The sequence below is a fragment of the Miscanthus floridulus genome, chromosome 1 (genome assembly GCF_019320115.1).
Source record: "Miscanthus floridulus cultivar M001 chromosome 1, ASM1932011v1, whole genome shotgun sequence".
NCBI lineage: Eukaryota > Viridiplantae > Streptophyta > Magnoliopsida > Poales > Poaceae > Miscanthus > Miscanthus floridulus.
This window is the reverse complement of record NC_089580.1, coordinates 174,851,316-174,923,404: the sequence shown is the minus strand read 5'-3', so window position 1 is coordinate 174,923,404 and position 72,089 is coordinate 174,851,316. Positions and strand designations below refer to the sequence as shown.

At 43.8% G+C, this 72,089-nt stretch overlaps 3 protein-coding genes across 5 annotated transcripts; 2 read left to right on the top strand and 1 right to left on the bottom strand.

Moving 5' to 3' along the window:
• Window positions 1–16,746: 16,746 nt before the first annotated feature.
• On the top strand, window positions 16,747–25,297 carry LOC136548821 (filament-like plant protein 4). Of its 3 annotated transcripts, none has more exons than XM_066540206.1 (6): window positions 16,747–17,453; window positions 20,587–20,690; window positions 21,303–21,498; window positions 21,754–24,067; window positions 24,140–24,200; window positions 24,452–25,297. In XM_066540206.1, exons 2-6 carry the CDS (start codon window positions 20,601–20,603, stop codon window positions 24,878–24,880), a joined length of 3,090 nt encoding a protein of 1,029 aa, XP_066396303.1. In that variant the 5' UTR covers window positions 16,747–17,453; window positions 20,587–20,600; the 3' UTR covers window positions 24,881–25,297. The 3 variants fall into 3 exon arrangements, with proteins under 3 accessions (XP_066396303.1, XP_066396309.1, XP_066396315.1); XM_066540212.1 differs by lacking the exon at window positions 16,747–17,453 and adding an exon at window positions 17,484–18,269; XM_066540218.1 differs by lacking the exon at window positions 16,747–17,453 and adding an exon at window positions 19,727–19,862.
• Window positions 25,298–27,700: 2,403 nt separating this feature from the next.
• On the bottom strand, window positions 27,701–36,620 carry LOC136548812 (brefeldin A-inhibited guanine nucleotide-exchange protein 2-like). Its single transcript, XM_066540201.1, is given in 16 exon segments — window positions 27,701–28,631; window positions 29,164–29,849; window positions 29,965–30,337; window positions 30,438–30,759; window positions 30,865–31,343; window positions 31,878–32,151; window positions 32,322–32,608; window positions 32,682–33,104; window positions 33,255–33,419; window positions 33,421–33,601; window positions 33,697–34,014; window positions 35,193–35,422; window positions 35,424–35,633; window positions 35,635–36,051; window positions 36,053–36,253; window positions 36,255–36,620. Coding segments are annotated over 16 exon segments (5,385 nt in total). The 5' UTR covers window positions 36,462–36,620; the 3' UTR covers window positions 27,701–28,019.
• Window positions 36,621–38,111: 1,491 nt separating this feature from the next.
• On the top strand, window positions 38,112–40,182 carry LOC136467353 (zinc finger BED domain-containing protein RICESLEEPER 4-like). The gene is made up of 3 exons (XM_066466035.1): window positions 38,112–38,633; window positions 38,755–38,951; window positions 39,408–40,182. Exons 1-3 carry the CDS (start codon window positions 38,112–38,114, stop codon window positions 40,180–40,182), a joined length of 1,494 nt encoding a protein of 497 aa, XP_066322132.1.
• The last annotated feature ends 31,907 nt before the right edge of the window (window positions 40,183–72,089 follow it).

Below are 72,089 nucleotides of genomic sequence, written 5' to 3'. Positions count from 1 at the left end.
TGGGCACCGAAGATCAACTTGTCGACATATTCACAAAGCCACTTGATGAGAAGAGGTTTTGCAAGCTAAGGAATAAATTGAACATACTTGACTTCTCCAATATGTGTTGATGCACCCCCCAATTTATATGACATGCCTCTCCTTCGAGCAATCCAAGGTAAAAGTTGATTGGCATGGCATACATCCTTGCTAAGGACATGATTAGTGCATCTAGACATATTTCATATTTGAATAGGCTCATTCATGAAAATCAAATGAATTTGATGCTTGTATGGTACCACTATTGCTTGTATGTTTGAAATGATCTAGTGGTAGCATATGACATGTTTATGGGCTTGCAAACCTAGTGTTTGATTTAGAAAATGAGCTATACGTGTTTAACTCAACATGGTACAAGATAACCCTTAATTGGAGGTGTGAAGAAGCTTATCCTTGGATCAAACTGAGTTAAATATCTTTTACAAGTAATCTAGATTGAACCAAATTGGTAAAATGATCCTCATTTCATATGGTTTCACCCCAACCTATCTATAATTTGAGGTCACCTTTTGTGCTAATCATTGACATTGATAATCCTACCCTATCTATACTTTAAGCCTTTGTGGTCATTGATGACAAAGGGGGAGAAATAGTGTACAAAGATAGTGAAACAAAGGGGGAGAGATAATATATGACAAAGGAAGTGGATCAATTAAAATTTTGAGCATACAAATAGGGGGAGCAAGCTCATGAACTTGTATGGTAAATTTGTATGTGCATTACATATGTTTGCTTGCATGGCATAAATTTTTAATATCCATGCTTGTGTGGTGCATGCTAGTTGTAGGTTTGAATGATGAAATAAAAAACTAGCATGCATAGGCTAAAATAACTAGACCTATGTTCATTCTATGGAAACTAGACCCTTATTTGTAATATTGATCTCATGGGGTATTCTAGTTTTTGTGTATGTCTAGTTACTAATGGTGCTAAGGATGGTACAATGGTGCACTCCGATTAGTATCACGCTTCAAAGGTCCATCTCTTATACCTTAGCATCATTTGATAGAAATTGACTCCTATATTTCCTATCTAATCATATGTGCAAAGCTTCAATCTAAACTCTTAGCACATATATAGGGGGAGCAATTGCTATCATATGGAGTTCATGAAACTTGCCTATATCCTTTACACATGGTAAATATGCTTGGGCAAGCAACATGGATTCAAATGTACTTTAATTCATATCTTTGTATAAGGGTTGTCATCAATTACCAAAAAGGGGAGATTGAAAGCTCTAGTTTGGTTTTGGTTAATTAATGAAACCCTAAGTGCTAACCTAGTTTATCAAGATGATTATGAGATAAGTAGCACTACTCCAAGTGATGAAGCAATGGCGAAGATCATGACAATGGTGATGGTCAAATGCTTAAACTTGGAAAAGAAGAAAGAGAAAAACAAAAGGCTCAAGGCAAAGGTATAAAATGTAGGAGCCATTTTGTTTTAGTGATCAAGACACTTAGTGAGTGTGATCACATTTAGGATAGATAGCCGTACTATTAAGAGGAGTGAAACTCGTATCGAAATGCGGTTATCAAAGTGCCACTAGAAGCTCTAATTCATTGCAAACGCATTTAGGATCTAGTAGAGTGCTAACACCCTTGAAAATGTTTGTGAAAATATGCTAACACATGTGCACAAGGTGATACACTTGGTGGTTGGCACATTTGAGCAAGGGTGAAGGAGATTGAGTCAAAAAGGAGTTAGTCGCGCTGGTTACATAGTGACCAGACGCGTTCGGTATGTGATCGGACACGTCCGGTATTTTGGCTACAGACTCAGCGACCGGACGCGTCCGGTCGCGGTGTGATTTAGAAAAGGCAGTAGACGACAGAGCAGCTGATCAGACGCTGGCAGCATTCGGTCCAGTACCACCGGACGCGTCCGGTCGGGCGTGGTTGCTTACTGTACACCACCAGACGCTGCGGCTCAGCGTCTGGTCATTTGTGACTCTGCGTCTGGTGTGAGCGTTCGGTTGTTAGCAGAAGGGGCAGCAATGGCTAAGTTTGATTTGAACTAGACATGTGGCAGTCTGGGGCTACCGAACATGTCCGGTATGCCGACCGGATGCGTCCGGTGCTGCGTCCGGTGCAGTGTGATCGGAGCGTCCGGTCGACGCGCAGTCAGCATGTTTTTTCAGCCAACGGCTCTATTTGATGGGGGCTTCTATTTAAAGCCCCTTGGCTGGCTCAAGCAACAACTTTTGCACATTTTCATTGACATAGCAACCTTGTGAGCTTAGCCAAAGCCCTCCCACTCATCTCCATCATTGATCCATCATCATTGTGAGATTGGGAGAGAATCCAAGTGCATTGCTTGAGTGATTGCATCTAGAGGCACTTGGTATTCGTATTGCGCTACGAATTTCGCTTGTTACTCTTAGTGGTTGCCACCACCTAGATGGTTGGAGCAGCGGTGGAGGATTGGCACGAGTTGGTGATTGTTCGTGGCCATCTTCGGTGATTATGAGGGGAGTTGTACCTTCCCCGGTGGAGTGCCGAAAGGTAACTCTAGTAAATTGCTTGTGTCATTGAGTTATCTTACTTGTGGGTCAGTTCTTGCGGTGTCCTATCGTGTGGACAAGGTTTGTGAAACACCTCTTAGCCGTCGAACCACCAAGTGTTGGTCGACACAACGGGGACTAGCGTGTTGGCAAACACATGAAACTCGAGAGAAAAATCGGTTGTCTCTTGTCATTTGTATTCTCCTAGTGATTGGCTTAATCTTCATCTTGTGATTGGTTCATCTCTCGACATGTCGGTATAATCACCCTACTCACTTATTTACATTCTTGCAAACTAGTTGATACAAGCTCTTTGGTGTAATTAGAATTGAGAGCTTGCTTTATTATTTACATTCATCTAGTAGAGCTCTTTAGAGTAGCAAGTTTGTGTGCCTAAGTAATCATTGCAACTAGAATTATTGATAGGTGACCTACAACCCTTGTAGAGCTAGAGCAAGTTTGCATTATACTATTTGTCATACTAATAAAATTGCTCTAGTTGATTTGTAGATTTTTAAATAGGCTATTCACCCCCCCTCTAGCCATATTAGGACCTTTCAATCCATGAGGTCGAGGAAACAGGTGGGAGCATAGCTCGCCATCCCCATGAGTTTGGACGTGAGAGGTGGCGGCGCTGGCCTCCTTTGGAGCCCCTAGGCGTACGCATCCGTGGGAGATGTGAGGCCGTAGGAGAACCAGTCGTATGGCGGTCACGGTGGGGACAACAGGGTCCCTCCAGATAACAGCATGTTCATTACTCTCAGCGGGGTTTAAGCAGAGAGTTTGCTTAGAATAAAGCGCAGATGCCTCATCGTTGAAGTCGTCGTGCATCCCAGAGCCGACGGAGGGTGCCCCTTCGACGGGTGCCGGAACAAGTGCCTCCTTGCGGAGGTGTAGTATGCTGAGCCAATCAACGATAAAGTCTAGGCTTCCAAAGAGGAAGGCCTGGGATAGCTTGGAGACGGGTGGAACCAACATCCCAATAGGTGGGAGTGCAGGAAACTCCAGTGAGCCGAAGCGAGTCATATCGCCTGAGCTCGCCATGGTGAAGGTGGTGGAAAAGTAGGCCATCCGATGACCAAAAAGTGTTGAACGTACAACGTCTTCTCCACGGACAGCGCCAACTATCGATGCAGAAAGTGACCAATACGTAAATATTTGTAGTTTTGACGTACGTTGTGATCGGAGGTGGCCTAGCACTCAATGACATAGGGTTTATACTGGTTCAGGCAACATGCCCTATGTCCAGTTTGAGTCGGTTGATGACTTTATTCCTGAGTCCAGGTGCTCGAAGTTTGCAGTGGGGTTACAAACGAGAAGGAGAAAGATGAGGGGTACAAGAGGTCCGGTTGGACTCCGGTCGGAAGGGCCGAGAGTGACGGAAGCCCCGCTATGAGCTAAGTGTTCGAGCGTGTGCTCGTGGTTTGAACCTGGTGGTTCTGTTGTTGTGTAGTAGTGAACTTGATCGATCTAATGAATCTACCTATTGGAAGAGAGCGCATCCCCTTTTATAGATGAAGGGGATGGCCTTATAAGTGAGAGGGAGAGAGTACGTTCGCTGCTAAGTCTTGCTTCCCACGCCGGTGGGTACAAGATAATGGTAGGCGCCCACAACACTGTTGAATGTCAGATGCAGGTGCGAGGTTGCGTCGTCTTCTTTAGGTATGGAAGATATCGGTATCTGCTATACTGTTGATGCCAGAGGCAAGTGAGGGGTTTTACTGTGTTTGCCTGCTACGATAAATGTCGGCGCCCACAACACTATCAATGCCTCAGAGGCACATGGGGGAGCGTTACCATATTTGTCTGGTATGGGAGTTGATGGCGCCTACAATACTATAGGAAAAATGTAGGCTCCTACAACACTGCTTGGGATTTATCATGCCAAGGAGGTCACAGGGTACTATCTTGTAGGTGTACAAGGTACGGTCTTTGGTATTGCGATTGACTTTGAGTGCCCTGCCTTACCTTCTCCATCTGTTTCCTGGTCCCTATCGAGCGGGCGTCCCCGGTCGGCTAGTCCTAGTCGACTCTGATTGCACTAGTCGGAGAGGAGTTGTAAGCAGGGGTTCGATGTATCTCCGGTCGAAGAAGTAGGTCGGAGTCAGAAGTGGTGTTGGGCTAGGCCTTCCGGTCGAAGAGGCCGTCCGGAGGCGGGCTAGAGACCGAAGCGAGCGCTCCGGCCGAAGAAGCGGGCGTCGTTCCTCCTCGGCCAGACCCTCCGGTCAGAGATTTGGACCGCCCTTCTGGCCTGTTGTTTAGGTACTTGGGCCGGCCCAAGAGCTGTGCATTGTTAACAGCATTTGTTTGCTGGGCCAATCTTTTGCCAGGAAGCTGGTCCATGAGGGACCTCGGGTTTATGAACCCGACAAAAAGTGAACAAGCTTGCATAGGCACGACATCAAAATCAGCATAATCATGATATGATTCGATAGAAAAAATGCACACGAGTAAATTGTGTTACCTTTGCCTTACCACTATTGTTGAACCACTGAACATGGTATGAATGTGGAAGAGCACGTGTAGATAAACCAAGGGTCTTGACAAGCTTAGAACTTACCAATTTATTGCTGCTCCCTTCATCAAATATGGTACAAACATAGAAATTATTGACAATGAGGAACATTTGAAACAAATTATGGCGTTGTAGCTTGTCTACCGGCTCAACTTGTATACACAAAACACGCTGAACAAGGATTGATTTGTAGTTTATAGTGCATGCCACATTATCAATTTTTTCTGATCAGATTTGATAGATGGAACGTCAAAATTCAAGTTCGTATGCGAAAACTAGACCAGTTTTAAGAACTGACTCCAAATTAGAGGACAAAACGGGAACAATACGCGTAAAAGTTATTACGACGGCTATGGATAGATGCAAACAGTGGAGACAAGTGTAACAAAATAGATGTCGTGGGCTAGGGTTTGATGGATACAAAGAAAACACAGCAAGACTTGAAGGTGTTCATGGATTATGATAAAAAACAAAGGGAAAGACACAAACTGGACTAAAAACGATCTAAAACTAGCAACCAGAACTTGCCCTAAGACACAAACTCAACAACGCGAAACAGAGACAAAATTGCACGGCACAATGAGGTTATAGGACAAAGAATATGTGGTGGTGTATATATATATATTTTGGCTTTTTGTGGACTATTGGTAATGCAAAAACTGTAGCAATCTAAAAGGGAAAATAAAAGTATACCTAACGGGCAACAAGGGCTCTGATACCACTTGATGTAGAAAAGGCCTGATCTTCTAATAGGTATGATAGCGTCGATTGGTGGAGACTTGACGTTCACGATCTAGGCTTCGAACCAAGACTGATTTGGACCCCCGCAATCGTTACACCACTGCTCCGTTGGTTATCAACCACGCGAACGCGATTGACCTCGCCGAGAATGCTTTCCTACAAGCGAATGGGATGAACGCAATCTGAAATTGCAAATAAATATGAGCCTTATGATAACGAGAAGGAGTTCAAGCCTTTATTCGAAAGGACTAATCGTTATAGGCGAACAAGATCAAGAACAGGGGCCCTGGTTCACAGTAAGTGACCTTGGCGGCATAGTTGTAGCAAAACGATGTCTGTTTCATAAGGAAATCAAGAACTAAACAAAACCCCAAACCCTAAGGAGAGCGACGGCTGCTAATTATAGAGTCTTGGGTGTCACCCCCTGGACGCGCCCCCTAATGGGCATAAACACGATACACGGTCCAATGGACCAAAAGACGGTGTCGCAACACCCTGATAGATTCTGGATGATGACTTGTTTTGATGATCCCTATTGATTCCGAAGGGATTTTGACGTGGGACCAGTTGAATTGGCTTCCTTATCTAATTATCTTTCCATCCATATATAGATCATTATAAACGAAGCCCAAACGCACCCGCGTGACCAGTTTTATGACAGACTGGTCCTGGAGCCCGAGATGGGCTCCAACTTCAGTTGGACTAGGCCTCTACCATAAGAAAGATGAATTGGATATCCATGCTGGACCTCCTCCTCTCCTTGGCTTGTATGTGATGATGTAGTGATGTACTCATCAGCTAGGGTGCCATGGGCCGCCTCTGGCCATGCCGCCAATGTCCGCAAGCACAGCTTGGTCCACTGCTACTCCTGTGCCGCCTGGCCACCGCTCCTCTAGCGAGATTCGGCCGAAGCCACTACTCCTCTACTCCTTTGCTACGCCACAGGAAGGAGCCAATGTGAGAAAATTGAAATAGAGAATTTCCAGAGATCCCTATGTAAACCCGTGACTCACATGAAAAGTGTTTTTGTACTATGGTTTAGTTTCAAGAAAGTTTAGGGGCCTTCGTGCAAGTGTGCCATCGTGCCTAGGCTTGTCCGCGCGTGGGCCAACCGCTTCCGGGTGCTGGGCCGCCTGCCCGCCTAGGCTGTTCGTGCCTGCGCCGCGTGTGGCCCCGCTTGCTGTGGCCGCACTCGTGCTCCGCCCTCGCTTGGGCTGCGTGGGCCACCAGCCTCCTCTGGGCCATGTGCGCGCGTTTCACGCTGGGCCGAGACCGAGCCCAGTGCAACCCTTTTTCCTTTTTCTTATTTACAGAAACTTCTTAAATCCACCAAAAAGTGTAGAAAATCACAAAAATGCCAAACCAATTTTGTTAAGTTTTTTAAATCATGATCTATCTATTAGCATATTTGGTTCATCTAGTTTTAAAAGGTTTCTAGGGTTGCTCTAATTATTTTAAAACATTTAATATTGTTAAAGTGTGAACTTGTGGATTTTTTTGTGAGGAAATGGTCATAGTGTTGACTCTAAAAATTTTACAGTAAATTTCTAATATTATTAGCTGCTCAATATAATTTTTGTAGCTCCAGAATGATTAGTTTGCTAGATAGATATTGATGCCCTATTTCGAATAAAGATTAAATCGAGAGAATAGAATAAAAAAATAACTTGGGTTTGTATAACTAAAACACTTGTTGGGAAATGACACTTTCTCGACGATGTTGATACGTAGATTAGTACGTTAGTCATTAGAGCTAGCTTGTTAGTTTGTAGTATGTACTCTGTTTTAAGAGCTGTTGTTGTCTTGTTAATTAATTGTTGTATCATTGTAGGGTTGAGATGGCGACTAGAGGGAGGGTGAATAGTCATTTCTAAATTTAATCACGTTGGCTAACCAAAATAAAGTGCAGAATTAAAACTATTGGTTTAGCCAAGACTACACCCCTCTATCTATGTTCTCTAGCACCTTGCTAAGATCCTAATTAAGCAACAAAGGTGTCGGGGTAGCTAGAGCTCACCTAACCAATTCTAGAACCAAGGTCACCCAAACCTATGCCACTAGTATTTCAAGCAATGAGGGAGCTTCTACACATGCTAGTAAGCAAAAGCACAAAGCAAACTATGCTCATTATCAATGCTCAATAACAAGGCAGCCAATGCCAAATTAGAGAGCGCAAATACTTAGCTACACAAACTAAGCAATGTGACTAACAAGGTTACACAAATCAAATTAGCCACGCAAGGGAGCTACTTCTATGCTACACAAGCAAGAAGGTAACTAGTGAGCTACACAAGCTAACTAATTACAAGAGCAACTACACAAGCATAATGTATATGAAAGTAATCACAAGTTTGTGTAAAGGGATTGCAAACCAACGGGAAGAACAAGGTTGACACGGTGATTTTCTCCCAAGGTTCACGTGCTTGCCAACACGCTATGTCCCCGTTATGTCGACCGCTCACTTGCTGGTTCGACGGCTAATTGGCATCACCCGCCAAGCCCGCACATCGGGCACCGTAAGAACCTACCCCGAAAGTGAGGGTAGCTCAATAACACGCTCAACTAGAGTTGCTCTTCGCGGCTCCCGCGGGGCGAGCATAATGCCCCTCACAAAAGCTCTTCTCTAGAGCACCGCACAAGCTTCTTCTGGGCTTCAACGGAGACCACCACCAAGCCATCTAGGAGGTGGCAACCTCCAAGAGTAACAAGCACCATTGGCTTGCAAGACGACCACCTAGTGCTACTCAATGCAACCTCACGATGCAATCGCACTAGAATTGCTCACTCACTCGATCGGATGAATCCTATCAAGCTCAAGTGAGTTAGAGGGCTCCCAAGCACTACCACATAAGCCACCAAGGCTCTAGTGTGCTCAGCAACTAGCCCAAGGCTGAGACCCCTTCTATTTATAGCCCCCACAAAAATAGAGTTGTTGTACCCCTTTACTGGGCACAGCTAGGCGTGACCAGATGCGCCGATCATATCGACCGGACATAGGACCTCAGCGTCCGGTCAACGGATGCTCGCCACGTGTTGCCTCCATTCAACCTCAGTCACTTGATCTCAACGGTCAAGTGATGACCGGACGCAGTAGTCGGATCACGACCGGACGTAGGACCCTAGCGTCCGATCACTTCTGGTAAGGTTCCACTCGTGATCGGACGTGTCCGGTTGGTCACGATCAGATGCAGCATCAGCGTCTGGTCCTTTCTCCTCTTTTCTGTGCTGCCACATCAGCAGGACCGAATGCACCTACCCAGCATTCGGTCATGAAGTGACCCAGCGTCCAGTCAAAGACCGACTCCTGTGCCTTCACTACTGCCATTGACCGAACGCAGGACCCAGCGTCCGGGACTCAGGAGCAGGGGCTTGGAGTCCAAGTTTGGATAGGGACCTAGACCCCATGATAGGAGGATAGTGGGTTGGTCTTGCTTGTGCCTGGGGTACAAGCAGGGCATGTGTTTTAGGGTACCCAGTTAGGATACATTGATTCGTGAATCGCCAGTGATCCGGTACGACTTATCTACAATCAAAGAACTGGAAGATGAAAAATGGTAAAATGATTCTGATTGCTTACCACTTGCTTGAAAGTAGCACAGGTGCTTAAATAGAATGGTTGGTTAATAAACTAATGTTGACTGCTAATAAAATTGAATATAAAGACGCACGTTTAGTAATGCTTCTGCAGATACAATAAATCCACAAGTCAGATAGCCTTGCATACCTTTGGAGTCTTTTCTTTCCTCCTATCGGGTAAGTCTTGCTTAGTACAATTGAGTACTCAGGGTTTTATTTCCCCCTATTGTAGGTGACAGGCTCAGAGATGATTCCTTTACACTGTGATCATAGTTTTTATTTATAATTCTCACTAAATATTTTTATAAATAGAAGTTTTATAATCTATTGTCATAGTTTATATATCAATGCTTCATCATGTCATAAATAGATCTTTATTTCTGCTGTAACTCTTATCACATGTTTATATTCCGCTGTTAAATTAAATTGTTCAAAACTCTGATATTGTATTAAGAGTGATGTAAGAAAGGGTTAATAATGATGTAAGCTTTATTCTCTCATTTGTGATCCTGATGGAAAAATATGGATTTTCAGGTTCTCCCTTGGGGTGTGCTCGATGGAACTGCGTAATTTAGTGTCTTCCCTTGAGTACTTAGTGTCTAATGGAAGACAAGTACTCCTAAGAAGCATTAGATTAGACGGTTCTGTCACAGAGAGCAGGTTGCGACGGGAGAGCAGGCCAGGCCGGAGCAAAGGCGCGGGGAAGAGGAAAGGAAGCAGGCCGCGCGGGTAACTGGGCCGCTTGGGCCAAAATAGAGAAGGGGAGTTTTCTATTTTTTTATTTCAAAACTATTTCAAACACATTTGAATTGAATTTTGAATTTTTGGTCAAACCCACTCACCTCAATAAATCAAATGCACTAGCATGTATGCACAACAATGCTGCTACATCCTATAATGAATTTTAATTTAATGAAAATTATTATTTTTCTTATGTTTTTATGAGCACACAAATTCAAAATTATTTCAATTTCTCTCTATTTGAAAAGGAACAATTTTTTAGGGTGTTACAAGCATATTAGTATAAATCTACAATAACAAGGGAGACATCCAAAGCTGTACTAATCATCGAAGAATTAAGTTGATGAGCCACACTATGAAGCTATGGGAGAGAGTCATCAAGCAGTGCCTACGAGGAATGACGCAGATATCACCAAACCAATTTGGTTCCATGCCCGAAAGGTCAACCATAGAAGCAATCTTCCTAATAGTACAAGTTATGTAGCGGTTTAGAGAGCAGAAAAAGGACATACACATAGTTTTCATTGACTTAGAGAAGGCTTATGACAAGATACCAAGAAATGTTATGTGGTGGGCTTTGGACAAACATAAAGTCCCAGCAAAGTATGTGACCCTCATCAAGGACATGTACAACAATGCTGTGACTAATGTGTTGAACAAATGATGGTAACATAGCCTACTTCCCAATTAAAATAGGACTTCATCAAGGGTCAGCCTTGAGCCCGTACCTCTTTGCTTTGGTAATGGATGAGGTTACCAGGAACATTCAAGGGGATATCCCTTGGTGTATGTTGTTCGCTGATGATGTAGTGTTAGTGGACGAAAGCCAGGCGAGAGTAAATAGGAAACTAGAAATATGGCGGTAGACCCTTGAGTCTAAAGGTTTTAGATTAAGCAGAACTCAAACCGAATACATGAGATGTGACTTTGGCGGAGCTGTACAGGAAGAGGGAGATGTGAGTTTGAAAGGTTAAGTAGCGCCTAAGAAGGATACCTTTCATTATCTAGGATCGATGTTACAGAGGGATGGAGATATTGATGCAGACGTTAGCCATAGAATCAAAGTAGGGTGGATCAAGTGGCAACAAGCTTCTGGCATTCTTTGTGACAAAAGGGTACCACAAAAGCTAAAATGCAAGTTTTATAGAATGACGATTAGACCGGCTATGTTGTATGGAGCAGAATGTTAGCCTACAAAGATTCGTCATGTTCAACAACCGAGTGTTACAGAAAATATGTATGTTGCGATGGATTTGTGGTCACACAAGAATGGACCAAGTTAGGAACGATGATATACGTAACCGCCTAGGGGTAGCACAAATTGAAGAAAATTTTGTCCAACATCGGTTGAGGTGGTTTGACCATATTCAAAGGAGACCATCAGAGGCACCAGTGCATTGTGGAGTCCTAAGCCAAACCAATAATGTGAGAAGAGGTAGAGGTAGACCGAAATTGACATGAGAGGAGGCAATAAAAAGAGATTTGAAAGTTTAGGATATACCTAGAGATCTATGTTTGAATAGGAGTGCTTGGAAAGCAGCTATTGAAGTGTCTAAACTGTGACTAGGAACTCTTGATAGGTTTCAACTCTAGTCTACCCTAACTTGCTTGGGCCTGACATGCTTTGTTGTTGTTGTTGTAACAACTTACTCCCCCGTTCCAAATTATAAGTCGATTTGACTTTTTTGGTACATCCATTTTAATATGTATCTAGATATTATAATATGTCTAGATACATAATAAAATAGATGAACTAAAAAAAGTCAAAATAACTTATAATTCGGGCAACAATTGGGAATAAAACAGACCATGAACATGAGTTTAAAATGTAAAAAAAGGTCTGAAAGACTTATTCTTTTTTAAAAGGAGGATAAGATAATTTTTAGATTCTTTTTTTATGTTATTATGTGTTATTTACTACCTTTGGCTTTGGGAAAAGTTTTCTACTTTTGAAGTTCTTGACAAGTCCCAAGTGGAGGAGATTAAGAGGTCATTAAAGAATTCTTCCTTTTAGTAGTACATAAGTTGTTGTCAGTAGTGATATTAGTTTAAAGTGAATTTTGTTGTCATGTGATCCGTTAAGGGCTCATTTTTCACAATTGCCAAACTGTAGAAATATACATTTTATCTGTTATGTACACATGTATATATTTGGTTTGCACGGTGGCATATAACATGTATGTTTAATCAACTTAGTTTTTATTGGTAGCGGTCGAAAGTGGCAATTGAGGAATACATGTATAGGCGCACTTTATGGTTATTTATTTGTCAATATGTTGGCAATTTAGATGAATATAGTTCAGTGTATATTTTAGTTTATTTTTAATAATGCTACGTATGGTAAACGTGGCTAATTTAGATGTATATTTAATGTGTTACATTATGTTTATTTTCTATATTGATAGAGATGATATGGTTTTAGAAAAAGAAGAAAATAGATCTATATTATGTTCGCTTGGTCGTATTTGGCTTATAAGCCCTGGCTTATCAGCCAACGAATACTATTTTTCTCTCATATTAAACTAGTCAACCGTTCTTTTAACCATGACTTATAAGTCAAACCAGTCTAAATGAACCGGTTGCTAGTGACGAGGAAGTCCGTAGTTGGGAAAATGGCATAGTTGAAAAATGTGCGCACAAATTCTTCAAAAAAAATGTATGCACAAAAAAGGGTACTACTAAATGTCAAAATAATTTACTCCGCGGTGACATCAGCAGACATTCATTCATGTCCGTTTGAAAACCTTGAGCTACTGCGGTGCAGCTGTGCACTGCTGCACACTCTGCGCGTTGTGTCCCTCCATTAAAAAAAAAAGCTGTAACTGCTGGCCCTGCGGTCAAAGCCTGTCCTTGGCTGTTCTTTTAGTAATCACTTGGTTTAATGAAGCTTGACTACGGGTGTTCTTTACAGCTGTCCGCAGCGGCGGTGCGAAACAACTCCTTCCTGGGCCTTCCCGCAATCTTCTTTTTAGGACGCACGGAAAAAGAAGAATTATTCCGAATGTAGGACAACAGCCCGTGCAACAGCAAAATGCCGTGCCTGAGGATGTTAACTGAACGTGATACCTGTTACCACTACACAACGCAGAGAAACAGAGCGGATCATTAAAAACAAACATGGTGGCTTATGATCAAATCAAGGACTAGAGCACACATGGCATGGCAGACACAGACAGGAATACAGGATAACATCTCATTCCCATCGAGTGCTAGCACTCCATTGGATCTGGGCAGGCTCTAGAAAGACGCACACACCCGCGGTTCCAGCCCAATCAGCGCCAAATCTTTTGGCCGCAGCCCCACACATGCATGCATGCCCCCAGCCATAATAGTTTTGGTCACGGCCAGTCGGCCACCATGTCCGTGCTCCTCGGCCTCGTGCAGCTCTGGACTTCTGGTTCCCACGGGCAGCACCGCAGCATGCCATGGCAGATTGCCACGCATGCTTTTGAGGCAGAATTCGTTGCGGGCGAAGGGCAACGGCTCGGCATCGGGGCGGGCGCACGGCACCCTCTTGCATTTGCATCGGAGCCGTTGGTTCCCCCGTCCAACGGCGCAGGTTCGTGAGTCGAGGAGTCTGCGCCTGCGCGTCACTGCTCGTATTAAATCCGGTTGCCTCATTGTGAGCGCCTCGCTGACTTGGTAGCTCAAGTGGCGTTGTTGTAGCCGGTTGTAATACGTGCCACCTACTGACTGAGAGCAAAATTTGGTCGCTTCCGCTTGGACGTTGTGCTCGAGCTCGGCAAATCATCGGAGTACTAGCGCGTAGCCGTTCGCTTCAACCGCTAGTTCCTTTTCCTTACCTTTCACCATCTGATCTGATTCTGATTAGATTATGGATTGCACGAGTATTTTATGGGGACGTGCCGATGACATGCCACGGACTCGCTGTCTGACACGGCTTGCGTACCAGCCTGTGCACTGGTTATTTCAGCCACGACCAATAATATTTTTCTCTTATAACAAATCAGCACAGCTTATCAGCTCAGAAACCAACCAGCGAACGAGCCTGTGGTCATAGCAAACCCTTTTTAGTTCATAACCTAAAACTTTACATCCTGTCACATCGAATATTTGACACATACATAGAGTATTAAATATAGACTAAAAATAATTAATTACACAATTTACGACTAATTTATGAGACGAATCTTTTAAACCTAATTAATCTATAATTTGATAATAAAGTGCTAGTAACATATATGCTTAATAAATTGTTTACCGGTGGATGCCACGGGTGGATGCCACATGCACAGACCTACTAGAAGCCAGGCTAGTGGAACAATAGGGGCTTGCGTGTTCGGCTGGCTTAAAGCCAGCCGGTCGGCTTGTTTTTCCTCTCACATAATCACTATTCACGTCCTGCTACAACAGTATTTTTTTCTCACAACCATCAGTCGGAACAGTATTTTTTAGTCCTGCCGAACAGACCATGCTGGTGTCTTTGGATCCCGTCCTCTTTTCCGGCGCCAGGAGGAGCTGGATATGATCTGAACGACAACGAGCTTACCCCTTTCCACGGCATCCCCACCCTACCTACCGGCCTGCTCAGCTTTGTTTACTTTCACACATGTGGAAAACAACCAAGCCTGTCTATTTATTGCAATAACCAGCAGTTAACAGGGGCAGTCAATGTAGGAAAGCGCAACGGCGTTGCAGGAATTGGAGGAATCTTTTGGCTGGTTTCCTAAGGAAGAGAACCAACCAAGTGACACGCCTGATTGAGCTGTTAGCGTTTGCGTAAGAGAAAAGATCATCGCCGCCTGTCTGTCATGGTTTCTTCAGAACAGAGAAATCAGGAAGTGTTTGGGTGACTAAAATTTTGCTTGTCATTGTTTGCTGGAAACGCCCATGAGTGATGAGCATGCGTAGTGGTAATTTCCACCTTTGCAAAGCTTCTTTCGTCCTATTCGCTTGGCTTATAAGCCGTACTTTTTTCAGTCAACAAACAATATTTTTCTCTCACATAAATCAATTAACAGTACTTTGAGCCATTTCTTATCGCCAAGCGGACGTAGCATTCCTCTACATATCATATCCTTTTCGATCTTACGCACCGTAGGGGGCCTTTCTGCTCACGACCATATAGTAGGTATTTGTAGGTGGTGTGAGCTGTTGCGAGTTCTACCTACCAGATTTGTATTGCTCCAGTTTTTTTATTCAGCCCCAGAAAACCAGCAATAAGATTTTCCTTTTGAGATCGATAAACAACTGGACTGGTGCTGGTAGCAAGGACGGATGCGATGCGACAAACAATGCATCAATTCGCCTTTCAGCTGAGTTCCGTGCATCATCCAATGCACTTTCAAAAGCTGAACGAGACCTTTGGAGGCTAGCGATGTCCCAACTGACTGCTCTTCTTGGTTACACTGGTCTTGATTGCCAGGTTTTATAAGAAAAGATGGCTCGGTTGAGCTGTTAGTAGCAGATAGGAATGAACGAATGATATGGATATATACTATAGACCAGGGACAAGTGTCATAAATCAATCTCGCAAATGTATGTATTCCACCTACAGATTTGATCGGAGCTGTTGTCTGGTATTTGGTGCTAATGATCCTTCCTTCTTCTTTTTTAAAAGAAAAACAAAAAACTAGCAGAGCTCTAATGCATCAGGTAAGATTAGACGGTGGAGACTGGAGAGGCTAACCGCGTGTGATCGAATCAGGCGGCGTGTTTTGGGCGGCAGTTTGCTCGCATGATTTGCGTGGACAATGCGGAGGGGGAGGGACCTGCTGCTCCGCATCTCGGTTGCTGTGGACGCGGCGGCGTTGGTGCCGGGCTCCAGCCCATCGACTCAACAGCATCAGATTACACATGCTTTATTTCTCATTTTTGTTGAGCCATCACTAGCAAGCCAGTAAACCTACTTTACTAGTTGCTTTATTTCTCATTTTTGCGAGTTCTACCCATCAGATCAGATTAGTACGAATTCTGCCGTTGAGTAAAGACGTGTTAACAGAGGTATACGAAGCAGGTACGTACGTACAGCTCACATTAGCAGACAAACCCAAGTGGTGACGTTGTGAGTTATGACCATTTTACTCATTTAGTACCAGTGGTAGAGTACTGGTATGACTTTGAGTAGGCAAAATGATTCCGAACTACTACTACCCCGGTAGAGGAGTGCCATCGCACATGATTGCATATAGCGTGAATACAGTATTTACAGTACATCGTAGGGTCTATTTGGCAGCACTTCGGCTCTGTCACTGTTCATACACTGTAGCCAGAGCCACGGGCGCCGGAAAAACGAGCTCCGCCGGCTCTGTAAACAGTGAGACAAAAAAAAGAGCGAGAAAAACGACTTTAGTAAACAGTGCCGGTGTTAAGTAGAAGCAGGAGCCGCGGGAGCCGAAACAAACGGCGCATCGAAGAACTCGTACATTTCATCACTGTTCTTAAGTTACGTTTCTGTCGCTGTCGTTTCTCCCTCCCTCCGTTGAGGTGATCGGCCCTGTTCTTCAGCGTTATTTTAACAGTATTTTTCAAAACAACGAACAATTATTGAGCGGAACGAACTGGACCGACGTGTAATTCTCTGCTGCCATCACGCACTAACATGTTTCTCTCTCTGAGATGACAGAGGAGGAGAGCTGCAGAGTGCAGAGCTGCGTTCCCCCCCCCTTCTTCCCGTCTCCTCCCTCGCTGGACGCTGCGGCATCGCTCGCCCCCGCTTTTGAGCCCACCTACCGGTGGCGGCAGCAGCGCCCTCGTAACAAAAAGCACCCGGACCGGCACCTCCATTCCCCCACCTCTCCTCTCCCTCCTTCAAACCAAAACCAAAACCAAAACCCAAACACACCACCTCCACCACTCATACAGCAGCAGCAGAGCCGAGAGTCCGCGTTGCCAAACCGGGCGAGCCGCAGTGCTGCAAGCACACACCGCGCCGCACCGAGCCGGGGAGGCGCCACCACCCTACTCGCTTTGGCCTGGCGCTAGCGCTCGCTAGCAGTAGCAGCAGCCTAGCAGCGGGCGGGAGGAGGCGAGATTCCAAAGGGAAAAAAGGCCCGGGAGCAAAAGGGGAGGCGAGGTGCGGAGGGGGGAAAAGCGGCCGTGGGCAGTGGGGAGGGACGAGGGAGTCCAGTCCAATCCAATCCAGCCGGACCACGGCCGACGCGGTAGCAGCGCCGCTGTGACTGGCTGGAAGGCAAGTGTGCTCGGCAAGCGACGCACGCCACCGACACCGGCACCCCTCGCGGCGATCGGAGCCGCGCGCCAGATCCAACTCCCCCGCTGGAATCGCGGCGGATTCCGGCGCCCGCGGCCCCGCCCCGGATCTGCATTCCGCACAGGGGCTCCCCTCCTGACCGCCTCGCTCCCTCGTCTCCCCAGGCAATCACCCGCTTCCTTTCCCCATGAGCCTGTTTGATGTGTTTTCCCTGTATTTTCCGTTCGTTGCTATGGCGTGATTGCTCTTCCCGTTCGTTTGCGCAATGTGTGTAGCAATTTCTACTACGTCTCGTTCGGGATTTTTTTTTGATCATGTGCTTCGATAGCAGAGCCTGCTGCATACGGAGTTCCTCTGTTCATGCCGGATGTCGCGCTCTCTGAAATTTTATTGTACAGTTTAATGTTTAAACCCAAAATTTCTTCACAGTTTCTGAATATTTTTCCCCACCGCGCCGCTCGCTTTGATTTTTGTTGGTTGAGGTTCCGCCCTCCGGGCTCTCCGCTTCGTGTTTCGTTGTCCTTTCTGGACGGAACTGAACTCATAACTCAGTTGCAGCGAGGATCGCTCACGCGGCGGCAGTTCCACACGGATAGTAGCGCTCCGGCAAGTCGTCGTGCTGCGCTCCCTGCCTCCCTCTATGCTTCAGCTTTCCCCTTACCACGCTGGTCTGCTTCTGATGAACTCACTCTCTCCTCACACATGGAACATTCCAATCCATCAGAGGAAGCCCATTTCGCGCACTACTCGATTTTTATTTTTATTACCGTGCTTTTATAGTTTTGCTGACCGTGCAAGAATTCGGCCGCTTCACTACCCCACTGGGATAACTGCTGCTGCCAATTATTAGTAAAGGACGGAGATGAGGAGAGGGCGCGCCACAAGAACACCACAAGGACAATGAATGATGCAGCGGGGCATCTGGTTAAAGCCAAATCCACCGAGCGGAGACTGCCATCAATGTCTGTATCGAGCTTGAGGTAGTAGTAGCTCCGAGCTTTTAAGCCGCGTCACGCGCGCCTTCTTTACGGCCGGAACCACCAGTTCTTTCACCGGGGACGCAGACTTTGCTAGAAGTGGCGGGGGCAGCAGTAGGCGTCCGGTCAGGTCATCTCTGCCGGATAAACATGTGCGACCCCCACGCCGGCAATTACTTCGGCGGGCGTCTTTGGTGCCCGTCTTGCCCGGGCGGTTCTTGCCCGGGCGGCCTGCCTGCGGGTTCAGTTGCCGTTCGCGCTGAAGCCTGTCAGCTCTCAGCTGCGCCCAACGCCCGTATACCATCCTGGATTATAAGCTAAAACAAATATTTTTCTCTCGCACCAAATCATCAGCCAGCAGCAGCACTTATAATCCACGACCGAAACGAACAGGCCTTATATGGTCAGGGCACCACCGACCGAGGCTAATGCTCTCGTTGGTTCTAATATAAATAAAATGATGCACGTATACTAGTAAATATTTTTTGCAAACTATATGATAAATATAGAGTACCTACTTTTTTTTATATAATGCAAACTATCGCTACTTATAGATTGTTCAGAATTTTTTTTTGCTTTCATCATACCTCATCTTTATTTTCTCTCCCTATTCTTTTTTAGCATAGATCACCTTCTTTCTCTAAGCATACATAGCTATTAAATACCATTATATGATAAATATAGAGTACCTACTTCTTTTTTTTTTCCGATAGTACGCTTCACTTGTGGCTGGTAAAAAAAAAAGGTGCATTGGGGAAGGCCTGAGTAGAAGATACCGTACCGCATCAATTAAGCTCTGGTACGTGCGCACACATGAGTAAGACAATACGCTTACTTGCCCGCGTCAATGCCCTGGCCTAGTTCTGGCGTGACGGTGATCGGATCGGGTGCACTGTGCTGTGCTTGCAACTTGGCCTCGCGTGGGGGCCGCCCGCAACGACGCGTGCTGATTGTACCGCGCGTTCTTGCTTGAAGGATTGGTTTCCTCTTTTATGCAGGGATTCGATGCTCTTGGGCCTTGTTTAGATGCAAAAAAAAAAAAATTTGGTAAAATGGACACTGTAGCGTTTTCGTTGTTATTTGGCAATTAGTGTCCAATCATAGTCTAATAGGCTTAAAAGATTCGTCTCGTGGATTTCGTCTAAACTGTGTAATTAGTTTTATTTTTTATTTATATTTAATGCTTCATGCATGCATCCAAAGATTCGATGTGACGGGGAATGTGAAAAATTTTGCAAAATTCTTGGGGAACTAAACTGGGCCTTGGCCTGCCTGACCCTGACCCTGCTCTGTCCCTATATAGCTGTGACTCTACTGTAGCAGAAGCTTCTGCCTTTCGATGATTGGAGCTGTACGTCTCCTGCCAGTGGAATGTTAAGGGAGTGTTTGGGACTGCTCCACAAACTCCACCGTGGAGCAGCTCTACAAAAAATTGGAGTTTGTGGAGTACCTTTTTAGGTGCTCTCACAACTCCACCATTTTTCCTGGAGCAGAGTGCGTGGAGCTGAAACCGTTTGGCTAAAAAATGTGGAGCGGAGCTGAAAAACGTGGAGCGGAGCAGTCCCAAACACGCCCTAAGATACTTGAGCTGGTGAGGTACGTTTGGATCTATGAACCCTACGCGGCCACACTGGGGACTGGTTGGAGTAGTTGATCGTATTATTGGTTTTCTTTTCTAACCATATATAGTGGAGTGATTATTAACTTAAGCGCGTGTAGCACTTGCCCAACAACCGGTGTTTTACTAGTTATATTCAGTTTGGGGTTCTTGCTGGCAGACTGGCTGTATTTTGTATGGACATGCAGAAAACACATTAGCTCATTTGTCAGAAGGCTAGAGCCATACGTTAGTTTCCTATCTAATGTCTTCACGGTTCCTCTAGTCCTACAGCTTAGCTTCACTTGCTTTTGATGTTTCTGGTCTGCACAAGGTGCATATAGTATACTGGCTTTAATATGTGGGTTATGCAATGTTGTTTTCGTAAATTTGGTTAACTAATCTCAGGTCGATAGTGTACTGATTATCTTGTGGTGTTGGTTTGAAGATAGTTTTTTGGTTGACTTTTTTTTATTTGCCTGTCATCATATGCTACTAGCACTGTGTGTGGAAAACTGTATGCAATGTCACAATGGTCATGTTAGTTCATTTTTCTAGAATTACACGTTGGTTTCATGAGATGTCTATATTTTATATGCTTTATATGGTTGTCAAATTTAATGACTAAACAGTTTAACTCCATTTACTTTTGAGTTTTTCTCCTACCTATACCCAATTTATCAGTTTCGTAGCTGATCACAAATATTCACCACATCTTATTAGATACTCTGCAAGCAATGGATCGACGCAGCTGGCCTTGGAAGAAGAAATCATCTGATAAATCATCAAATGCAGATGCGTTGCAGAATTCTAATCATGCAGAACAGGTTTGCCAAGATTTCTTGTATAATATTGAGTTAGATTGATCTAAGTCTCCGTATTATAAGATAATAGTATTAACCTCCTATATTTTCTACTCCCTCCATTTCAAATTGTAAGTAAAAGCTATGTATCTAGAAAAGCCAGAACGACTTACAATTTGGAATGTAGAGGGTACCTAAGGATGCCAGAAGAAAGATTTGATAGGTGCAATTGCACAAGGGACTGTTCTGAGTTAACTGATGCCACTTGGTTGTTGGTCATGCAGCCTTGTTTCTTTAGTTCGTTTTTGTTTTCCTTCAGCAATAGGGTACATTGTCTTGACTAATTGAACATGTTCCTTCTAACCTGTGCCAAGATGTCCCTTGATCTGATCTGTTCACCTCTTTCTTTCTCTCTCTCTCTATCTTCATTTTCTTTCATAAACCGTGGTGGTGTGGTAAAGTGTCACATACCATTTGGCATGGCAATGGCTAGAATCAGTTGGCCAGTTTTTTTTTTCACCTTTATACATCAAAAGCTGGTTGGGCAGTAATCCTGTGCATTATGGTAACCTGATTGATAAGTTTTGGCATATCTTTAAAGTATACTTCTGCTAAAACAAGTTCTGTTCTCTGCAGGAAGATAAAGCTCCAAAATTTATGCAAATTTCACCTGAAACATATGCACATCTTACTGAGTCGGAGGAAAAAGTAAAAGTTTTAGAAGAAAATGTGAAGGTCTTGAATGAAAAACTCTCTGCGGCACAATCTGAGATCACAACTAAAGATGCTCTTGTGAAGCAGCATGCAAAAGTTGCTGAAGAAGCTGTATCAGGTACACATAAGATGACTAATTTTCTTTTTGAAATATGTTTATATTAGTCGTTTTCCTTTTTTGGATAGAATAATTTAGTAAGTTGGCCTGATATTGGGTTATGATTTATAAAAATAGGCTGGCTTCTGGATGGAAGTTAGGTTGTAACAATCTTCTTTTTTATATGGCAAACTTTCTCTAGATAATATACAGTTTAGTTTATGAGATAACTATACTAAATGTATTTGTGACATAATTTATGTTTTGGCATGCTAGGTTGGGAGAAAGCTGAAGCAGAGGCCTCCGCACTGAAGCTTCAGCTAGAAACTGTTACATTGTCTAAGCTAGCAGCTGAAGAAAGAGGTGCACATCTGGATGGTGCATTGAAAGAATGCATGAAGCAAGTAAGGACTGTTAAGGAAGAAGGTGAGCAGAAGCTACATGATGTAGTCTTTGCAAAAACCAAACAGTGGGAGAAGATAAAGGCCGAGTTCGAAGCAAAATTACTTGAATTTGAACAGGAACTCATAAGGGCTGGTGCTGAGAATGATGCACTCACAAGATCACTTCAAGAGCGGGCAGAACTGTTGATGAAAATTGATGAGGAAAAAGCTCAAGCCGAAGCCGAGATTGAAGTCTTAAAAAGCACAATCCAATCAGGTGAAAGGGAGATAAATTCACTAAAATATGAATTGCATGTTGTCTCCAAAGAGCTTGAAATCCGCAATGAAGAAAAGAACATGAGTGTGCGCTCAGCTGATGTAGCAACTAAACAACACCAGGAAGATGTCAAGAAAATATCAAAACTTGAAGCTGAATGCCAGAGATTGCGCAGCCTTGTTCGAAAGAAGTTACCTGGCCCTGCTGCACTAGCTCAGATGAAAATGGAGGTGGAGAGCTTGGGTAGAGAGTATGGAGACCACAGAGTACGACGATCCCCTGCAAAGAATTCTAGTTTCCATCGGCCTATGTCTCCTATGTCTCCTGTTCCTGATTATGCAATTGAGAACATACAACACATGCAGAGAGAGAATGAGTTTCTGACTGCTCGTTTATTAACAATGGAAGAAGAAACCAAGATGCTTAAAGAGGCATTGACAAAGAGAAACAGTGAGCTGCAATCTTCAAGAAGCATGTATGCTAAGACAGCAGGAAAGCTCCGAAGCTTGGAAGTTCAAATGTTGACTGGAAACCAACATAAGAGTCCATCAACTCCAAACATGGATATTCACTTTGATGGTGCATTGAGCCAAAATGGAAGCAACCCACCTAGCATGACTTCCATGTCTGAAGATGGGGTAGATGATGAAGGAAGTTGTACAGAATCTTGGGCCAACACTCTGGTATCTGAGCTCTCTCAATTCAAAAAAGAGAAGGCGGCCAAGAGCAGCGCGACAGAAAGCTCCAATAGGTTGGAGCTCATGGATGACTTCTTAGAGATGGAGAGATTAGCATGTCTGTCTTCTGAAGTTAATGGCAATGGCAGTACTATTGACAAAATGAAGATAGACGATGTTGGGGCTACTTTGTCTGGCTTTACTGAAAGAGATTGTGTTAAACATTTGCAGTCAGCTTCACCAATGTCAGAAACTCCATCTAATAAACAGCGTCTGTCTGAGAAATCTTCCCTTTCGAAATTCCAGTCAAGAATATCTTCCTTACTGGATTCTGAATCACCAGAGAATAATGCTGGAAAGGTACTTGATAGTACCAGAAACATTCTAAAGGATATTGAAGATGAGGCAGATTCGGTGAATGCAAGTGGGACTTTAAGTTCAGAGAGCAAATGTGCCATGGATCAAGAACTTAAGAATGCCATATTGAAGATTCAGGACTTTGTCAAGTTACTTGATCAAGAAGTCTCCAAGTTTCAAGGCCAGTCATCTGATTGTGATGGGCTATGTGAGAAAACACAACAGTTCTCTGCATTAGTTGACAAAGTTCTGTCAAACGATGATGTCCTAAATGATATTGTCATGGCACTGTCTGTTATCTTGTCAGAAACTAGCCAGATTAAGTTCACATTGTTGAGAGACAATAGCAATGAAGCAGAAACTAATAACTTAGATTGTGTTGATAAAGTGACTCTACTTGAAAATAAGGTGGTGCAGCCTGAGCCAGTAAAAGACAATGTTTCTAGTCTCTGCCCACTATTGCCTCATTCATCTTCAGATCCTGAGTTTGAGGGGCCTGCTGATGCTGGATTTGATGTTAAGACTGCAGTGAATGTCTGCTTGCCAGAGGAATATGAACAACTTAAATCTGAGAAGACAAATTTGGAAGGAGAACTAGCGAAGTGCAACGAAATAATAGAAGAAACAAAGGTTAGATTAAGTGATATGGAGAAAAACCTGGAAGACCTCACATCTAAGTTGGCTGACAGTGAGAAATCAAATAGCTTGAGTGAGACACAGTTGAAGTGTATGGCTGAATCTTACAAGTCACTTGAATCAAGGAAAATTGAATTAGAAAATGAGATAGAAGTGTTACAGTCCAAAATAGATGCTTTAATAGCTGAACTCTCTGATGAAAGACAAAGTCATCAGGAAGACTTAGTTAAATACAGAGATCTCGAGGAGAAGATGGAAAGGTAAATTCAAATGCTGATATATAGATCGCCCTCTACTTGATTTCTCTTCTGACTTTCTTTTATGATGTGAAGGTATGAGATGGAGAGGAGTTCAATGCTTGTGGATGAGGACCCAGACACCAAGTCAAAGCAGGTACAGTAGTTAGGTTTTTCCCATTGCTATTGTCTACGACCTTCATTCATTTGTTGCGTTTTAATCTTGATGTGTTAGTGTTTCCAGATCAATAAGTATGGCAGCACTAAATCACATAATGTACTCAAGCACTAAATTGATTTGAAAGTTTTTCAGGCTTACCTTGAACTGTAGTTTGTTGTGCCAAACTACTAAACTTTTCATGATACCAAATACTTTGAGCAGCTAATTTTGTATTTAAATGATGACAGGAGAAAGAGATAGCGGCTGCAGCAGAGAAGCTGGCAGAGTGCCAGGAAACTATGTTGATTCTTGGCCGTCAGCTGCAAGCTATGCGTCCTCCAGCCGAGTCACTAGGCTCTTCACCTAATGGGCAACGCATGGAGGACTTTCTGCAGGATGCTGTAGGAACAACCGCAGGAGAATATTCCCAGAAGCCTTCAGGCCAACCTGATACAGACCAGGATATGCTTAGGACAGGAAGTGTGTCTCCGGTCAACGGATACAAGACACACATGATCCCTTCTGATGCGGACGGAAGCCCTTTCGTTTCTCCTAACAGCTCCAAGCGCCCGGAGCATCGATCGAGGTCCTCTTCGTCATCCTCATTCACCAACCACCCGTTGCCAGACAAACAGAGCCGAGGATTCAGTAGGTTCTTCGCAAAGACCAAAGAGTGAAACTTCTCCGGAAACGCAGTATCAGGTTTGTTGATTATTGGTGCCGTTTGGGCGGGATGGTGGAGGTCATGAATTTCTGTAGAGCTAGTGAGGCAAGCCTGCTTGTGCGTTCTCTCAGGCCAGGTGACGCCTTTGGGTTGCTGGAATAATACTCAGCTTGCAGTCGAGCGGGTTGTGGCGAGTGTGTGTGGGGGAATGTAAGTTGTCAGTCTCTTCTGCTAGAGCTTTTCCGCGTTGCTGTGTGTTTGAAACCTCACTAAAACCTCACTGTACATGTGCTTACTTGCTTGAAGGAGCATGGTTGTTGGTTTGTGTTTAATCCTCTTGTGGATTAACCTGTGTGTATTGTCCTTGTACTGGTTTCATGTACAGTTAACCTGCGCTAATTTCAAGGGTATTGATATACGCATTATATTCTGTTGATCAGTCTGCAATCCTGCAGGCCCCGTACGATGATGCTATAGGGTTTGCGTGGTGTCATTTTATACAGGGGTTCCTTCTCGGTTTCAAAAAAAAAAAAGTCTGTCTACCCAACAACCATGGATTTTATGTGGTTTTAACACATGAATTTTTTTGCATCATAGAATTGAGATCCAACAGCCTTCACCTTCCCTCTACCTCCAGCCTTCTTCTACCTCCAGACAATCACAGCCTTCTTCTACCTCCAGACAATCACAGATCACAAGAAACAATTTTTTCTATGGAAGGACAAATCACAGATCGTAGAAGAGGAAGAGGAGAGACCTACCTAGAGGCACAGCTTCGTCCGAGATGTAGCCAGCGGCACGGTGCAGGCACGCGTGCGTGCGTTGCGGAGCGGGCGGGATCGGAGGACGCGTGCTTGCGTTGCGCGGCGTCAACAGAACGGAGGGACAGAGAGAGAAAAAATCTATATGTTTTTTTTTCTAAAACATATGTTTGTTGTATAGCATTTCTAGAAAAAAAATACTAATAATACCTATAACCACGTGTACAACTGACTGAATTATAGAAAGTAGCCTACATTTCAGTTTTCATGCCAAATAATACTACGTTAGTGCGTTAAAAAATAGGTTCGCGCAACGTGGATTGGTGTGCGTAGTCCATAGGTTGACGATCGCATTTCCGCTTCACACGTCAGTGCTGACGTGGACAGGAGGTACCACAGCAACGGCCATGGCACCAGTAAAACCCTCTCTGGTGGAGTTTCTCAAGGCTTCGATTTCATCTGTTCATGACACTATTTATGAAGCTCCTTTTCTCCTCCAACGACTAGAAGCCGGTGAAATAATTATTTTTAATTTTACCGGCTTTGACTTCTCTTGCTACTGTAACAATAAGCAAAAGCCAGAGGAAGCTACACCAAAGAGTCCCAAAGTTGCGCAAAAGCGCTAGGCCTGACACCTGAATACCTGATACACCTGATTTCAGGTGGTAGCAGCACTCTGGTCCCAAAATCGCTGTCGTCTCCTCCTTCAGCACCATAATCGTGTTCACCTCATTGAGCACGGACTCTACCGGTGTGTTTTGTTTGCTAGATGAACCCAAATTGGAGATGGTGATCCATGTTTTTGACTTGTTTAATAGTTTAGGCAAATCGATAGAGAGATTCAGGTTAGAAGAATATTCTCTAATATGCTAGCAGAACTAGTTTAGGTGAAAAATGGCGAATGAGTCCGTGCCCACCCAGTATTGCTCGTTGGTGCTTGCGGATCTGGATAGAAGCAATAATTGATTTGTCTTTCTTTCAGCAAACATCCAAATGATTTTATCTCACAGACCATTTATCTATGTTTTAATATAATGTTATCTTTATATCTGTTGCAATTAAATCTAAAAGAAGATCTTACACGATTATGTTTCGGTTAAAAATAATAATAAGTGGATCCAATGTGCCATAATCAGTCTGGTCATTCTATTCTAGCCAACCAAACAAAAAGAGCATCTCCAAAGAGTCTTTTTAAATTTTACTCTCTAAATCATCGTTTGAAGACTTAGTTGAATAAAAATCGCTTTCTATATTTTGTATCCTCCAACAGCACGCTTCTCTATATCTTAAGTGCACTCTAAAAAGTCATTATCGTTATCTATCTTTGGCTAGCGAGAAATCCAAAATAAATGATATCTCGTCCAACTAAAAAAAAAGAGCAACATGCTCCATTCAACTTTGCCCTTTAATCAAATACACCCTACCTATGATATCAAAAAAAAAAAAAAAACTACGTAGCCCTTGTAAGCATTGTCTCCTCGCGGAAGAGACAACAGTCACCTCGTCCACTCTTACATACATACTCCCGATTCTAAATTCCAGGGCGAATGGGGTTTAGATCCACTTATAAAAGCCGTTTCTGTAGTCGTGACAGATGCAACCCAGTCACCATGACCAACATTCAAGTACAATGTCCACTGAAAACATTTTAATGCTCTCTCCGTCCCAAAATAATAAGCATATTTTATTTATATAGGAAAAAGTCAAATTGTACAAGCCATGATCAACATATTCAAATTATACACAATGCTTAGAACATACAAACTTGCATCTACAGATTTATATTCAAAATGCATGAGATGATATTGATTCTTTAGCAAATAACAACATATTATAAAAGAAATTAAGAATCAAAATATATTTTATTGACTTTTCCTTTGATCAAAATACACGTATACGTGTATTGTTTCGGAACAGATGGGAGTATATATATCTGGTAACACTCCCAACTCGCAAGAACGGTATAATCCAACCCGTACAAGTCCTTTGTGCAAGGGTACAGCGTGATCACAGGAGCTGGTAACCGTGCTGCTTCTTACACAGAACCACATTCCAGGAAAGAGAAACGCTACTCGACAAAAGCATGTAAAATATGCCTAAAAACTCCAGAAATCAGTACATTAGGAACAGAATGGGCACAATTTTAACTAAACTACCGTACATAATTCAGTTCTCTATAGTAACATACACTACTCCCAACGCGAACAAGAAAAGAATGTCAAGGAAAAATTGATCAGCAAGATCAGTTCGGCACAACAATATGAACTCCCCCAGCAACTAAATGATTAACAGAACAAAATGGGGGAAAGGAGGAACACAATGGAATTCCACTTAAACAAAGAAAAACTTACACGGTGATGTATACTACTATGTATAACATGGTGCTCAGCATCAGCAGGATTGGAGCACGAGTGGGCCAACCCAAGTGCTGAACATATCACTCAGGGCCACCTGTACTTCACTAGAGCCATGCTCGCAGCTTATGAGCCCAGCGAGGAGGGGGAAGAACTGGCCAAGGTTCTTCTCGAAAGCTGAGTCACCTAGTCCGCTAATAGCTTGCAGGGTTGAGACAACAAGAGGTGCTCTTGCCGCAAGTTCCCTTCGCTTCGATGAACCAACAGGGATAAGCCAATGGCCTAGCGGCTGTGTGCCACTGGAAAGCTGAGAAGGTCTTGCTGTGCTCAAGTATACCTCAAGGACCTCCTTGCACAAGCCAATAAGGTGACTCTCCACCACCTCTGTGCTTCCATGATCAGGAGAGCTGTCCAGAAATATGTTCTGAAGGATACTGAGGCACAGCTGGTATGACTCGTTCTCAAGGCGCAACAATGGCGGGTCCTGCATTTGCGTCATCGAGCCCAACTCTTGCAACTTGGAACGCAGATCACTATCACTGTTTATTTTGTGAGTATGTGCGGCAACAGTGTGCAAGGCCTCGAACAGGATTACTGTGTTCTGTGCTGATAACTGTGCTCTGTACATGTTATATACCTCCATCACAGCCTACACAAAGAAGTGCATAAAAGTAAATACAGCTGGCACTATCATATAGAAATTACCAAGCTCGTTTTTTAGAAGTTAAAGCAGATATTTCATACAAATTACAATTGAAAAAACTAGGAAATAAATTTTTGGTTGAGCAGATAAGAAATGGCTGAGAAAGGCTCTACAGGAGCAGGGGAATATTCTGAATAAATTTTACTTATTATGTTTAGTTTGTCTAATAATATATTGTACCAAAGGAGATCACCATCATCAGGAACCCCAAAAGAAACTTCAAGATAGGAGGGCGCAGAACTATATATTTTCTTGTTTTTCCAGAAGAAATATTTTATGGGTTAACAATACTTTTATAAACCCACACCTATGTTATCAACCCTACATATACATGGTGTGGCATTGCCAAATTTTTCATTTTTCTCAATCTCAACTACCCATTTACAGATGCTGTACCAGATTCAAAGAATTCAAGAAAATCAGAGCTCTGAGAAAACAATATGTATCCGGACATAAAAGCAAACAGAAGCCTACATACCTGAATCAATAGGAGTTGTACAGCAGCTCGACATTTGGCATCACCAATTGCAAAGTATAGATTCCTTGATCTAGAGGATTCTTCATTGTCATCCGCTAATGGTTGAGATTCGTCCTCTCTATTATCAGCAGAGACTCCATTTTCTGTTGGCACATTTTCCAGGTAAGCTCCAGATGAAACATAAGTGAAATCAGGAAGCGTCTCAGTGGCAGCTTCTTTCAATGACAATACAACCTCTAGCCATTTTTCATCCACAAACATAGATCCAGCACTGCTCATCAAACGAACAAATGCAGCAATACCTATACCAGCAAGACTCTGATGAGGACGCTTTATGAAACTTGTCAAGAGCAGCAGAACCTTCTTTAGAAGAGGATTAACTGTATCATAGAACTTAACAAAGAGATCTACAACCAACTGAAGTGCCAAAGTGCATGTCTCGTATAACCAAGCATCTTGATCAAGTTCTGCAGGATCATTTTCCACATTTTGTCCTTGTGGAGAACTACCAGATGGATCAATAGCATGACGTACATAATCAAATATTGGAAAAAGCACTGAATCGAACACCTTCTCCCATAAAGGCAGCGAGAAAAGATGGCCATGGTTTCTTAATGTGTCAAATAACACTTGCAAAGCACTTTTCCTGATTTCCGGTCTTAAGTCAAAGGTAAGTTCAGACAATCCTGCAAGGTTTTCAAATAAAAGCTAACGTTACCACATGCTCTGGAAATATAATAATTTCAACAGCAAACAGCAGAAGAATAGCCATAGAAACAAAAAGAAAAAATATATAATTACCCGCTAGTAAAGGAAACCAAAAGTGTATATGGTCTTCCTTGTCAACAAGCACTGTGCCTTCCTGCTTTCCATCATTAGTCAAATGAGGCGAGGGTGGATTACTGTTTGAAGGATTGTCCTTCAACCTTGAGGATCCAATATCACCTTCGGCCAACTTTGCCGCGCAGAATCGAAGAAATCCAATTGCATTAAGACTTATATCCTTGTTAAACCTGCTGTTAGTAAACGCAATAAGACAGTTCACACAATCATTGAATGTCGTTGACTCAGTCTCAGTAATGAATGGAAAGTACTCCCGCAGAATCTTTTCTATAATTTCAAAGGCCAATAGTACAATATTTTTGTGATCATCGTATGACGCTGTCGCAAAGACCTGAAAGATGTAAACCAGCAATGGATGTTCAGGAATGAAAACAAGAATGTCCCAGAGGTCTCTAGATAAGAGTTATGGTACATGAGTGGAGGTGTCATACCATAAACATACTCTTCCATCCTGACTTCACATGACTAACACGGGCCAATACCATTTGAGAGACACACCTTATGATAAGTTCTCTGATCTCAACAGCTCGGCTCTTCCTCATTACAACAACAAAAGGCTTCATAAATTCATTTTGGAAATTGTAGTTAACGAGCTCCTCACGCTCCAGGAACTTCATAGATAACTGTCGCAAGGAGTCCATAGCAAATATTGCGATTGAAAGATTTTCTGAGCAGCCAATGGTGACAAAAAAATCAGACAAGACATGCCATATACTTGACCAAACAAGCCTGATGCGGTTCATATTGTAATGCCTACAAGAGGGCAAAAAGTAATCACACATTGTCTATAAGACAGAATAGAAGTGTAAACAAACATATTGCAATGTAGTAATGATAATAAAGCCTCGGATTACTTACGCTATCTCGACTATCTTTGTCAGACTAAAAACTCTTGGATCAGAAGCAGACCGTAATTCCTCCATTGAAACCTTACAGAGAGCCTTCACAAAATCAATTATACCCTCGCTGTTGAGTTTTTGACTTCTTACAAATACACGGTTCATTTCAGTCATCCCAACTTGCTCCAAGAGGCTTGTCACCTCATTATTCATTTGATCCACACCAGAAGCTTTGCCACCGACACCAGCACTGTCATAGGAGCCTCTTTTAGAAGCTGAAGTAGCATTAGGGGCCTTCTTTTTCAGAACAGGAAGAATCGATGACTTAGCCTGTTTTGATTTATCAAGGTCCGGCTGCTGCAGCGCAAAGAAAGTGGCATCTGGAGGTGCTCCCTCTCCAACAAGATGTAGATTTTCAAAACGAGAAACACATGTCAATATATGCTCCCATGCTTCTTGCAAGTAATTTCCATCTTCATCTGCAATTAATAGAATTGCCTGTGAGGCAATCCACCACCACAACAAGAGAACATGAGAATGATAAAAGATTTTATCATGATTCTTAAACTAAGATATGGAAGACTGCAACTAGCAGCACGACATAAGGCATGCATGTCACAAAATGTACAATAAGGCATTCAGATGACAAGTCAGAATGGACGAAGGATAGAATCTGCAAGCTGGGAATTGGGACATTTGCTCCATGATTAGATGTCAAGAATGTTCTGCTCAATGTGACAATGCAATATTACCAAATGTTCAATTCATCCAATTATTAAACCAAGCAGCCCTAACTCAGAACCAACTCCTGTCTTGTACGAGTGTCACTACTCACTACATCAATCAAGCTATCAAAAAGTATTTTCCAAATTTAGCCAAAACTTGTCATCAAAAGGAAGCAAACTCTAGGCATCATGGTTTCATTTAATACTTGTATTTGATCTTTTCAACAAGCACTAGGAAGAGAGAGAATGCTACAACCAAGTGAAGAGCAGATGGCTTAACAGTTATGTCTTAATAAACAGTGCAAACCTTAATGGCTTCAACATTTTTCTGCTTAATATCAGCAGCAGAGTGAAGTGATGTAAACTTGGCAAGTGAAGTGATAAATGCATCTCTTTGAGTCTTCATTGACATGGCTGCAGTAACATGGATTGCAGAGCGAAATCCTTCAAGGCACTGGGATACAACAATTTCATCATCACTCTGGTCAAGTGGAACACTGAATGCTGCAAGCATAGGAGCCCAGCAAACCTCAACCATGAACTTCAAAACAACTACATCTGTGGCAGGATAAAATACAGACCTGATTGTTCCAAAAAAAAAATCCTAGATAAGACATTTATCTGATAAATTAAATGTCAAAACGCAATTCATGACCATAAATATATTGTTAGCAAAACAGAAAAATGTTGAAATAAAACACGCATCTTAATCTAGCTTAGCTTATACCACTAAACATTTAAAATAACTTACTCGGACATGCGGGCCTTTTCTTTAAATTGCTCCTGCATATGCTTAATGAGGTCATCACTTGTTTCCATAGATGAACCTCGCTTGCGTACGACAATGTTAAGAATGTTATCCAACCCAAGAATTTTGTTAGAACTTGTTGATTGTTGCTGCTGTGGAACAAATTCATCTTCTTTCATCTTAATCTCCTTTTTCCAAATCCTTTCATACAAGGATCTCATAAATTCTTCAGGTAGGTCTTTCCCATCATCGATACCACGATTGTTTCTAATAAAATCTTCTGGTGACATCTGCATTGATTAACACGTTACATAATTGTGTAAACCAGAACTCCACAAAAGAACCTTCACCACAAGAAAGTACCTTATTTTTTACCATTGGGTTGTGTGCATCAGTGTTAAGCATTATGACTGAATAAGCCAGGACATAAGCTGTATCTGCACTGGAAAAGGCCTTTGGATTACATTTGCAGTAACGCTCTGCAAACTTTTCCATAATCCGATCAATCTTTTGAGCTTCTCCAGGCAACCTGAAGCCTTGAAGGAAAGCTCTAATTGCTTCATCAAACTCCAGTCCTTGAAAATCAAATGAGTCCACATATGCATGCATGACTTTCAGCGATAAATCTTCCCTTTCACCTAAATAATCACCAATCATAGTCTTGTTCAAGCCAGAAGCACTTTTTAGGAACGTGGCTATCTCCTCTGGTGACTCCCCCACCTTGCTTGCATTAACGAGGAACTCAATCCCCTTCTTCGGCTTCCGGTTAAACAAAGAGATACCCTCCTGTTATTCAGACATAATTAATCAACCACATAAAAAGAAGAGAATCAACAGATACAATGGAGAATTGGAGATGCAGGCAAGTTGTATAGTAACAAGCACATTCCCACCAAGAACTGAAAGCAAAATAACTAGTAGTATAGTATCATCCACCTGAAGCTCTATCTTGTAAGCTCGACGTTGCTCCAAAGATGCAGCCTCTGAAATTCCATTTGATAGCTCAGAATGTGAATCAGATGCTTCACTAGACTCATCTCCATTGTTATCTGCCTGGGGGAGCTCATTGCCACCATCATTGTCATTCTTCTCTGATTCTACTATTAGGAGAAGCAGGATCTGGAATCCGTAGCTGCTTATTCATCCAATCTCCCATGGACCTCAGAATAGCAACTAAGCATTTCATTGCTTCACTTTTCATTGTGGTATCCTGAGGTGGTACCAATGTGGTAGGGACACCAGCAGGAGGTCCTTGAGCAGTTTTTAGTAGACCATTCACCATCCTATTGGTCAAAACATCAAGAAAAATATCACAAAAAGAATAGCAAATATAACTAATGCTGAACCAGAGCACTAAGAAAACTGAATGATCCAGTACCTCTCAAATATGTTTGATGAGTGGACATCACAATCGTAATTAAGGAAAATATCAACTAGGATTTGAGAATCACCACAGAGCTGCTCCAAAAAACGAAGAACAATCATCTTTGCCTGATAATTTGGTTGAGCAATATTTTCCAACACTCTCAAAATGATCATGGGAAAGAATACACCAATCTCTGCCTTCAATCCTGGTCTGAATCTTGCCACTAAGCTAATAAAAATAGAACAAGATAGCTGAAATACAATCATATGCGATGAGGCACAGTTCTTTAAAAGTGACAGGCATAGATACTGCTTGATAGCACCGAGAAACCTGGACATGTTAAAAGAAAATCTTGATCAAACAGGGATCCACCGAGAAACATAAAAACCAATCAAGAGAACGGGTTACACAGCTTAATAGAATAGCAATGCAACTACTGTGCAACAAATATCACCTACTGATTATATCAAGTAACATGACAGAAGATGCTGTTGTACATAGAATATTGAATAGTATTTGTAATATTTATCGGTAGGTTGGTAATATATATTCCCATGCCAACACTTTAATATCAACCATTTCTCAGCACAATGATTCCCGTCCATCAATCAAGTAATTTAAAAGCACCAGTATAGACAAAGGCAACTGAAATAATAGCTGACGCACTGACACTACCACAAGTGATGTCCCTTGCTAAATTTACTGAAAAACTGCTTACACGTTGTAACAGCATGCGAGAGGAGGGTGGGGGGGGGGGGGGGGGGGGGGGGGGGACAGTTTGCTCATGAAGGACGCGACTGTGAATTGTCATTGCGAAAAATGAATGTAGACTTTGCTGCTGAAAAGCTAACTAGCTATTACTATCCACATGAATGCATTGTAATTTTATCATTTCTGTTCTGATAAAACCTAGTCAATCCGAGAGAAGAAATACTTGCACATCTGTGTATCATAAGCTAAAACATGTTCCCTAGTGGCAATTCCAGTACATTCTTCTAGCTATTGATCACTTTCCAGTCAAGTAGTTTCATTCAATTGCCAATGCTAATTCTTGTAGTACAAACAAAGCCAGATGGAGCATGAATTCAATTAACTAAATAATACAACGAAGTGCATGAAGATTAAAATCAATAGCGGCTTTGGAGATTAACTCTCCAAGTTCCTTTTTTTCCCAGGAGATCAGAGAAAGTCCGATAGGTTTCTATTTCAACGTCTAAGCAATAGCAGTGTGACATACCAGTTTAATCCCTGCCAGATGCAATTAGGAATTCCAATATTTTCTCTAAATTTGTTGACATAGGCATACATCGAAACACTATCACCATATCAAACCAACAGTATTGCTATTATCAATTCAGTGCCTACAACTTTTGTGCCACCTTTTCAGTTTTCATGCGATAAAGTGGCACACAAATTATTGTTCAATACTGGGAAAATGTTTCAACAAATTCAGAAGATCTGCAGCACTAAACTTGTTTGTCAAAAGTTTCAGTGAGTGTATATGTTACCTCTCACTGGTCCGGAACACAGCCCCAGCATTTTCAAGCAAGATCTTGAGAAGCTCAAGAGCAAGGATCTTTCCTCGCATCACTATGGGATCTGCTGGTGCATCCTTGGGTGGTGTCTTCATGGAAAGCTTACACAAAGCCCGGAAAACTAAGAAAGCATCCCTCCGCAACTTATTTCCAATTCTCACATCAGCATCGTCATCCAAGGTGCCTACCACTACCCCCTCGACTGCCAAGCTCGTCCTTACGACCCTCAATAGCTGTTTTGTACATGCTGATCTCCCAGTACTTGGCATCAAGCATGTCCTTATCTGTCGAATCAAGCAAATCTGCTGGGTTTGCCCCTTCCTCTGCCGCTGCTGTCGTCTCAAACGCACCATCATGGGCAACAGTGGCTCCTGCCCCTGCTGATGAAGCTGTCCGTGCCAGAGGTGTGAGTGACACCATCAAAGTCACCAATGATCTTCGAAATGAATCCATGTACAGCATTGGGGTCAGCAGTTGGCGAGCCCGAACCAGCGTCAGGTAGCTCAATCACGTCAGCCACGACTATGGGTTGTACGGGCACGGTCGACGAGTCAGCTTCCATTCGGCGGAACACAATCACCAGCATCTGCACAAGCGAAGCCTTGGCAGTGGCCTGATTGACGGCACTGCGGCTCCCGAGGTACATATCATAGCACGCGCGCACGGCACGTAGAAGGCAGTCGCCGTGGAGGCGTACAGACGTAGAGGTGACCGCCGAGAGGAGCGTCTTGAGGAGAAGGAGCTCAATGTGCTCGTCATCAAGGCCAAGCGCATTGCAGGCGGCGTCCAGGAGTGAGGCGACGAGCTGCGCTGAGGGATCAGCAGACGGGTCAGGCCTCGCCATGGATGTAGGAGTGTGCGATCAGCCTGTGAAGGAGCTCCAGCGCGGCCTCGGCGAGCTTGGCGCTGCCCGAGCCGAGTGCGGAGGTCACAGGGGCGAGGAGCAGCTCCGAGTCCGCGAGCGACAGGCTGCGCAACGGACCAGGCTGCGCGGACGAGGAGGTCGGCGTCGAGGGGGCGGAGGTCGGCGTGGACTGGCGCCTGCGCCTCGCCTGCGGGCGGCGGCGGGGGCTTCTGGAGGCGGTCGAGGATGGACTTGGCGGTGTGCGAGAGCTTGGAGTGCGCCTTGTTGCGCCACGAGGCATTTTTAATGAGCTTCTCGAGGAAGGGCGTGAAGACCTCGACGAGGCGAGGGTCGGACTCCGGCGGGGAAGGCGGCGGCGCCGCGACCGCGGAGGCCATTATTCCGCGGCGGGAATCCGGTGGCCGCGGCCGCGCCGCGCCGGGTGGATCTGGATCTGGGCGGGGCGTGGCGGGGGTTTGAGGTGGTTTGGATCGGGGAGTGGGGCGTCGGGGAGAAAGGCACAGGTAGAGGAGAGAAGGGAGAGATGCTGGTCGTGCGCGTCGTAGATTTGCGATGGGAGCTTCCAAGTGACAGATCTGTTAGCTGTCTATGACATGTGGGGAAAAGCTAGCATGGGGCCAACGTGTCGGTGAGTTAATAGTGGGGTTGCAGCTTGCACTGCACGCAGGCGATCGACGGGCGAAAGACGAATAGACGATGCAAGGCCTCGTTTAGATCGCTGTTAGGCACTGTAGCACTTTCGTTTGTATTTGACAATTATTGTTCAATCATGGCCTAACTAGGCTTAAAAGATTCGTCTCGTAATTTACAATCAAATTGTATAATTAGTTATTTTTTATCTATATTTAATACTCCATGCATATGTCCAAAGATTTGATGTGATAGAGAGAGAGTGAAAAAACTTGGAATCTAAACAAGGCCCAAGTGACAGGAAGAAGAGCAGAGGTGAACCCGGGATGAGCATATAAATTTCCAAACGGGCCGCGCGAAACGGGGTGGCACGGGCCCGGTGCGAAAAAGCACGGCCCTAGCCCGGTACGGCCCGGTCTCGCTCGTGCATGTGCCTGGTCCGGCCCGTAGCCGTGTCCGTGCCTGGGCCGAAAGGTCAGCCCGTAGTGCCGGCCCAGGCACAGCTCGTTCCAACGGGCGGCACGGAGCAGGCACGGCTCGTAGCCGTCGGATCGCGGAGGCGGGGCGTGAGCCGTTGAATCGCCGGGCGGCCGGGGGGTCCGGTATATAAGCCGCCTGATGCAGCCACTCTCCCCACTCCCCTCACTCGTAACCCTAGCCTCTCGCCCTCTCCTCTCCGGCTCTCCCCGCTCACTCTATCGCTCGCCCGCTCCTCGCCGCACTCGTAACCCTAGCTCCTCGCCTGCTCGCCGCTCTTCGCCGCACTCGTAACCTAGGCTCCTCGACGCCATCACCATGGAGTCTTCCGGCGGGTAAGGGGTCAGTCCCGGTGGCCGGTGGTTCTCTCTTCTCCCTCTCCGCCCTCAATCTCCTTCTTCTCCCTTAGATCCGGTGGTTCCCGCCCTCAATCTTCATCTGTTCCCTTATTCTTCATCCCTGAACGTCGATTGAGCCTCGTTCTCGGCATCCTCACCGCATCTCCGTCATCTGTCCGTCGTCCACATCGCTGGCTACCGCTACCTCCGGGGTCCGGTCTCCGTTGAGGTACCGGGGGTGTGCAATCGGTCCGTCTCATCGTCGTTGTTTACGGGGCTCCGGCTGTAGAGGTAAGGGTAAACCCTAACCCTAACCCAAACCCTAATCCCCAACCTAACCCTGCTTTTATCTGTTGATTGTGGCAGTCGTCGAGGAACCGGAGACTACAGAGATGGCCCCAGGCGCCGGGCGACACGATGACGGGGAGTTTGACCACTCCTAGAACGACGAGCTGCGTATGTGCGGGATGGCCGGAGATGATGAGGACGATGATGTCCGCGAGGACGCTGCCGTGCTCTTCGGCTGTTCTGTTACTGATCCCCTTCCCATCGACGACTCCGACCCCCTAGTCGACGTGGCTGATGCCGACGGTGGCCAGGGCGATTAGAACCGACGTGGCTGATGCCGACGGTGGCCAGAGCGAGGTTAGCCCTATCGGTTCTAATCGCCCTTCCACGTCTGCTGTCTGGGAGGACTTTGAGAAGCACTACAAAACTGAGAAAGGTAGAAAGATCAGGTTTGCTGCCACTTGCCTTCATTGCCATAAGCGCTGCTTTGCTTATTCTGCTCATGGCACTAGGCATCTTACTCGACATCTTACTAAGTGTCCTAAGAAACTTGAGAAGACCCGGGGCATGACTCAGACTCATATTGCTTTTAATTCTGATGGTTCTGTTCGTCGTTGGGAGTACAGTGCTGAGGTAGCTCGTGTTGAACTTGTTCGTATGCTTGCTAGATTGGGCCTACCTCTTATGATTGGTGAAACTGAGACATTTAAAGATTATATTAAAACTGCTCATAACCCTAATTTTTCACCTGTCTCTAAGCAAACCACTGGTAGAGATCTGTTTAAATACTACAATGAGAAACGTGATAAATTGATGGTCTGTTTAAAGGATAATGTTGTTTCATCTGTTGCTATTACCTCTGATATATGGTCTGGAAAGGCTAAAGAAGATTATTTATCTGTTGTGGCTCATTTCATTAATGCTGATTGGCAATTAGAGAAAAAAGGTACTTGGTTTAAGGTTGATTGATGTGTCCTATAATGCTGAGAACATTGCTGAGCTTGTTGCATCTGTTCTGGCTGAGTATGGTATACTTAACAAGGTTTTTTCTGTAACTTTGGATAATGCATCTGCAAATAAAAATGCTATGGATAAACTGAAACCTATACTTAAAGAATATTTGGGTTCTGATCTGTTTTTGCATCAACAATGTGCTTGTCATATTATTAACCTGATTGTGAAAGAAGCACTGGCTGCTGTGAATCCTCTCATTAAGGATTTTAGAACAGCAATCTCTTTTATGAACTCCTCTAATCAAAGAATTGCTGCATACAAGAGTTATTGCATTGCTAGTAGTGTTAGACCTAAGAAGTTTTGATTAGACATGGATGTTAGATGGAACTCTACCTACCTAATGCTTAAGCACTTGCTGCCTCACAAGAGTACTTTCAGTACTTTCATTGAGGCCAATTACCCTAGAGGTTTAGGTAGTGGTTTCCTTTTGACTGATGATCACTGGGCTATGGCAAATAAAATCTTTGAATGTCTTGAACTATTCTATGACTCAACTGTTGATTTGTCCGGTGTTTACTATCCTACTTCTCCACTTATGATTTATCATCTTGTTAAGATTGCTATACACCTACATAGGTATCAACATGATGAACATCTAAGATCTGTTATCCAACCTATAATTGACAAATACAATAAGTACTGGAAGAATATACCTGATCTTTATTCTATTGCATTCATATTGGATCCAAGAGCTAAAATTAAGGGATTTACCAAAGTGCTTAGGAAGTTACATTCTCTTTTTAATATTGACTACACTAATAAGTTGCTGGACACCAGAGCTCTTCTGTTTAAAATGTATAATAGGTATGATGTAATGTATGGCTCTAATAGGCTGAAAAGGGTTGTTCCTCCATCCCTGTTTGGTAAGAAAAGAACAGCTTGGGCTAAAATTTATGATGATGAGGAGTTGGATGTTGGAGCTGGCTGTTCTTCCCTCCCTTCTAGTCTTGATCATTCTAGGAGTGTTTCTACCACTTCCTTGCTACAGGCAGCAACTGCTAGTTCTAACTCTAGTGAACTTGCATCCTACCTAAACTGTAACATAGTAAGCCAGTTGGATGATGAGTTTGACATCATGCAATGGTGGCATGAGCACAAGCTTACTTATTCAATACTTTCTGTTCTTGCTAAAGACATTTTGACAGTGCCTGTGTCAACCATTTCTTCAGAGTCTACTTTTAGCTTAACTGGCAGGATCATTGAGGAGCGACGGCGGAGGCTAAACCCTGAAACTGTAGAGGCGCTTACCTGCATCAAGGATTGGGAGAATGCTGAGACAAGACTGCAGCACATGGTGGAGGACAAGGAGCTGGAAGAGGCCTTTGCTGGTCTTTATCTTTATGTCAACTAGTTCACTTCCCATTTATGTAATGGTTCTGTAATAACTGAGACTTGGACTTGTGGTGATGGATGTAATGAACAATTAATCTAGGTGCTGGCTATACTCTTTTCCTATTTAGGGTTTCTCACAAGGGTGAGTTTTACCTAAATAGGTTTTTAATGAGGCAGTCATTGCACAGCTCCTACTTAAATTAGTTTTAGTTTCAAAAGTTTGTGTTCTTTGCTGTGCTGTGTTCTGATCTATTTTTGATCTTTTGTGAACTTAGTCATTTTAGATCTCTTTGAATTGCTGTGCTGAGTTCATTGAGGGTTTTTGCTAGTTTAGTGCCTGGGCTGGCATGGGCACGCTGAGCCTGGAGTCGGCATGGCATGACACGGCACGCTCTAGGAATAATAGTGATGTGTCTGGGTCTGGAGTCGGACATGGTGGCATGACACGGCACGGCACGGTTCATCAGCCGTGCCTAGCGTGCCATGCCCAGACGTGCCGTGCCAGGGCGGGCTATTGTCGTGTAGTGCCATGCCGGCACGTTTGGAAAACTATAGATGAGCACGCGGGAGTCTCATATCAGAGGCACATAGGGCATGATTGGTTGCTTCGGTGAGGGAGAGTTGGGATGGAGAGCTAGTCCAGGATGGTGAGATGCATGTTCAAATCGTGTACTCAGTCGTGTTTGGTTGTCTTTATTATTGGTCCAGTATAAGATGAGATCTTGTTTGGTTGCATGCATGGATGAGAATTTTGAGTGTATGACACATGGGTCCCTGTGCCATGCCTGAATCAAACCATCCTGTATGGAGAGGGAAGTGGAAATTGAGAAGATAAAGTCGTGTAGGATGGAGGAGAGCAGATGAATGAAAGGATACATGCGAAAGGTGCAAGGAGGACAACCAAACACACCGCATGAATGAGGTCAGACATCAAAACGGTGCGGGGACGGTCCGATTTGGCCTACCAATCATGCCCATAGTTATATGGGACGGTATTAGGCCACACAGGAGTGGTGGTTCGACACGGACCGGGCTTTTTTTAGATTGTGGAATATAAGCCACATTTGCGATAGTTCATTCCCATCCTGACTGCCAAGAAACCATTCTGCATTACGTTTCCTTAAATTCTATGTGAACATTCAAGGTCACTTATAAATTTTAAATTTTAAATTTCAAAACCTATGAACTTACTAACATATATTTGGCACTCTAAACGACTTCAAATCAAAAACCTTCGACTATAAAGTTGTAGATTGTAGATTATACCGAGAACTACAACTTTGGTATATACGTCAACGTCCGAGGTTGTTTGGAAATTTCAAATTTCAAAACTCGTAGACTTAAAATAATATTTTGGGACTCTAAACATTTTCAAATAAAAATCATTCAACTACAAAGTTGTAGATCACATCGAGAGCTACAATTTTGATACAAAGTTTGTCTTCATCCTAGTTCATATGGAACGATCACCTCTATTAATACAATTTTTAGAGACGAGCATTCTAAAAATCAATTTATAGATACGGGGATACTGAGGCGACCGCCTCTATTAATCGATGATTTCCAGAGGCGGCCACCTTAGGACCCCGCCTCAGTAAATGATTTTCACAGGTGGCCATTTTCTTGGAGGCCCTAACCATGTATGGAGAAGGTCGCTAGGTGTGTCCGTCTTCTAATATCATTTTTCTAGTAGTGTCTTTCGGTAGGATGTTTATTGAGGTGTTCCAGTCTAGGGACCCTATTTTTCTTATATAGTATGAGGACATGGTTATAAGTTGGGTTTCCTTTCTCACTAGAACTTTTTTTACAAATCCTTACCTCTACACCCATGTTCTCATAGCACATAGTATTGATCGTCCTTCACTCCAACCATCAGTGGGGTGCCTAAGCATTATGGGCCTGTTTGGCAGGGCTTCTCTCTGGCTCCGGCTCCTCCGGAGGAGCCCTGCCAAATGTATTTATGAAGGAGCCATTTTTTAAAAGCAGAGGAGCCAGAAATCATTTTGGAGAAGCCATAAATTATGGCTCCTCCAAAACGGCTCTGGCTCCTCCGGAGGAGCCCCTCAGGAGGAGTCATGCCAAACACCCCCTATATCTTTCTTACGCTCTTCGCCATGCTACCGCAACAGCTTGGCTCACTTTGCATTTGCAAGCAACCTATGCATGTGAAGAAATATAGGGAAATACCACACTAAAAGGACCGAGGATGCCGCTAAAGGGGGGTGGATAGACGTTTCTAAAAATTAACACCTTCAAATACAGAAACGATTACTATTAGAATTTCTAATAACTCAGAAATTCCAAATCAGAGAAAATAAACCCTTCATGAGTTAACCACACATAGTATAAGGTATATAGAATCTATCTAGGAGCTACAACCCTGCAACACAAATATTATGACAGAGAATACACAAATCAGCTCTAGTCTGTAATATCGGACACGTCCGGTATTTATGGGCTATGTAGTCCAGCAGCCAACTTGCTCCTTTTGATTTCAATCTCCAATCCAACCTATAGGGGCCTACTAGAGATGTAGTGATATACAGGGAACCTGCACAAAAGCTTAAGCAACACAAATAGATAACAAATGCCTTAAGGCACGATATTTGTTTTACCAAAGTTCGGACTCCTTCGAGTCCTACTCTCTATTGAGGTGGCTGTGAGCGACCCAACAAACGTTAGCTCTAGAGGACCACGAAGGTCACTCTAACTGAAGTCTTTTCCAACTCCTTTTCCTCCTTTTACTAGTTTGATTCCTTCCCTTGCGACGGTGGTGTAAGGAAAATAGACCCTAGGCCCATTTACTTTGAATTTTGGTGTTTGATGGCCAACACAACCAAATTGGACTAATGAATTTGCATGTAGTTATTTTATAGTTCAATAGGGTGCAAGACATGACTTGGACGAATACGACATAATGATCTCATGATCAACACACTAAGCAAGACCCTAGAAGCACAAGAGAAGACCTAAGATATCAAGCAAAGTCCAAGCATGAAGATGAGAACCAAGCCGGATGCAAGATCATGAAGAAACAAGCTCTACAAAGGTGACCGGATACGGACCTATGAGGACCGAACACGTCCGATCAGTTGCTCAGCAACAACAGGCATCTACAGCAGCGACCGGACGCTGAGCGAGGTAGTGACCGGACACACATACTTCACTATTCATCGTCAACGGCAACGCTCTCAGCGTGACCAGACGCGACGGCAGGACGACCAGACGCACCAAGAAGTAGCGTTCGATCATGTCTAGAAAGGTTCCAAAGCGGCGCCTGCACGACCGGACATGTCCGATCGAGTGAGACCAGACTCGGCCCAGAGTCTGATCAATGCACGTGCTCCAACAGTCGGTAGGACCGGACGCGTCTGATCAGGACGTGATCAACGTCTGGTCACTAGCAAAAAGTTGGGTCTCGGGTCCAACAGCTAGTTCTCACTTGTGGGGCTATAAATAGACCCCTAACCGACCTTTTGAGGAGTGGAGAGCTGAGGAAACATACCATGGGTGTTGATACACCACTTTAGTGATCTCCAATTGCATAGTGCTTAGTGATACATTCGGTGATTAGCGTAGGTGCTTTGTGAAGTGCTTAGTTGTTGGGGACCAATACCAGGGTACCTTGAAGAGGAGGAGCTAATAACCATCAAGCATTGATTTATACGAGCAGTTAAGATCGTGACTATAGCTCCAACCGACCCCTAGGTATGCAAACTCCACCTCGCCTGACCCCTGAGGGTTGGCTTCGCCTCGCCCGACATCGAGGCCACGAGCTCTGCCTCGTCCGACCCCTGAGGGCGGCTTTGCCTCGCCCGACCCCTAAGGGTGGCTTTGCCTCGCTCGACCCCTGAGGGTGGCTCCGCCTAGCCTGACACTGAGGCCACAGGCTTCACCTTGCCCAACCCCTGAGGAAGGCTCTGCCTTGCCAGACATCGAGGCCGTGGGCTCTACCTCGCCCGACCCCTGAGGGTGGCTCCGCCTCGCCCGACACCGAGGCCGCAGGTTCTGCCTTGCCTAACCCTTAAGGGTGGCTCTACCTTGCCCGACACTGAGGTCGCGGGCTCTGCCTCGCCCGACCCCTAAGGGTGGCTCCACCTCGCCCAACCCCTGATGGTGACTCCGCCTCGCCCGACATCAAGGCCAATGGTTTCGCCTCGCCCAACATCGAGGCCATGGGCTCCACGCTCACCCGACCTCTAAGGGCTGGCTCCGCCACGCCCGGCCTCTGGGGAGGAACTCCACCTCGCCCGACCCCAAGGCCAGGGGCTCCGTCTCACCCGACAGAGACCCATACTACCGCCAACCACTCTAGGTCCAAGCGTATGGGCCTGGGTCAAAGCTCTGACACTAGGGAGGTGACCGGCATGCCTCGATATAAACCCATGGCCGTGACGGGCCATACCCGAGGATTCACATCAGGAACAACATTGGGTGAACTAGTGCTATTCTACCTAACCCTCGTATGAACATTAACAAGCGCGTCAGTTCACCACGACGTGCGCTAGGATGGAGTGGAGCACCACGACTGGGAGATGATGCCTATGCATGGCGCTAGTGATGGATAGGGCCATGACATGAAGCTGTCCCTGTTGACGTCTATAGGGTCGATGGGACCCACATAGAAGAGAAGAAGGACCCCGCGATCCTGGAGGATTTCTTCTCCTTCTGATTCTCCTTTTTTCCCTCTGCTGTAACCCCTGCTTTTCCTTAGCCTATAAAAAGGAAAGCAGGGCATCCAATTAGGGGACATCGAAACTCATCGCAACACACCACAGGAGACTCGAATCCAATCAACTCATCAAACCCCAAACATATAACCGAACAGCGACCGAGCTCTCAGTACCCGTTTAGCTTTTCCATCAGAGACTTGGGACTTGTCCCTCTCTCGCCTGTTTATAACCACTACTATGAACTTTCAGTGCTAGTAACATGAGCAGTAACAACGAACTGGATGTAAGGACATTTTGCTCGAACCAGTATAAACCTCGTGTCCTCTTAGCACACCATCCGAGCCAGACGTGCAATATTAGAAATTTACTTGTTGGTGGCAACTCAAAACACCAATAGATGGCGCGCTAGGTAGGGGCCTTTTGTGCGTCTCAACATACACACCAGGCCTCGAATGGCTAGTCACAACGTCAGCTGGATCACGAGCACGCACGTGTGCTTCGAGTATCTAGACTTCATCGTCATGACAGAGGGAGAGCTGGCGCTAGCTCCCGTAGCCGTCCAACCACTCCCCTTCGCTGATGCGCTGGAGGAGCAATAGCTGCATGCACTAGAGGCTCACACCCCTGGGAGCGGTGGAAGGTCCTAATATGGCTAGAGGGGGTGAATAGCCTATTTAAAAATCTACAAATCAACTAGAGCAATTTGATTAGTATGACAAATAGCAAAATGCAAACTTGCTCTAGCTCTACAAGGGTTGCAAGCCACCTATCCAATAATTCTAGTTGCAATGATTACTAGTCACACAACTTGCAATGTTACTACTCACTAAGAGCTCTTAAACTTGCTACTCTAAAAAGCTCCACTAGATGAACTTAAAATAACAAAGCAAACTCTTAATTCTAATTACACTAAAGAGCTTGTCATAACTAGTTTGCAAGAATATAAATGAGTGAGTAGGGTGATTATACCGCCGTGTAGAGGAGTGAACCAATCACACGATGAATACTAAATCAATCACTGGGAGAATACCAAAGGGCAAGAGACAACCAATTTTTCTCCCGAGGTTCACGTGCTTGCCGGCACGCTAGTCCCCATTGTGTCGACCAACACTTGGTGGTTCGGCGGCTAAGAGGTGTTGCATGAACCTTGTCCTCACAATTGGACACCACAAGAACCTACCCACAAGTGAGGTAACTCAATGACACGAGCAATCCACTAGAGTTACCTTTCGGCTCTCCGCTAGGGAAGGTACAAGACCCCTCACAATCACCGCGATCGGAGCCAGAGATAATCACCAACCTCCGCTCAACGATCCTCGCTGCTCCAAGCCATCTAGGTGGTGGCAACCACTAAGAGTAATAAGTGAATCCCACAACGAAACACGAATGCCAAGTGCCTCTAGATGCAATCACTCAAGTAATGCACTTGGATTCTCTCCCAATCTCTCAAAGATGATGAATCAATGAAGGAGATGAGTGGAAGGGCTTTGGCTAAGCTCACAAGGTTGCTATGTTAATGCAAAATGGCCAAGAGAATGAGCTTGAGCCGGCCATGGGGCTTAAATAGAAGCCCCCACGAAATAGAGCTGTTGGACTCCTCACTGTATTGAACATGGGCCGACCGGACGCTCCGGTCATATTGACCGGACGCTGGACCCAACGTCCGGTCACCTGATGATAGCCACGTGTAATACTATGGTCAACCGAAGCCGCCCGATCTCAATGGTCATGACATGACCGTACGCTTCGGCAAAAGTGACTGGACGCTGAACCCCCAACGTCCGGTCGTTTCCAGTAAGCTCCCAGAGATGGCAAACCTTGATCGGACGCGTCCGGTCAGTCCCCTTGATCTCAGTACTGCCATGTCAGCTCTGACCAGACGCTGCCTTCTAGCGTCCGGTTAGTCCGAGACTCAGCGTCCGGTCAAATGACCGACGCTAGGTCTACGCTGCCACACCTGACCGGACACGCCGGTCCACCTGAGACCAGCGTCCGGTCACTTTGTGAATCAGCGAGACTGACCCTCTTTCATCTCTAACTCCTTCACCCTTGCTCAAATGTGCCAACCACCAAGTGTATCACCTTGTGCACATGTGTTAGCATATTTTCACAAACATTTTCAAGGGTGTTAGCATTCCACTAGATCCTAAATGCATATGCAATGAGTTAGAGCATCTAGTGACACTTTGATAACCGCATTTCGATACGAGTTTCATCCCTCTTAATAGTACGGCTATCAATCCTAAATGTGATCATACTCTCTAAGTGTCTTGATTACCAAAACAAAATAGTTCCTACAAATTACACCTTTGCCTTGAGCTTTTTCGCTTTCTTCTTTTCAAGTCAAAGCACTTTGATCATCACCATGCCATCACCATTGTCATAATCTTCGCCATTGCTTCATCACTTGGAGAAGTGCTACCTATCTCATAATCACTTTGATAAACTACGTTAGCACTTAGGGTTTCATCAATTAACCAAAACCAAACTAGAGCTTTCAATCTCCCCCTTTTTGGTAATTGATGACAACCCTTTCACAAAGATATGAGTTAAAATTTAATTGAATCCATATTGCTTGCCCAAGCATATTTACCATGTGTAAAGGATATGGACAAGTTTCATGAATCCCAAATGGTAGTAATTGCTCCCCCTACATATGTGCTAAGAGTTTGGATTGTAGCTTGTACATATGCTTAGATAGGAAATATAGGAGTCAATTTCTATCAAATGATGCTAAGGTATAAGAGATAGACCTTTGAAGCGTGATACCAATCAGAGTGCACCAATATACCATCCTTAGCACCATTAGTAACTAGACATACACAAAAACTAGAATACCCCATGAGATCAATATTACAAGCAAGGGTCTAGTTTCCATAGAATAAACATAAGTCTAGTTACTTTAGCTAGATACCACTTGTAAATACTTGGAAACGAAATCACTACATATCCTATGCATGCTAGATTTTCATTTAATCATTCAAATTTACAACTAGCATACATCACATAAGCATGGATAGGATGTTCAAATTTAAAACTTGTGCCATGCAAACAAACATATGAAATGCACATTCAAATGCAACATACAAGTTTATGAGCTTACTCCCCCTACTTGTGTCCATCTTTTTTATTGATCCCCTTACAATGTCATTTCATTTGTGTGCTCCTCCTATCTTACCATCCTTGTGAATTTCTCTCCCCCTTTGTCAACAATTAGCACGAAAGGTGAGCTCAAATTATAGATAGGTTGGGGTGAAACCATGTGAAATGAGGATCATTTTCCCAAATTTGGTTCAATCTAGATTACCTGCAAAAGATATTTAACTCGGTTTGATCCAAGGACAAGCTTCTTTACACCTCCAAATAAGGGTTATCTTGTACCATATTGAGTTAAACACTTGTAGCTTATTTTCTAGATCAAACACTAGGTTTAGAAGCCCACAAACATGTCATATGCTACCACTAGATCATTTCAAACATACAAGCAATAGTGGTACCATACAAGCATCAAATTCATTTAATTTTAATGAATGAGCCTAGTCAAATATGAAAAATGTCTAGATGCACTAAACATGTCCTTAGCAAGGATGTATGCCATGCCAATCAACTTTTACCTTGGATTGCTCGAAGGAGAGGCATGTCATATAAGTGGAGGGTGCATCAACACATATTGGAGAAGTCAAGTATGTTCAATTCATTCCTTAGCTTGCAAAACCTCTTTTCATCAAGTGGCTTGGTGAAGATATCGAGAAGTTAATCTTCGGTGCCCACACCCTCAATGCAAATGTCCCCTTTTTGTTGGTGATCTCTTATGAAATGATGGCGGACATCAATATGCTTTATTCTTGAATGTTGAACCGGGTTATTGGTGAGCTTTACGGCACTCTCATTGTCACATAGCAATGGCACTTGCTTGAATTTAATTCCAAAGTCACTCAAAGTAGCCTTCATCCAAAGTAATTGAGCACAACAACTACCGGTCGAAATATACTCCGCTTCAGCGGTTGAAAGTGCTACACTATTTTGCTTCTTTGATGACTAAGACACAAGTGATCTTTCCAATAGTTGACATGTGCCCGATGTGCTCTTTCTCTCAACTTTGCATCCCGCATAATCGGAGTCCGAATATCCAATCAACTCAAATCTTGCTCCTTTAGGATACCACAATCCAATATTTTGTGTATGCTTCAAGTACCTCAATATTCTCTTTATTGCTTTCAAATGACTTTCTCTTGGCGAGGCTTGAAATCTAGCACACATGCATACACTAAACATCACATCCGGTCTTGATGCGGTCACATAGAGTAGGCTTCCAATCATAGACCGATACATCTTTTAATCCACCTTGTTGCCACTAGCATCACTATCCAAGCTTCCACTTGTTCCCATTAGTGTACTAATAGATTTAGCGATATCCATTCCAAACTTCTTGAGCATGTCCTTGATATACTTGCATTGACTCACAAATGTGTCATTCTTCATTTGCTTGATTTGAAGACCAAGGAAGTAGCTAAGTTCTCCAATCATGGACATCTCAAACTTACTTGCCATCATCTTGCCAAACTCTTCACAAAAATCTTGATTTGTTAACCCAAATATGATATCATCAATATAGATTTGTATTACAAACAAGTCATTTCCAAGCTTCTTGGTGAAGAGAGTGGTGTCAACCTTTCCCATTTTGAATCCCTTAGAGAGTAGGAAATCCCTCAATCTCTCATACTATGCTCTTGGTGCTTGTTTCAATCCATACAAAGCATTTCTCAACTTGTAAACATGGTTGGGTTTCTTTTCATCTTCAAAACCAGGAGGTTGCTCAAAATACACAAGCTCATTGATGTACCCATTGAGAAATACACTCTTCACATCCATTTGGTACAACATGATGTTGTGGGCACAAGCATAGGCTAACAAGATCATAATTGCTTCCAATCTTACAATCGGGGCATATGTTTCTCCAAAGTCAAGACCTTCAACTTGAGTGTAACCTTGAGCCACTAATCTTGCTTTGTTCCTTATTACTATCCCATCTTGATCTTGCTTGTTTCGAAAGACCCACTTTGTTCTAATCACATTATGATCCTTAGGCCTCTCAACTAACTCTCATACTTGGTTTCTTGTAAAGTTGTTTAGCTCTTCATGCATAGCATTGACCCAATCAACATCCTTTAAAGCTTCATCTATCTTCTTAGGTTCAATGGATGACACAAATGAGAAATGCTCACAAAATGAAGCCAATCTTGATATAGTTTGTACACCTCTTGAAATATCACCAATAATAGTGTCCAAGTAAAAGGTCCTAATGGCTAGAGAGGGGTGAATAGCCTAATAAAATTTCTTCAACAACACTTAACAAAATAGTTAGACAATTATGAGGCGAAGCAAGTGTTGCACTAGCCTACTCAAAATGCAATCCACCTACCACAATTCTAGTTTAGATAATATCTATTCACACAATAGCTATGACACTACCCTATGTTAATGTGCTCTCAAAGGCTAACTAAAGAGCCACATCAACCAAGCAAGCAAGCTCTCACAACTAGCTACACTAAAGAGCTTGTCAACTAGTTCGTGGTAAAGTAAAGAGAGTGATCAAGAAGGTTATACCACCGTGTAGATGAAGGAACCAATCAATCACAAGGATGAATAACAATGAAGACCAATCACCTCGGGATCAATGATGAACATAATAATTTTTTACCGAGGTTCACTCACTTGGAGGTTCACGCGCTAATTGGCTTCATATGCCAAACCCTCAATAGGGTGCCGCACAACCAACACAAGATGAGGATCACACAAGCCATAAGCAATCCACTAGAGTACCTTTTGGCGCTCCACCGGAGAAAGGTCAAGAACCCCTCACAATCACCATGATCAGAGCCGGAGACAATCACTAACCTCTACTCAATGATCCTCACTGCTCCAAGCCGTCTAGGTGGCGGCAACCACCAAGAGTAACAAGCGAAACCCGCAGCGAAACAAGAACACCAAGTGCCTCTAGATGCAAACACTCAAGCAATGTACTTGGATTCACTCCCAATCTCACTATGATGATGAATCAATGATGGAGATGAGTGGGAGGGCTTTGGCTAAGCTCACAAGGTGCTATGTCAATGAAAATGGCCAAAGGTTGTGAGCAACAGCCGGCCATGGGGCTTAAATAGAAGCCTCCATGAAACAGAGCTGTTGTACCCCTTCACTGGGCATAACGCGGGCTGACCGGACGCTCCGGCTAGTTGACCAAACGCTGAGCCCCCAGCGTCCGGTCGCTCATAGTCAGCCACATGTCCCGACTTCAATGATCATCTGCCTTGACCGGACACAGCTCCTGAGTTGACCGGATGCTGAACACCCAGCGTCCGGTTGTTTACAGTAAGGTTCCAAAACTGAATTTTGCTGAGCGGACGCGTCCGGTCATGCTTGACCGGACCCCGCCAGTGTCCGGTCACACTGTGACTTCTTACTGTGCTGACCGACAACACAACCGGACGCAACCCTTCAGCGTCCGGTCGCAGAGCGACCTAGCGTCCGGTCGTTTGACTGACACCAGCATCTTCGCTGCTACACCTGACCGGACGCGCCGGTCCAACTGAGGCCAGCTTCCGGTCACTTCCAGTGACCTCCGTCTTTTCTGTCTAGGGCACCGGTGGCATCATCAGACTATCCGCACTCTACGGGCGGACACTCCACCGATGGAGTTACTTACCCTTGCACCTAAACTTCACCACCCTTGATCAAATGTGCCAACCACCAAGTGTATCACCTTGTGCACATGTGTTAGCGTATTTTCACAAACATTTTCAAGGGTGTTAGCACTCCACTAGATCCTAAATGCATATGCAATGAGTTAGAGCATCTAGTGGCACTTTGATAACCGTATTCCGATACGAGTTTCACCCCTCTTAATAGTACAACTATCAAACCTAAATGTGATCACACTCTCTAAGTGTCTTGATCACCAAAACAAAATAGCTCCTATGATTTATACCTTTACCTTGAGCTTTTTGTTTTTCTCTTTCTTCTTTCCAAGTCCAAGCACTTGATCATCATCATGGTATCATCATCATGTTATGATCTTCATTTGATTCACCACTTGGAATGTGCTACCTATCTCATGATCACTTAATAAACTAGGTTAGCACTTAGGGTTTCATCAATTCACCAAAACAAAACTAGAGCTTTCACCAAGGGATGATCTCTTGCAACATTGGTTGATTGAAGCACTTGCACTTGATTGCTTGTATTTGATAGATCACTTGGTTGAGATGATGAACTAGCCACTTGTTATTGATCTTGCACTTTGTCATCACTAGTTCTTGCTTGAACTTGATCATGAGAACCACTAGCTTGCACATTTGAGTTAGAGAGTACTTGATTCTTGTCATCTCCAACATCAATCATCTCTCTAGGCCTTATATCACCAATGTCCATGTTCTTCATTGCATTGACCAATTGAGTGCCTCTTATATCATCTAGATTCTCATCTTCCTCTTGGGAACCATTTGTTTCATCAAACTCCACATCATGAACCTCCTCAAGAGTACCACTAGCTAAATTCCAAACTCTATAAGCCTTGCTAGTAGTGGAGTAACCAAGCAAGAAACCTTCATCATATTTCTTTTCAAACTTGCTCAATCTAGTGCCTTTCTTCAATATGTAGCATTTACAACCAAAAACCCAAAAGTATGCTATGTTGGGCTTTCTTCCATTCAAAAGCTCATAAGGTGTCTTCTCCGTCATGGGGTGACAATAGAGTCGGTTGCTATAATAGCAAGCCATGTTGATAGCTTCGGCCCAAAATGAATGACTCACATTGTACTCACTCAACATTGATCTTGCCATGTCAATCAAAGTTCTATTCTTCCTTTCAACTAGACCATTTGATTGTGCAGTATACTTGGCTGAGAATTGATGTCTAATTCCAAATTCATCACACAACTCATCAATTCTTGTGTTCTTGAACTCACTTCCATTGTCACTTCTCACTTTCTTGATGGTTGTTTCAAATTCATTGTGAATGCTCTTAACAAATGATTTGAATGTTGCAAATACATCACTCTTATCCACTAGAAAGAATACCCATGTGTATCTAGTGAAATCATCCACAATCACAAATCCATATTTGTTTCCACCAATGCTAGTGTATGTGGTTGGTCCAAACAAGTCCATGTGCACCAACTCAAATGCCTTAGATGTGCTCATCATGCTCTTCGTAGGATGTGTGTTACCAACTTGCTTTTCGGCTTGACATGCACTACATAGCTTATCTTTTTCAAATGTGACATCTTTCAAGCCTCTAAGTCATGCTTGATCAACTTGTTTAATTATTTCATTCCAACATGACCAAGCCTTCTATGCCATAACCAACCCATGCTAGACTTAGTGATCAAACATGTTGATAATTGAGCTTCTCTAGCATTGAAATCAACTAAGTATAGATTCTCATATCTAAATCCTTTGAATATCAAGTTAGAGCCATCTACACTTATGATCTCTACATCATCCACACCAAATATGCACTTAAAACCAAGATCACATAATTGAGCTACCAACAATAGGTTAAAGTTCAAGCTCTCTACTAGTAGCACATTGGAGATGCTCAAATCATTGGATATTGCAATCTTACCAAGCCCTTTGATCTTGCCTTTGCCATTGTCACCAAATGTGATACTATCAATCCCATTGATCTTATTTTCATTGATTGAATTGAACATTCTTAGATCACCGGTCATGTGTTGTGTGCACCCACTATCAAGCACCCAATGCCTTCCTCTGGCTTTATAATTGACCTACAAAAGAAGATTAATTCTTTTTAGGTACCCAAACTTGCTTGGGTCCTTGAAGGTTAGTTACCAAAGTCTTTGGTACCCAAATGGCCTTCTTTTTTGGGCCCACAATTGGTGTACCAATGAATTTAGCCTTCATACCATTGGCACCCTTAACAAGCATGTAACAAGAATCAAATTTAATTAAGGATACATTAGGTAGCTTGTTCTTGTTAATTTTGCAATATTGCTCTACATGCCCAACATGCTTGCATCTATTGCAAAACCGACCATTGCCCTTCACAAAGTTAACTTTGGGAGCGACAAAGGCCGCCTTGCTTTCTTGGGGGTATAGCCTAATCCTTCTTTGTTGAGAGAAAACCTTTGGCTACCCAAGTACTTTAGCAAGCGGGCATCTCCACCATAGGCATTGCCTAAGGCACGAGTGAGCTCATTCACCTCCTTCTTGAGGGTATCATTTTCCACAATTAATGAGGCATCACAAGTGAGACCATCACTCAAAGGTGAAGTAGAAGTAGTAGTGCTATAAGAAGTGTTAGTGGGAGCAACTACAATGGGCTTATAAAAAGTTTCATCAATAAGATCACATGTTAGTCCCACATCACAAGACACGATCACTTGCTCCTTCTTGGCCTCCTCCTTCTTGACTTGCTCGACGAGAGAGGAGTGAGCTTTTTCAAGCTTAGAGTGAGCTTTGCCAAGCTTCTCATAGGCTTCCATTGGCCTCTCATGAGTGGCATTGAGCTCATCAAGAGATTGCTTAAGAAATTTGACTTTCTTGTTCAATTCTTTGCACTCCTTTCTCTTCATCTCAAAGCAAGTGTGCACTTGCTCACACATGTCCATGAGCTCCTCCTTGGAGTACTCCTCATCATCATCATCACTTCTACAAGCATCACTTTCACATTCATCATCATCACTCACATTATATTTTACCTTGGTAGCCTTTGCCATGAGGCATGTCGATGGAGTGTCGAAGATGGAGAGCTTGTCGTTGATGGCGATGCTTGCTAGTGCTCTCTTGATAGATTTCTTGTCATCATCACTAGATCTATCACTATTCGAAGAGCCATCACTATCCCATGTGACCACATAGCCTCCACATTTCTTCTTCTTTTGGAAGGTCATTCTCTTCTCCTTCTTCTCCTTCTTTTCTTTCTTATCCTTTTTGAGCTTCTTCTTCTTATCCTCATCATTGTCACTATTGTAGGGACAATTTGCTACAACATGATCGGGGCTCTTGCAATTGTAGCATCTTCTCATATATTCTTTGCTTTTGGTGTGATCTCTTCTCTTTCTTGCACCATAGCCCTTCTTCTTCATGAATTTTCCCATCTTACGGACAAAGAGGGTCATAGCTTCATCATCAATATCACTAAGACCATCATCACTTGATTCTTTCTTGGACTTGCCCTTGTTCTTGGATGATGATGAGCTAGCCTTGAATGCTATACTCTTCTTCTTCTTGTCTTCTTCCTTCTTTTCATCCTTGTCATCCCCCTCCCTTTCCACACGATATGTCTCTTGGGTTATGACATCACCTAGTACTTGGTTGGGGGTAATCTCCTTCAATCCTCCTCTTATGATGAGCAATCTCAACATCTCAAATCTTGGAGGTAGGCACATCAAGAATCGATGAGAGACATCATCATCCTTGATCTTTTCTCCCAATGCCTTCAAATCATTGACAATCACTTGTAAACGATGGAACATCTCTGGAATGCTCTCATCTTCCTTCATCTTGAAGCTTGTCAATTTATCCTTGAGGATATACAACTTGGCACTCTTCACCACCGATGTGCCCTCGTATGTTTCCTCCAATCTCTTCCATACCTCATTTGCTCTTTCACAATCCTTGATTTGCTCAAACACCTTGGAATCAATGGTATTGTATATGGTGTTGAGAGCCATTGTATTGCATTGCTTGTTGATCTTATCTTGGTTGGTGAGATCATCAGGATCAATGATAGCATAGTCATTCTCGATCACTTCCCATACTTGATTATTGATTGAACCAAGATACATCCTCATCTTTCTCTTCCAATAATCATAGCATGTGCCATCAAAGAATGGTGGTTTGCCCCCCACATGGTTGAACACAACTTGAGCCATAATTTGACACCGAGGTTGTTAAGCCTTCAATCAAACGGTGACCACGGCTTCGATACCACTTGAAAGGTCCTAATATGGCTAGAGGGGGGTGAATAGACTATTTAAAAATCTATAAATCAACTAGAGCAATTTGATTAGTATGACAAATAGCGAAATACAAACTTGCTCTAGCTCTACAAGGGTTGCAAGCCACATATCCAACAATTCAAGTTGCAATGATTACTAGTCACGCAACTTGCAATGTTACTACTCACTAAGAGCTCTCAAACTTGCTACTCTAAAAAGCTCCACTAGATGAACTTAAAATAACAAAGCAAGTTCTCAATTCTAATTACACTAAAGAGCTTGCCACAACTAGTTTGTAAGAATATAAATGAGTGAGTAGGGTGATTATACCATCGTGTAGAGGAGTGAACCAATCACAAGATGAATACTAAATCAATCACCGGGAGAATACCAAAGGGCAAGAGACAACCAATTTTTCTCCTGAGGTTCACATGCTTGCTGGTACGCTAGTCCCCGTTGTGTCGACCAATACTTGGTGGTTCGGTGGATAAAAGGTGTTGCACGAACCTCGTCCTCACAATTGGACACCATAAGAACCTACCCACAAGTGAGGTAACTCAATGACACGGGCAATCCACTAGAGTTACCTTTTGGCTCTCCACCGGGAAAGGTACAAGACCCCTCACAATCACCACGATCGGAGCCGGAGACAATCACCAACCTCCACTCAATGATCCTCACTGCTCCAAGCCGTCTAGGTGGCGGCAACCACCAAGAGTAACAAGTGAATCCCGTAGTAAAACACGAATGCCAAGTGCCTCTAGATGTAATCACTCAAGCAATGCACTTGGATTCTCTCCCAATCTCTCAAAGATGATGAATCAATGAAGGAGATGAGTGGGAGAGCTTTGGCTAAGCTCACAAGGTTGCTATATCAATGCAAAATGGCCAAGAGAATGAGCTTGAGCAGGCCATGGGGCTTAAATAGAAGCCCCCACGAAATAGAGCCGTTGGGCTCCTCACTGTACTGAACATGGGCCGACCGGATGCTCCGGTCATATTGACCGAACATTGGACCCAGTGTCCGGTCGCCTGATGACAGCCACGTGTAATACTGCGTTCAACCGAAGCCGCCCAATCTCAACAGTCACGACACGACCGTATGCTTTGGCAAAAGTGATCGGATGCTGAACCCCCAGCATCCGGTCGTTTCCAGTAAGCTCCCAGAGATGGCAAACCTTGACCGGACACGTCCGATCGACCTTGACCAGACGTTGCCAGCGTCCGATCAGTCCCCTTGATCTCAGTACTGCCATGTTAGCTCTGACCGGACACTGCCTTCTAGCGTCTGGTCAGTCCGAGACTCAACGTCTGGTCAAATGACCGACGCTAGGTCTACGCTGCCACGCCTGACTGGACGCACTGGTCCACCTGAGACCAGTGTCTGGTCACTTTGTGAATCGGTGAGACTGACCCTCTTTCATCTCTATCTCCTTCACCCTTGCTCAAATGTGCCAACCATCAAGTGTATCACCTTGTGCACATGTGTTAGCATATTTTCACAAACATTTTCAAGGGTGTTAGCATTCCACTAGATCCTAAATGCATATGCAATGAGTTAGAGCATCTAGTGGCACTTTGATAACCGCATTTTGATACGAGTTTCACCCCTCTTAATAGTACGACTACTAATCCTAAATGTGATCACACTCTCTAAGTGTCTTGATCACCAAAACAAAATAGCTCCTATAAATTATACCTTTGCCTTGAGCTTTTTCTCTTTCTTTTTTCCAAGTCAAAGCACTTTGATCATCACCATGCCATCACCATTGTCATAATCTTCGCCATTGCTTCATCACTTGGAGAAGTGATACCTATCTCATAATCACTTTGATAAACTAGGTTAGCACTTAGGGTTTCATCAATTAACCAAAACCAAACTAGAGCTTTCAAGTGGCCATCTCCTCAGCTTCGACTATGAGAGGTTGGAGTGCCAGCTCGGTGCCTTTCTAGGACCCCGACCGTCCTAGGAGGACCTACGCCACCTTACCTTCTTGTTCGTCAATGTCTTGGTGTAGCTTTTCGGGGGAGAACCTTTCTTCCTAGAATACCTCATCCGGATGCCCCGACAGCACTCATGTTTGGTCTACACAATGCTGTAGAGACCGTTGGCCACTTTGTGGGGCAACTCATTCCTTGGTCCCCTACGAACGATGAGTTCGTGGGGATCACCGAATATGTCGTAGAATCTTTCCATGACCTCCTCGTTGAAGAGTCAGAGTCACCCTCCAGCTCTAACTCTAGCAGGGGGAGTCATCACCCCTCTCGTGAGTGTTTTATGGCAGGTACCCCTGAGGGACACATCGAAAGCATCCACGAAGAGGAGGCTACCTTGATGAATGACCTTGACAACAAGGTTGAGGGGGAGATAGGGGCCCCACCCCACCTATAGGTGGAGTAGCTAAAGGCCTGGCACCTAGAGCTCGAGGAAGCACGACTCCAACTCAAGTAGGAATGCGCGGAGCTCAATCGGGAGATCGAGCGCCACAGAGACAGCGGGCGCACGCGTGCCATGTCCCGTGACGTCATCTAGAGGATCATCGCGGACGATGAAGCCCTCCCACACTTCACCCGGGTGAGCCAAAACATCGCTGCTGTGGTGGCCTTGCTCCATGGGCTTTCGAGGCCCATGATGTCCGGGGATCATCGGGCCCACTATGAGATTCGCATGCTACTCAAGCGTGAGGCGACGTAGCAGGCCGAGTGATGAGGACATGGCACCTTCGGATACGAACAATGATTATAAGGTGCGCTCGTTCCTACATTTGCATAGTGGCTTTGGTTATAATTCACTTGGTTCCACATGTACATGTCACTATTTGATTGTAGGTTCAAATGTGTTTCATAATGAAAGTTCATCAAAGTTGAACTTTCGGTTCGTCGGTAGCCCGACAGTGCCTCATTGGGAAGGCCATAACTCATCCATCCGGAGTGCGATCGAGGTCAATGAGCACTTGATGGAAAGCTTGTTTGATAAGCTTTCAAATAGATCTGGTTCCATCTCAATATCACGTCGGCAAGGCCTCCAAATCACCAATATATTCTGTCACTATTTCTGCTGGGAGCTACACTATCGTTATGGGCTTGTTATTCATCCTTGGGACCCTGGCCCAAGTGGGAGCACACCCCAAGGACTTGGAGAACCCACCAAGAAAGCCCTTGGACATCCTCCTCCTTGGCCACCACCTTAGGAGGCCAGCAAGGACGTCCAATCCAAGCCAGAGGCCCAGTCCAATCCGAGTTCGAGTCTGCCTCGGCCGTCAGGACCAGTCTGCAATAAAATGGACGCCCAGGACGCATCCAAACTCTGTTTTCGATGATCCACATATGGATGGAAAGATAATTTGATAAGGAAGCCAATCCAAGTGGTTTCATGTCAAAATCTCTTCAGAATCTACAGGAATAGTCAAAATAAGTCAGTGTCCAGAATCTGCCAGGGTGCTGCGACACCTACTTTTGGTCCGTTGGACCGTGTATCGTGTTTGGGCCCATTAGGGGGTGTGTCTAGGGTAGGCGATGACCCTAAGACCTTTATAATCATACGCCGCCACCGTCATTAGGTTTTGGGTTTTGTTTTAGATCAATCTGTCATTGAATAGTCGCCGTTATCGATTTACAAGACCCCAACTTCGAGTGCTTAATCATTCATCTATAATTGTCACTTTAATTGAGTTGCTTTTTATCTTGTTCTTGCTTGTGTTCTTCGATTCGCAGCAGGGATTAGCCTTCTTGGCGAGGTCAATCAGATTGTGACACGGTTGATAACCAGAGGAGACGTGGTGCTAAGGTTGCAGGGTTTGGGTCTTTGTGATCTGAAGCCGGATCGGTGTGTCGTTCTCCGAACAAATCGTTGTTTATCTTGAACCTGACGGAAGATCGGGATCCCTGTCTCCATTAAGTGGTAATCAGAGCTTCAGGTATACCGTCAAGTTCACATCTTATCCTTAGTTTGAGTGTTTTTGCTTTTATCCCATAGTCCAATGCCATATTTATTTCCTATCCTATAACCATCCGTGCCATAGCCTTTGCATGATTCGGTTTCAGAGTCCGCTTTGTTGAGTTTGTGTCCTAGGTCAAAGTCTTGTTGCTGATTTAGATTGTGTTCTTTTCTAGTTTGTGTTGATACCTCCACTCGCCGCTATTCCGTATCACCATCGGTTTGCATCTTGTGTCCACTAAATCTCTTATTCGAGCAGCTTCCTTAAAACAGTCATAACTTTTGCATCCGAACTCGAAACAGGAAAAATTTTATATCTACGGAGAACGCCAGAAAATTTTAGATCTATTCATCCCAGCAACGTTGGGTTCGCAAAAATTAGATTTGCAAAATTCGATTAGGAAAATTGAGTTTCTGGGCCCACAAGTTTTGGTATGCTTTTTAGCACAGTCCTAATTTTCTATAGGCCACATCTTTTATTCAATTGAGCTCAAAATTTTTGTGGTTTATTCTTGTGTGCTCCTTGCTGAGAAAAAAATATCAAAAGAGCAAAAGCAAGAAAAAAAAGATTGGACAAAAAATAAAAGAAAAAATAGTAAAAGAAAATACAAGATATCGAAAAGGAGCACATAAGGAACACTCAATAGCTCTATTGTTTGTGATACCTTTTGCCTTGTTCACATCCATTGCTACCTTTGATACTTGTTTCCTTTCATCCTTGTTTCTTCTCTTGTTTATCACAACTGGTGATAGGGACACGTATAGGCCAGCAACTAGGACAAGTGCTCTAGACATTTATTCAATATTGTTGTCTGTCACTGACTTGTGTGCCACATATATATATTTGTTCTTTTTCGTGCCTCCCAAGCTCCACATATACTTCAGATCGATATAGAAAAAGACCCTTGCAATCTTGGTGTCACACCCTCATAGGTATCACGAACCAGCCACCGGTTGTACCATCCACTGCTTTGCGTTGGTAAGAACCTGGTAAGAGCTTGATAAGGTGTTTCCTTTTGCTGTGATCTTGAGAGGCAGCACCACTCCACCTACATAGTAGGATTATTAGGGATAACCTTCACTGTTTGTTTCCTTGTTTTTGTGTTTACAATGACAGGTTGTTCGTATCCACCGACTTATGATGGTATAGGTGCTGATGAGTACATGGAGTGGGAAATTGCCATTGATAACATATTTGCTACTCGCTTTATGTGTCCAAGGAGGAAGGTAAAAAATGCAGTTAGTGTTTTGCGACATTCTGCTTTATCTTGGTGGGAGTCTTTAGATCCTTCTGATAAGCCTCAAACTTGGAATGATATGAAACTTCTTATGCGAGAAACCTTTGTTAATCCACCTCCTGTTTTGACTTCATATGATGAGGTGCACCATTTAGAGGAAGAGTCTGTTGTTATTCCTCCTGCTATGCCTAACCTTTTGCAGGACAATGTAGAAAAGAGCAAGGATGACGTGACAGAAAATGAGAAGCTCACAGCCTCATGTGAAAATTTAGAACCATCAACTATTACCCCTACTGAACATGAGAGCAAAGGTAATGCCCATGATGCTAAACTCACAGAAGGTGAGAGTTCTCTTGATGTGCTGAATTTTTCCACCAATCATGCTATGATAGAGCAAATTTTAGTGGAGCATTCGCTTGATTTACCTTTATCACAAGATGATTTGCTTGATGTTTCTTATGATGAAGATGACTTGCATGATGATATTTATGTTATACCCATGCAATCATTGAAGAATGATCACGCTATATGTGTGCTGAAAATGAGCACTTGTGCTAAAAATAGACTTGTTATTCATAATGCTAGTGAAGTTGATGAGCTGAAATTGTTGTCTTCTTTAAATACTTTGGGTTACATTGAATTTGATGTTCCGTGTAATCTTAGTTCTTTAGAGGAGAAACTTTATGCATATGCTGATTTGCCATGGTTCTCTAGACATACATATCATTTTATTGGAAAATATAATTGTAAAGGAGAGTATATGGTGCATCGTGTCTATATTTGTTCAAATCTAAAATCTCCTTATATTGTGCAAAAGTATGATCAACCAAAGGATTGCAATTGCTATAATCTTGTTATGTCAAGTTCCCCTAGTTTTGTTATAAAGAAACATGTTAAATTTCAAGAAAGGGAGCAATGTTGGCTACTACCGACAACTTGTCCACCAGCTAAGCTCAAACCGAGGACGGTTTGTTGTCAAGAAGGGGAGGATGATGAGGACATGGCACCTTTGGATACGAACAATGATTATAAGGTGCGCTCGTTCCTACATTTGCATAGTGGCTTTGGTTATAATTCACTTGGTTCCACATGTACATGTCACTATTTGATTGTAGGTTCAAATGTGTTTCATAATGAAAGTTCATCAAAGTTGAACTTTCGGTTCGTTGGTAGCCCGACAGTGCCTCATTGGGAAGGCCATAACTCATCCATCCGATGTGCGATCGAGGTCAATGAGCACTTGATGGAAAGCTTGTTTGATAAGCTTTCAAATAGATCTGGTTCCATCTCAATATCACATAGGCAAGGCCTCCAAATCACCAATATATTCTGTCACTATTTCTGCTAGGAGCTACACTGTCGTTATGGCCTTGTTATTCATCCTTGGGACCCTGGCCCAAGTGGGAGCACACCCCAAGGACTTGGAGAACCCACCAAGAAAGCCCTTGGACGTCCTCCTCCTTGGCCACCACCTTAGGAGGCCAGCAAGGACGTCCAATCCAAGCCAGAGGCCCAGTCCAATCCGAGTTCGAGTCTGCCTCGGCCGTTAGGACCAGTCTGCAATAAAACGGACGCCCAGGACGCATCCAAACTCCGTTTTCGATGATCCACATATGGATGGAAAGATAATTTGATAAGGAAGCCAATCCAAGTGGTTTCATGTCAAAATCTCTTCAGAATAAACAGGAATAGTCAAAATAAGTCAGTGTCCAGAATCTGCCAGGGTGCTGCGACACCTACTTTTGGTCCGTTGGACCGTGTATCGTGTTTGGGCCCATTAGGGGGTGCGTCTAGGGTAGGCGACGACCCTAAGACCTTTATAATCATACGCCACCGCCATCATTAGGTTTTGGGTTTTGTTTTAGATCAATCTGTCATTGAACAGTCGCCGTTATCGGTTTGCAAGACCCCAACTTCAAGTGCTTAATCATTCATCTGCAATTGTCACTTTAATTGAGTTGCCTTTTATCTTGTTCTTGCTTGTGTTCTTCGATTCGCAGCAGGGATTAGCCTTCTTGGCGAGGTCAACCGGATTGTGACATGGTTGATAACCAGAGGAGACGTGGTGCTAAGGTTGCAGGGTTTGGGTCTTTGTGATCTGAAGCCGGATCGGTGTGTCGCTCTCCGAACAAATCATTGTTTATCTTGAACCTGATGGAAGATCGGGATCCCCGTCTCCATTACCGAGAGCTCACTGTCTCGGCGACATGAGCTTGATGCCAGCCAACACACACCCTTAGAGTGACCCGACAAGGATGCGTTAGTCCACCAGGCGCCATAAGGCGGCAGGCAGCGCACCGTGGTCCCGGTGCATGAACGTCTCGGCCACAACCGTGACACACGTGACACCCTCAACGCCCGTAGACGTACCCACAATGAGCCAAGAGAGGGAGCAAGCCATGGCTATCACCCTTGTCATGGCGGATGCTATGATAGCAGCGAGGACCAAAGCCTGAGCCCTGGCTTCTCGGGGCCTCAGGCCTTCAACCGATACATCCTCAACGCCGCCTTCCCGCCAAGGTACCGACCACCAACCAACATCCTAAAATACTCTAGGGAAATGAACCCTAGACTATAGCTCGAGGATCATTGGCTTGCCTACCAAGCTGGTGGAGCAGATAATGATGATTTCATTATCCGCAACCTTCCATTATTCCTAGCCGATTCGGCGTAAACATGGTTGGAACACCTTTAGCCCAACAAAATTCAAAGTTGGGTGGACCTAAAAGAGATCTTTGTGGGGAACTTTCAGGGCATGTACAAGCACCCTGGGAACCCATGGGATCTCAAGAACTACCGATAGAAGGCCAAAGAAACCCTTTGTGGGTATATCCGGCGCTTCTCCCGGCAGTGCAACGAGCTGCCTAACGTCGCCGATGCCGACGTTATAGGAGCTTTCCTGTCTGGGACCACCCGTGAGTCCCTAGTTCATAAGCTAGGACATAAGATCCCGCGAACCACCAAAGAGCTCCTCGACATCGCCACTAGCCATGCCTCGGGCGAGGAGGCGATTAGAGCAATCTTCGACTGCCTCAAGGGCAAGGCGAAACAGGGCGAGGAGAAGAACAAGCAGCGGTGTGAGGGCTCGCTCGTGGCCATTGCCGACCATAGAAGGGTTGAAAGCCCATGGAGGGCACCCCAAACAACTTTGAGAAGCTACTCGAGGGGTCATACCCAAACCATGCCTTCCCCGTCAACCATCTATACAAGGACTATGACTTCATGAAGCGGTTCTTATCTGGAGGCTCCAACAAAGGGGAGCACAGGAAGGACCCCAACCCGACCGCAAATGACGCCAAGGGGAAGGATGCGGCTTTTCGATGCCGGATGGCTGCCTCATGATCTTCGAAGGGTCGGTGGCCTATGACTCGAAGCGCTGCCAGAAGCTCACATGTCGCAAGGTCTATATAGCCGAACCGGCCGCGCCAACCTTCCTCCGGTGGTCAGTGTCCGCCATAACCTTTGATTGGACCGACCACCCAGAGAGCATCCCGCAACCGGGGAGGTATCCGCTTGTGGTTGACCTGATCATCGGCATGAAGCGACTCTCTAAGGTACTGATGGATGGAGGCAGTGGCCTCAACATCATTTACGCCGAGACGCTCAATGCCATGGGCATTGACCGAGCGTGCATTTGACCGACTGGAGTGCCTTTCCATGACATCATGCCTGGAAAGCAGGTCGTGCCACTTGGCAGATTGATCTGCCCATCACCTTCAGGGATCCATCCAATTATAGGATGGAGACCATCAACTTCGAGGTGGTTGGGTTCCACGGAACCAACCACGCCATCCTAGGATGACCATGCTACATGAAGTTCATGGCCGTCCCCAACTACACCTACCTAAAGCTAAAGATGTCAGGCCTAGGTGGGGTCATCACCATCGACACCTCCTTCCAGTAAGTCTACGAATGTGAGGTTGAGTGCTATGATCATGCCGTGGCAATCGTCGCCTCCAATGAACTCGCGGCCATCAGGAAGGAGGTCATCGAAGAAGCACCCAACCCCAAGCGATCGGCTAAGTCTTTCGAGCTAGTGGAGGGCGCCAAGGAGGTCCTCATAGACCCCAGCAGCCCTGAGGGCAAAGTGGTGTGCATTGGCACCATGCTTTCTTCCAAATAGGAAAGAGCGCTCGTCGGCTTCCTCCGCGCCAATAGAGACATCTTTGTGTGGAAACCCTTGGACATGCTGGGCATTCCGAGGGAAGTCACCGAGCATACCTTGAAGATCTAGCTAGGCTCCAAGTTAGTGAAGCAACACCCATGTCGCTTCGATGAGGGGAAACACAGGGCCATCGGCGAGGAGATCGTAAAACTTTTGGTAGCCGGGTTCATCAAGGAAGTTTGATAGTGAAGACAGTGGGGAGTGGTCTAGGAGAGGCTTGTTAGAAGGCACACCGGAGACCCACTTACGCGTGGGGAAGGCCTAGGGCTATCCATGGAGTTACCCAATCAGGAGCTTGGCCCTTGCGAGGGATTCCTTGCGAGGGGCTCCAACGAGGACTAGGGGAAATCTTGCGCGCTTCTCGATACCTCTATAAAAATACTAAAGTCGTCGACGGAAGTTTGCATATCTCTACCTTACTCTTTAGCTTCCGCATTTACATTACAATCTTGGTTTGTGCTTTACTTTCCTAGCTTAGTGATAGGCTAGTTGATAGGTTTGTAACCTAGGTTGCAAAACTCCTTTTTGCAGTAGAGATAGCAACACACTAGCAAAACCGTAGTTGCACATTTAGATAGTTTATCTTTTGCATAGGTTTTTGCTAAGGATAAATAGAGGCCATGGTTTAGAGTTAGAGTTTTAAGTTGCCTAATTCCCCCCTCTTAGGCGTCACGGTCCCTTACAGGTGGAATTGAACTGTTACAAACTTCCTGAGGCACACCACAATCTCTTAGGTGCTCTTCGATGACACCTAGCCATCTAGGACCGAAGAGTCCAAGAGTAACAAATGCAAAACATGAGATCAACAAATATGCACAAGTGCTCAAGGGTGGCTTGCCCTCAATTTTGAGTCTCACTCAACCCACAAGATGGATTTTGCAAATCGAATCAATCACTCATTAAGAGAGGGATAGAGAGTGTTCTCAAGGCTCAAAAACATGTATGAATGTCAGCAGAATCAGTAGCCTCCAAAGATGGAGACTTGGGGTATTTATAGACCCCACTCAAAAACTAGCCGTTTCATAGCCGTTAGGCCTGCACAGCGCCAATGATCACAAGGTTAGTGGCGCATGTGAAGCGTCAGAACTCACGACAATTGCTGGAACTTTCGACTCCCGAAACTCTTGATTCTTATCGGAAATCCCGACGGACAAACTTGAGAACAACAGAAACATTGTTGCGGCTGACCCCATACCAGACACATCCGGTAGCATACCGGACACGTCTGGTATTTTCAGCTACAGCACAGCGAGTTAGAACTTGTCTCTCTCTCTCACTCAAACCTCACATGGGTTGGCTTGAGCACTTCTGAATAATCATCTATCAACATGATGGATCCCTCTTAATAGTACGACATACCTATTTACTCAAGATCAAATGAAAACAAAATTTGAACCGCTTGAGTTGATTTCCTTCAAATCGAATGCCATAACTCTCAATCTTCATTAAGTGAGGGTGTCAACATATCAATCTTGATTTTTTCCTTGAGCATAGCCATCTTAAGAATGAGACTTGATTCCATTTAATGAATGTGAGTTAACTTCAAATGTATCAAGTCACTTCCAACAATTTATCTGATATATTTGATCCTCCACTTCAATGTGATCATCATAGTTTGATTAGTACCTCAACTAAATGCAAGCACTTTCTTCTTCAGTTCCTCGGTCGCCAAGCCATTGCTTGTCCTTCACCCTTGCTTAGTACCTCGAAGTCTTTCCTTGCTATCTTCACCATCTCAAGCCATCAAGTCACACTTTGTGTTGAATCAACCATGCATTAAGCTCATTTATATAGTTGTCTTCTAATGTATCAAGCTTTAGAATGTGAGACCATTCCATATGCAATCCCTCATGTCTCATTAATTATTTTCTCAATGTGCTTGCTTTACCATACTTCATAGAAATCCCACAATGAGTAAGCCTTGCATGAATTATATTTGCATTATTGTCTTATGTTTGAACTAGGTTGTTTATACAACAACACATTATTTTGGCTTTTAACAAATACCTGTGAGATAACTCATTTCATGTCCACAATGAGTAATCGCATTGTTATTCAATCATCCAAAACCCAATAAAGGGCTAGATGCACTTTCACAAATGACCTTTACAAACCCTCATGTTGTCTTGCTACCCTCATTTGATGGGTCTTGCTTGTACCGTGGAGATTTACACACTTGGGGCATGCATCCAAGTCTATTATCTCCACAGTACAATATGCAATCATAGAAACAGGCCTAGATTTTTTTCAACCTCAAGGCTGATTGGGTAGATCATTTGTTTGGTCATGTATGTTTTTCCTAGCAACTCATTAGGGAATGGGAGTAGTTCCCTCAATGCACATATATAATAAGTCATCAAAGCCTTTACTACTCCATCTGTGAGTAGATTTTAACTCTAATAGCATGATGTCGTCTTGTAGTTTCTCAGTGGACAACCCGGATACAATGGTGTTTTTCCATCCTTTCTCATTATATATAGCTTTTTCAATTGTCTAGCACTAAGGAATCCGCCCTCTGCATCATGTAGCAACGTAACTCAAAAAGGCCATTGTCATCCTTGGTATCATTAGCTAATGTATCCCTAAATACACACTACACCACAACATTTAAACAATGACTGATTTGAAGTTGCCGAAAGGGGTGTACAACGATGGACAGTCAAGTCAGTTGCTAAAGGTTATAGCAACATACCCCTGTAGTTGCTAATGAAGCCATCATTATATGTATACAGCGATGGACATCATCTTTAGTAACAGACAGTTTGACGGTCCAACTTTTAGCAACCGACGACACGTTAGAGCTTTTAGCGACCAACGGTTCATCGCAATAAGAACTTTTAGCAACTAACAATCCATCGAACTCAATTAAATAGGTAAAAAAATAAAACAGATGTATTTGAAATTGTGTAAATTGGACAAAACATTCAGGATCAATACAATATTCAAATTACATTGTATATATTTTGAATGACACACACAAATGATCACATTAGACATACTCATTCAATTGTCAAACTCAAGTACATATACAATCATGTCACTTAAAATCAAGCTATACTTGTCTCAAGACACACATATATACAACTGATGAACAAAAACAAACTAGCACTTGCTATCCATGGAAGCCATAAAAAATTAGGTAAAAGCTCAAAATACACAACCATGAGTACTTAGTTGGGTTCATGTCCACCTCTGAGAAGATCTTGCAACACCTTGAGAAGATTTGCCTCTAAGAAGATTCTGCGACACCTTGAAAATATTGCCTCTGACAAGTTCCAAGAACACTTTGAGAAGATCTTGATTGCCTACAACAAACCTGCATAAGGTACAAGATTATCGAGTGGAACTGCACTAGCAATCTTAGTGTTTACAAAAAAACGTTCTTGTGTAGAACTGGACTCCATGTCCATTGTCCAATACAACTAGGAAAAAACATTTTTAGAGAAACAAGATTAATGCACAACTCATCAATTTGGCAATCGGTAGTTTTAGTTGACAGTAGTTGTTTGTGTTTTAGTTTCAGTATTTCAGACTTCACTGCTTGAGTTGACTATTTCTCAGACATTTCAGTGTTTCAATTCAATGACAATCTCAAAGCAGACAACAAAGATAATGACTCAACAAGACAAGCTAATAAGCTATCCTTTGTCTAATCTACACATCCAGTACATGTAAATCTATATGTTCGAAAGAAACTAAAATTTGCATATTAGCACAGAAAGCAGTAATTCACACAAGATGACAGGAACATACTACAGATCTCAAAATAAATGACCACCAAGCCCTTATGTTTTAACTAACACTCTAGATGCATTGTATGATTTAGATAGGTTAGATATTGTTTAAGGAAGAGCCTGCAGTGCCATTAGTAGCCATAAAATTAACCAAAAGTACTATGCAAATATAGATAAAGAAATGGCATTCCACTATATTATTACAGTCATCAGGTTGCCAGATCATGATGGAAACTATGTACTTCTGAAAGAAATGACATGCGATGGATCAAGTGGAGAAATTATCATAATCTAGTATATGCAGTGTGATATCAACAGGCAAAGTATAGAAATAAATGAAAGACTAGCTGGTCCCCCGTGCTTCTTCGCGGGATGGATTGTTTGGCTGGCACACACAAGGATCCTTCTTAAGAGTACAGAGTAGGTTGACATGTAACACATAGGTATGGTCATAAAAATAAAAAAAACACATACATATAGCCAAGGACATTGTGATTGAAGACATAAACTGCTGAGGTACGACACCTCTATAATTAGAAGACCTTCGAAATCATTGGGCCAAACCAAAGTAGGTTACATCTCTATTGACATAAATGGATAGCATTAGTAATCCTAACTGGAAAACTCTATGGCGTATTGTACTATACATGATCATGGATACTGAAAGCATGTCATTAGTGGCACACACTGAACAACTTCATGATCATTTTTGAAATTTGGGTAAGAAAATTCATTACTTGATCTCAGAGAGGAAGATGGTATGGGCACCCGAAACGTACAGTGTTGACCGTGCCTGCATTCCCTTGACTAATTAGATGTTGTGAGAAATATATCACTATAAATTATGAAAGAAGATAAAATTATAATCGAGGAGCATAATGACATTAACTGAGGTATGCACTACAGGCCTAAAGGTAAGTTCAATTGATGATCAAAGTCTCTATCTCCTCCTTGTCGATCTTGAAGTATCAAACAAATTTATACAACGTCTGGTCTTCCTTTTATTTATTGAACTGCATCCAAAACCCCATCAGCATCTTGCGTCATTCCTTCAGTTGTTCATGAAATTAAGCATTCAAAATTTATATATAAGAACCTAATCTAAGCATATCAACAGAAACAGGCACTATGATGCAAAAAAGCCTAACAATAACTGAATTATTTTTTACATCTTTTTATCTCAGGTCTGGTTGTGAATGGCTAATTGGAAAGAAAAACACAAGAATTCCCAAGTGCACTGAATTACTGGTTGCAGATATGATGAATCTTCACAGCACCCAAACTAGAGAATGCATGGAGAGTCATGATAGCATACACTAAACCTGACAGTGCAGCTATCTAAAATTGATATGAATCATCGCAGCAACCAAACTGGAGAATCGATGAATACCCATGATGGCATACACCAAACCTGACAATGCAACTATATAAAATGATAATGCTGTAGCTATACATTTAATTGGAAAAAAAGAAAGAGGTTTGAGCTGCAATAACAAAGCATGATATTGAAAGTTACTGCTTACACAATCATGAAGCTATTGAACTATCTTTGAAGATGATGCAAAGCTAGTAAGAAAAAATAGGAGCATACACAGTGGTTGGTCTATAAATGGTTGTAAAAGTGTGTGGAGATAACTTACCTTCTTGGTTCCTACGATGTAGCAAATGCAGTAGTCATATGTTTTCACTAATGCCTAATAATCGAAGTTCTCATTGTAGTTCTGACTGAAATGCAAGGAAACAGTTAGATCCATTTCAAATAAACTAAAAAAATCCTTGGATTCACTAATGCCTAATAATCGAAGCTATCACTGTGGTTCCTACAGATCAATTTTTATTCACTAAATCAAACCAAAAGCTTTACACCTACTAATTTCCATCCCTACAAATCCTGAGAGAGCAGCATTACACCTACTAATTTCCACCGCTACTATCCAGATCTGAGATTAAGAGAGAGAGCAGCAGTACCTCGCGTCCATAGAAAGTAATGGAAACAGGGATCCCGATCTTCCGTCAGGTGATGGTAACTATCGTTGTGGTGGAGAATGACACACCGATCCGGCTTCAGATCGAAAGATCGAACCCTGCAATCTTAGCACCATAGCTCCTCTGGTTATCAACCAAGTCACGGACCAGGTTGACCTCGCCAAGAAGGCTAATCCCTACCTGAGCAATGAAAAACATAAGCAAGAACAAGAAAGAACGCAACCAAATTACAGATGAATGATTATCTCTCGAAGTTGGGGTCTCACAAACCGATGAACAGCGAAACGGTTCTTCATAGATTAATCTAAGCAAAACCCAAAACCTAATGACGGTGGCGGCGTATGATTATAAAGGTCTTAGGGTTGTTGCCTACCCTGGACGTGCCCCTAATGGGCTCAAACATGATACACGGTCCAACGGACTAAAAGAAGGTGTCGCAGCACCCTGGCAGGTTCCGGATGCTGACTTGTTTCGATGATTCCTGTTGATTCCAAAGATGTTTTGACGTGAAACCACTTGGATTGGCTTCCTTATCAAATGAGCTTTCCATCCATATGTGGATCATTGAAAATGGAGTCCGGATGCGTCCTAGGTGACCAGTTTAAGGCAGACTGGTTCTGGATTCCGAGGCAGACTCGAACTTGAGTTGCTTTGGGCCTCCACCTCGGGGACTCAGACCGAATTGGCCTCGGGCCTCCTTCTTGACTTGGACACCCTTGCTAGCCTCCTTTCCCTCCATCCCATGTGCCAAACATGGTCATATGCATAGATGTCATGTCCTCATCATCCTCCCCTTCTTGATGAAAAGTCGTCCTCGGCGTCGATTGTGCTTGAAACTGATCCTGCACAACATAAAGGAGAATAGGGTTGCGAGGACAAAGAAAACTGAAATAATTATGAGAAGGAACATGACCATGTTTCCAAGTTTCTAGCATGTCATCTCGCATAAAAATTTCAACAAGCATGTAGACTCCATGATCTGAATGCACATGATGTATGTCAACACTATCCTGCAAAAGATTAGAACTAACCAAAGACAATGCAAGAATAGATGGTCGAGCAGACATAGGTAGCAACCAACAATGCTTCCCTTCTTGGAAGTGAACTTGTTTCTTTAAGGAACATGAGAAAATGTTTGTATTATTATGGCTACCCTCTAAACGATCATAATCTTGTTCAACAAAAGAAGAATTCATATTATTACGAATGTATACTTGATGTATCATATA

Excerpts from the sequence above, each read along its gene's own strand:
- LOC136548821 (XM_066540206.1), top strand. The coding sequence starts at position 20,601 with ATGGATCGACGCAGCTGGCCTTGGAAGAAGAAATCATCTGATAAATCA. Across the intron at positions 20,691-21,302 it reads ATTCTAATCATGCAGAACAG|GAAGATAAAGCTCCAAAATT; the intron begins GTTTGCCAAGAT and ends TGTTCTCTGCAG. Across the intron at positions 21,499-21,753 it reads TGCTGAAGAAGCTGTATCAG|GTTGGGAGAAAGCTGAAGCA; the intron begins GTACACATAAGA and ends TTGGCATGCTAG.
- LOC136467353 (XM_066466035.1), top strand. The coding sequence starts at position 38,112 with ATGCCGACGGTGGCCAGGGCGATTAGAACCGACGTGGCTGATGCCGAC. Across the intron at positions 38,634-38,754 it reads AGAAACGTGATAAATTGATG|AGAAAAAAGGTACTTGGTTT; the intron begins GTCTGTTTAAAG and ends ATTGGCAATTAG. Across the intron at positions 38,952-39,407 it reads GAATATTTGGGTTCTGATCT|GTATCAACATGATGAACATC; the intron begins GTTTTTGCATCA and ends ACACCTACATAG.